Source organism: Melopsittacus undulatus, unplaced genomic scaffold, assembly GCF_012275295.1.
Source record: "Melopsittacus undulatus isolate bMelUnd1 unplaced genomic scaffold, bMelUnd1.mat.Z mat_scaffold_74_arrow_ctg1, whole genome shotgun sequence".
Classification (NCBI taxonomy): domain Eukaryota; kingdom Metazoa; phylum Chordata; class Aves; order Psittaciformes; family Psittaculidae; genus Melopsittacus; species Melopsittacus undulatus.
In genome coordinates this window covers 204,275-273,606 of record NW_022994562.1, presented here as the reverse complement: position 1 = coordinate 273,606, position 69,332 = coordinate 204,275, and the positions used below count along the sequence as shown (strand labels likewise).

General features: G+C 54.8%; 4 protein-coding genes across 6 annotated transcripts; all 4 read right to left on the bottom strand.

Moving 5' to 3' along the window:
• Positions 1 to 23,587: 23,587 nt before the first annotated feature.
• Positions 23,588 to 26,593, bottom strand: LOC117438868 (integrator complex subunit 7-like). 3 transcript variants are annotated; one of them, XR_004551054.1, is made up of 4 exons: positions 26,211 to 26,537; positions 24,631 to 24,747; positions 23,923 to 23,980; positions 23,588 to 23,810 (listed from the first exon to the last, which is right to left on the bottom strand). XR_004551054.1 is itself a non-coding variant. In XM_034074256.1 (2 exons), exons 1-2 carry the CDS (start codon positions 26,335 to 26,337, stop codon positions 25,833 to 25,835), a joined length of 303 nt encoding a protein of 100 aa, XP_033930147.1. In that variant the 5' UTR covers positions 26,338 to 26,593; the 3' UTR covers positions 25,683 to 25,832. The 3 variants fall into 3 exon arrangements, 1 of the variants encoding a protein (XP_033930147.1); XR_004551053.1 differs by having other exon boundaries at positions 23,923 to 23,983; positions 26,211 to 26,518; XM_034074256.1 differs by lacking the exons at positions 23,588 to 23,810; positions 23,923 to 23,980; positions 24,631 to 24,747 and adding an exon at positions 25,683 to 26,008 and having other exon boundaries at positions 26,211 to 26,593.
• A 3,782-nt stretch (positions 26,594 to 30,375) lies between these two features.
• On the bottom strand, positions 30,376 to 31,491 carry LOC117438865 (hydrocephalus-inducing protein-like). Its single transcript, XM_034074253.1, has 2 exons — positions 31,300 to 31,491; positions 30,376 to 30,834 (listed from the first exon to the last, which is right to left on the bottom strand). Exons 1-2 carry the CDS (start codon positions 31,489 to 31,491, stop codon positions 30,376 to 30,378), a joined length of 651 nt encoding a protein of 216 aa, XP_033930144.1.
• A 3,836-nt stretch (positions 31,492 to 35,327) lies between these two features.
• Positions 35,328 to 36,997, bottom strand: LOC117438864 (hydrocephalus-inducing protein homolog). Its single transcript, XM_034074252.1, has 5 exons — positions 36,971 to 36,997; positions 36,647 to 36,805; positions 35,797 to 36,077; positions 35,401 to 35,620; positions 35,328 to 35,339 (listed from the first exon to the last, which is right to left on the bottom strand). The coding sequence occupies exons 1-5, from the start codon at positions 36,974 to 36,976 to the stop codon at positions 35,328 to 35,330; spliced, it is 678 nt and encodes a 225-aa protein (XP_033930143.1). The 5' UTR covers positions 36,977 to 36,997.
• Positions 36,998 to 43,916: 6,919 nt separating this feature from the next.
• Positions 43,917 to 59,891, bottom strand: LOC117438863 (hydrocephalus-inducing protein homolog). The gene is made up of 11 exons (XM_034074250.1): positions 59,685 to 59,891; positions 57,905 to 58,024; positions 57,160 to 57,294; positions 56,410 to 56,609; positions 54,534 to 54,658; positions 52,867 to 53,068; positions 51,197 to 51,368; positions 46,227 to 46,326; positions 45,027 to 45,145; positions 44,508 to 44,660; positions 43,917 to 43,931 (listed from the first exon to the last, which is right to left on the bottom strand). Exons 1-11 carry the CDS (start codon positions 59,889 to 59,891, stop codon positions 43,917 to 43,919), a joined length of 1,548 nt encoding a protein of 515 aa, XP_033930141.1.
• Positions 59,892 to 69,332: the final 9,441 nt, after the last annotated feature.

Sequence of the window (69,332 nt, the reverse complement as noted above, 5' to 3'; positions counted from 1 at the left end):
CCTAATGTCGGGCAGGGGGCACCCCAGCCATAATGTCAGACTGAGGGCACCCTAACCCTAGTGGCGGGAAGAGGGCACCCTAGCCCTAATGCCGGAGATAGGGGGGGGGGGGGGGGCCATAACCCTAATGTCGGAAAGGGGGGACAATAAGCCTAATGGCGGAAAGTGGGTACCCTAACCCTAATGTCGGGCAGGGGGCACCCCAGCCATAATGTCAGACTGAGGGCACCCTAACCCTAGTGGCGGGAAGAGGGCACCCTAGCCCTAATGCCGGAGATGGGGGGGGGGGGGGCCCTAACCCTAATGTCGGAAAGGGGGGACAATAAGCCTAATGGCGGAAAGTGGGTACCCTAACCCTAATGTCGGGCAGGGGGCACCCCAGCCATAATGTCAGACTGAGGGCACCCTAACCCTAAGTGGCGGGAAGAGGGCACCCTAGCCCTAATGCCGGAGATAGGGGGGGGGGGGGGGGGCCCTAACCCTAATGTCGGAAAGGGGGGACAATAAGCCTAATGGCGGAAAGTGGGTACCCTAACCCTAATGTCGGGCAGGGGGCACCCCAGCCATAATGTCAGACTGAGGGCACCCTAACCCTAGTGGCGGGAAGAGGGCACCCTAGCCCTAATGCCGGAGATAGGGGGGGGGGGGGGGGCCCTAACCCTAATGTCGGAAAGGGGGGACAATAAGCCTAATGGCGGAAAGTGGGTACCCTAACCCTAATGTCGGGCAGGGGGCACCCCAGCCATAATGTCAGACTGAGGGCACCCTAACCCTAGTGGCGGGAAGGGGGCACCCTAGCCCTAATGCGGAGATAGGGGGGGGGGGGGGGCCCTAACCCTAATGTCGGAAAGGGGGGACAATAAGCCTAATGGCGGAAAGTGGGTACCCTAACCCTAATGTCGGGCAGGGGGCACCCCAGCCATAATGTCAGACTGAGGGCACCCTAACCCTAATGGCGGGAAGAGGGCACCCTAGCCCTAATGCCGGAGATAGGGGGGGGGGGGGGGGCCCTAACCCTAATGTCGGAAAGGGGGGACAATAAGCCTAATGGCGGAAAGTGGGTACCCTAACCCTAATGTCGGGCAGGGGGGCACCCCAGCCATAATGTCAGACTGAGGGCACCCTAACCCTAGTGGCGGGAAGAGGGCACCCTAGCCCTAATGCCGGAGATAGGGGGGGGGGGGGGGCCCAAACCCTAATGTCGGAAAGGGGGGACAATAAGCCTAATGGCGGAAAGTGGGTACCCTAACCCTAATGTCGGGCAGGGGGCACCCCAGCCATAATGTCAGACTGAGGGCACCCTAACCCTAGTGGCGGGAAGAGGGCACCCTAGCCCTAATGCCGGAGATGGGGGGGGGGGGGGGGGCCCTAACCCTAGTGTCGGAAAGGGGGGACAATAAGCCTAATGGCGGAAAGTGGGTACCCTAACCCTAATGTCGGGCAGGGGGCACCCCAGCCATAATGTCAGACTGAGGGCACCCTAACCCTAGTGGCGGAAGAGGGCACCCTAGCCCTAATGCCGGAGATAGGGGGGGGGGGGGGGGCCCTAACCCTAAGTGTCGGAAAGGGGGGACAATAAGCCTAATGGCGGAAAGTGGGTACCCTAACCCTAATGTCGGGCAGGGGGCACCCCAGCCATAATGTCAGACTGAGGGCACCCTAACCCTAGTGGCGGGAAGAGGGCACCCTAGCCCTAATGCCGGAGATAGGGGGGGGGGGGGGCCCTAACCCTAATGTCGGAAAGGGGGGACAATAAGCCTAATGGCGGAAAGTGGGTACCCTAACCCTAATGTCGGGCAGGGGGCACCCCAGCCATAATGTCAGACTGAGGGCACCCTAACCCTAATGGCGGGAAGAGGGCACCCCTAGCCCTAATGCCGGAGATAGGGGGGGGGGGGGGGCCCTAACCCTAATGTCGGAAAGGGGGGACAATAAGCCTAATGGCGGAAAGTGGGTACCCTATCCCTAATGTCGGGCAGGGGGCACCCCAGCCATAATGTCAGACTGAGGGCACCCTAACCCTAGTGGCGGGAAGAGGGCACCCTAGCCCTAATGCCGGAGATAGGGGGGGGGGGGGGGCCCTAACCCTAATGTCGGAAAGGGGGGACAATAAGCCTAATGGCGGAAAGTGGGTACCCTAACCCTAATGTCGGGCAGGGGGCACCCCAGCCATAATGTCAGACTGAGGGCACCCTAACCCTAGTGGCGGGAAGAGGGCACCCTAGCCCTAATGCCGGAGATGGGGGGGGGGGGGGGGCCCTAACCCTAATGTCGGAAAGGGGGGACAATAAGCCTAATGGCGGAAAGTGGGTACCCTAACCCTAATGTCGGGCAGGGGGCACCCCAGCCATAATGTCAGACTGAGGGCACCCTAACCCTAGTGGCGGGAAGAGGGCACCCTAGCCCTAATGCCGGAGATAGGGGGGGGGGGGGGGGCCCAAACCCTAATGTCGGAAAGGGGGGACAATAAGCCTAATGGCGGAAAGTGGGTACCCTAACCCTAATGTCGGGCAGGGGGCACCCCAGCCATAATGTCAGACTGAGGGCACCCTAACCCTAGTGGCGGGAAGAGGGCACCCTAGCCCTAATGCCGGAGATAGGGGGGGGGGGGGCCCTAACCCTAATGTCGGAAAGGGGGGACAATAAGCCTAATGGCGGAAAGTGGGTACCCTAACCCTAATGTCGGGCAGGGGGCACCCCAGCCATAATGTCAGACTGAGGGCACCCTAACCCTAGTGGCGGGAAGAGGGCACCCTAGCCCTAATGCCGGAGATGGGGGGGGGGGGGGGGCCCTAACCCTAATGTCGGAAAGGGGGGACAATAAGCCTAATGGCGGAAAGTGGGTACCCTAACCCTAATGTCGGGAAGGGGGCACCCCAGCCATAATGTCAGACTGAGGGCACCCTAACCCTAATGGCGGGAAGAGGGCACCCCTAGCCCTAATGCCGGAGATGGGGGGGGGGGGGGGCCCTAACCCTAATGTCGGAAAGGGGGGACAATAAGCCTAATGGCGGAAAGTGGGTACCCTAACCCTAATGTCGGGCAGGGGGCACCCCAGCCATAATGTCAGACTGAGGGCACCCTAACCCTAATGGCGGGAAGAGGGCACCCTAGCCCTAATGCCGGAGATAGGGGGGGGGGGGGGGGCCCTAACCCTAATGTCGGAAAGGGGGGACAATAAGCCTAATGGCGGAAAGTGGGTACCCTAACCCTAATGTCGGGCAGGGGGCACCCCAGCCATAATGTCAGACTGAGGGCACCCTAACCCTAATGGCGGGAAGAGGGCACCCCTAGCCCTAATGCCGGAGATAGGGGGGGGGGGGGGGCCCTAACCCTAATGTCGGAAAGGGGGGACAATAAGCCTAATGGCGGAAAGTGGGTACCCTAACCCTAATGTCGGGCAGGGGGCACCCCAGCCATAATGTCAGACTGAGGGCACCCTAACCCTAATGTCGGGAAGAGGGCACCCCTAGCCCTAATGCCGGAGATAGGGGGGGGGGGGGGGGCCCTAACCCTAATGTCGGAAAGGGGGGACAATAAGCCTAATGGCGGAAAGTGGGTACCCTAACCCTAATGTCGGGCAGGGGGCACCCCAGCCATAATGTCAGACTGAGGGCACCCTAACCCTAATGGCGGGAAGAGGGCACCCTAGCCCTAATGCCGGAGATAGGGGGGGGGGGGGGGGGGCCCTAACCCTAATGTCGGAAAGGGGGGACAATAAGCCTAATGGCGGAAAGTGGGTACCCTAACCCTAATGTCGGGCAGGGGGCACCCCAGCCATAATGTCAGACTGAGGGCACCCTAACCCTAATGGCGGGAAGAGGGCACCCCTAGCCCTAATGCCGGAAATAGGGGGGGGGGGGGGGCCCTAACCCTAATGTCGGAAAGGGGGGACAATAAGCCTAATGGCGGAAAGTGGGTACCCTAATCCCTAATGTCGGGCAGGGGGCACCCCAGCCATAATGTCAGACTGAGGGCACCCTAACCCTAATGGCGGGAAGAGGGCACCCTAGCCCTAATGCCGGAGATAGGGGGGGGGGGGGGGCCCTAACCCTAATGTCGGAAAGGGGGGACAATAAGCCTAATGGCGGAAAGTGGGTACCCTAACCCTAATGTCGGGCAGGGGGCACCCCAGCCATAATGTCAGACTGAGGGCACCCTAACCCTAATGGCGGGAAGAGGGCACCCTAGCCCTAATGCCGGAGATGGGGGGGGGGGGGGGGCCCTAACCCTAATGTCGGAAAGGGGGGACAATAAGCCTAATGGCGGAAAGTGGGTACCCTAACCCTAATGTCGGGCAGGGGGCACCCCAGCCATAATGTCAGACTGAGGGCACCCTAACCCTAGTGGCGGGAAGAGGGCACCCTAGCCCTAATGCCGGAGATGGGGGGGGGGGGGGGCCCTAACCCTAATGTCGGAAAGGGGGGACAATAAGCCTAATGGCGGAAAGTGGGTACCCTAACCCTAATGTCGGGCAGGGGGCACCCCAGCCATAATGTCAGACTGAGGGCACCCTAACCCTAGTGGCGGGAAGAGGGCACCCTAGCCCTAATGCCGGAGATGGGGGGGGGGGGGGGCCCTAACCCTAATGTCGGAAAGGGGGGACAATAAGCCTAATGGCGGAAAGTGGGTACCCTAACCCTAATGTCGGGCAGGGGGCACCCCAGCCATAATGTCAGACTGAGGGCACCCTAACCCTAGTGGCGGGAAGAGGGCACCCTAGCCCTAATGCCGGAGATGGGGGGGGGGGGGGGCCCCTAACCCTAATGTCGGAAAGGGGGGACAATAAGCCTAATGGCGGAAAGTGGGTACCCTAACCCTAATGTCGGGCAGGGGGCACCCCAGCCATAATGTCAGACTGAGGGCACCCTAACCCTAGTGGCAGGAAGAGGGCACCCTAGCCCTAATGCCGGAGATGGGGGGGGGGGGGGGCCCTAACCCTAATGTCGGAAAGGGGGGACAATAAGCCTAATGGCGGAAAGTGGGTACCCTAACCCTAATGTCGGGCAGGGGGCACCCCAGCCATAATGTCAGACTGAGGGCACCCTAACCCTAGGGGGCACCCTAGCCCTAATGTCAGACTGAGGGCACCCTAACCCTAATGTCGGGAAGAGGGCACCCCTAGCCCTAATGCCGGAGATGGGGGGGGGGGGGGGCCCTAACCCTAATGTCGGAAAGGGGGGACAATAAGCCTAATGGCGGAAAGTGGGTACCCTAACCCTAATGTCGGGCAGGGGCACCCAGCCATAATGTCAGACTGAGGGCACCCTAACCCTAAGTGTCGGGAAGAGGGCACCCTAGCCCTAATGTCCGGAGATAGGGGGGGGGGGGGGGCCCAAACCCTAATGTCGGAAAGGGGGGACAATAAGCCTAATGGCGGAAAGTGGGTACCCTAACCCTAATGTCGGGCAGGGGGCACCCCAGCCATAATGTCAGACTGAGGGCACCCTAACCCTAAGTGGCGGGAAGAGGGCACCCCTAGCCCTAATGTCCGGAGATAGGGGGGGGGGGGGGGGGGGCCCTAACCCTAATGTCGGAAAGGGGGGACAATAAGCCTAATGGCGGAAAGTGGGTACCCTAACCCTAATGTCGGGCAGGGGGCACCCCAGCCATAATGTCAGACTGAGGGCACCCTAACCCTAATGGCGGGAAGAGGGCACCCCTAGCCCTAATGTCGGAGATAGGGGGGGGGGGGGGCCCTAACCCTAATGTCGGAAAGGGGGGACAATAAGCCTAATGGCGGAAAGTGGGTACCCTAACCCTAATGTCGGGCAGGGGGCACCCCAGCCATAATGTCAGACTGAGGGCACCCTAACCCTAGTGGCGGGAAGAGGGCACCCCTAGCCCTAATGCCGGAGATAGGGGGGGGGGGGGGGCCCTAACCCTAATGTCGGAAAGGGGGGACAATAAGCCTAATGGCGGAAAGTGGGTACCCTAACCCTAATGTCGGGCAGGGGGCACCCCAGCCATAATGTCAGACTGAGGGCACCCTAACCCTAAGTGGCGGGACGAGGGCACCCTAGCCCTAATGCCGGAGATGGGGGGGGGGGGGGGGCCCTAACCCTAATGTCGGAAAGGGGGGACAATAAGCCTAATGGCGGAAAGTGGGTACCCTAACCCTAATGTCGGGCAGGGGGCACCCCAGCCATAATGTCAGACTGAGGGCACCCTAACCCTAGTGGCGGGAAGAGGGCACCCCTAGCCCTAATGTCGGAGATAGGGGGGGGGGGGGGGGCCCTAACCCTAATGTCGGAAAGGGGGGACAATAAGCCTAATGGCGGAAAGTGGGTACCCTAACCCTAATGTCGGGCAGGGGGCACCCCAGCCATAATGTCAGACTGAGGGCACCCTAACCCTAGTGTCGGGAAGAGGGCACCCTAGCCCTAATGCCGGAGATAGGGGGGGGGGGGGGGCCCTAACCCTAATGTCGGAAAGGGGGGACAATAAGCCTAATGGCGGAAAGTGGGTACCCTAACCCTAATGTCGGGCAGGGGGCACCCCAGCCATAATGTCAGACTGAGGGCACCCTAACCCTAGTGGCGGGAAGAGGGCACCCTAGCCCTAATGCCGGAGATAGGGGGGGGGGGGGGGGGCCCTAACCCTAATGTCGGAAAGGGGGGACAATAAGCCTAATGGCGGAAAGTGGGTACCCTAACCCTAATGTCGGGCAGGGGGCACCCCAGCCATAATGTCAGACTGAGGGCACCCTAACCCTAATGTCGGGAAGAGGGCACCCTAGCCCTAATGCCGGAGATAGGGGGGGGGGGGGGGCCCTAACCCTAATGTCGGAAAGGGGGGACAATAAGCCTAATGGCGGAAAGTGGGTACCCTAACCCTAATGTCGGGCAGGGGGCACCCCAGCCATAATGTCAGACTGAGGGCACCCTAACCCTAATGGCGGGAAGAGGGCACCCCTAGCCCTAATGCCGGAGATGGGGGGGGGGGGGGGGCCCTAACCCTAATGTCGGAAAGGGGGGACAATAAGCCTAATGGCGGAAAGTGGGTACCCTAACCCTAATGTCGGGCAGGGGGCACCCCAGCCATAATGTCAGACTGAGGGCACCCTAACCCTAATGGCGGGAAGAGGGCACCCTAGCCCTAATGCCGGAGATAGGGGGGGGGGGGGGCCCTAACCCTAATGTCGGAAAGGGGGGACAATAAGCCTAATGGCGGAAAGTGGGTACCCTAACCCTAATGTCGGGCAGGGGGCACCCCAGCCATAATGTCAGACTGAGGGCACCCTAACCCTAGTGGCGGGAAGAGGGCACCCAAGCCCTAATGCCGGAGATCGGGGGGGGGGGGCCCTAACCCTAATGTCGGAAAGGGGGGACAATAAGCCTAATGGCGGAAAGTGGGTACCCTAACCCTAATGTCGGGCAGGGGGCACCCCAGCCATAATGTCAGACTGAGGGCACCCTAACCCTAGTGGCGGGAAGAGGGCACCCTAGCCCTAATGCCGGAGATAGGGGGGGGGGGGGGGCCCTAACCCTAATGTCGGAAAGGGGGGACAATAAGCCTAATGGCGGAAAGTGGGTACCCTAACCCTAATGTCGGGCAGGGGGCACCCCAGCCATAATGTCAGACTGAGGGCACCCTAACCCTAATGGCGGGAAGAGGGCACCCTAGCCCTAATGCCGGAGATGGGGGGGGGGGGGGGGGGGCCCTAACCCTAATGTCGGAAAGGGGGGACAATAAGCCTAATGGCGGAAAGTGGGTACCCTAACCCTAATGTCGGGCAGGGGGCACCCCAGCCATAATGTCAGACTGAGGGCACCCTAAAACTAGTGGCGGGAAGAGGGCACCCTAGCCCTAATGCCGGAGATAGGGGGGGGGGGGGGGGGCCCTAACCCTAATGTCGGAAAGGGGGGACAATAAGCCTAATGGCGGAAAGTGGGTACCCTAACCCTAATGTCGGGCAGGGGGCACCCCAGCCATAATGTCAGACTGAGGGCACCCTAACCCTAGTGGCGGGAAGAGGGCACCCTAGCCCTAATGCCGGAGATGGGGGGGGGGGGGGGGGCCCTAACCCTAATGTCGGAAAGGGGGGACAATAAGCCTAATGGCGGAAAGTGGGTACCCTAACCCTAATGTCGGGCAGGGGGCACCCCAGCCATAATGTCAGACTGAGGGCACCCTAACCCTAGTGGCGGGAAGAGGGCACCCTAGCCCTAATGCCGGAGATGGGGGGGGGGGGGGGGCCCTAACCCTAATGTCGGAAAGGGGGGACAATAAGCCTAATGGCGGAAAGTGGGTACCCTAACCCTAATGTCGGGCAGGGGGCACCCCAGCCATAATGTCAGACTGAGGGCACCCTAACCCTAGTGGCGGGAAGAGGGCACCCTAGCCCTAATGCCGGAGATAGGGGGGGGGGGGGGGGGGCCCAAACCCTAATGTCGGAAAGGGGGGACAATAAGCCTAATGGCGGAAAGTGGGTACCCTAACCCTAATGTCGGGCAGGGGGCACCCCAGCCATAATGTCAGACTGAGGGCACCCTAACCCTAAGTGGCGGGAAGAGGGCACCCTAGCCCTAATGCCGGAGATGGGGGGGGGGGGGGGGCCCTAACCCTAATGTCGGAAAGGGGGGACAATAAGCCTAATGGCGGAAAGTGGGTACCCTAACCCTAATGTCGGGCAGGGGGCACCCCAGCCATAATGTCAGACTGAGGGCACCCTAACCCTAGTGGCGGGAAGAGGGCACCCTAGCCCTAATGCCGGAGATAGGGGGGGGGGGGGGGGCCCTAACCCTAATGTCGGAAACGGGGGACAATAAGCCTAATGGCGGAAAGTGGGTACCCTAACCCTAATGTCGGGCAGGGGGCACCCCAGCCATAATGTCAGACTGAGGGCACCCTAACCCTAGTGGCGGGAAGAGGGCACCCTAGCCCTAATGCCGGAGATGGGGGGGGGGGGGGGGCCCTAACCCTAATGTCGGAAAGGGGGGACAATAACCCTAATGGCGGAAAGTGGGTACCCTAACCCTAATGTCGGGCAGGGGGCACCCCAGCCATAATGTCAGACTGAGGGCACCCTAACCCTAATGGCGGGAAGAGGGCACCCTAGCCCTAATGCCGGAGATGGGGGGGGGGGGGGGGGGGGCCCTAACCCTAATGTCGGAAAGGGGGGACAATAAGCCTAATGGCGGAAAGTGGGTACCCTAACCCTAATGTCGGGCAGGGGGCACCCCAGCCATAATGTCAGACTGAGGGCACCCTAACCCTAGTGGCGGGAAGAGGGCACCCTAGCCCTAATGCCGGAGATGGGGGGGGGGGGGGGGGGGCCCAAACCCTAATGTCGGAAAGGGGGGACAATAAGCCAAATGGCGGAAAGTGGGTACCCTAACCCTAATGTCGGGCAGGGGGCACCCCAGCCATAATGTCAGACTGAGGGCACCCTAACCCGAGTGGCGGGAAGAGGGCACCCTAGCCCTAATGCCGGAGATGGGGGGGGGGGGGGGGGCCCGAACCCTAATGTCGGAAAGGGGGGACAATAAGCCTAATGGCGGAAAGTGGGTACCCTAACCCTAATGTCGGGCAGGGGGCACCCCAGCCATAATGTCAGACTGAGGGCACCCTAACCCTAATGGCGGGAAGAGGGCACCCTAGCCCTAATGCCGGAGATGGGGGGGGGGGGGGGGGCCCTAACCCTAATGTCGGAAAGGGGGGACAATAAGCCTAATGGCGGAAAGTGGGTACCCTAACCCTAATGTCGGGCAGGGGGCACCCCAGCCATAATGTCAGACTGAGGGCACCCTAACCCTAGTGGCGGGAAGAGGGCACCCTAGCCCTAATGCCGGAGATGGGGGGGGGGGGGGGGCCCTAACCCTAGTGTCGGAAAGGGGGGACAATAAGCCTAATGGCGGAAAGTGGGTACCCTAACCCTAATGTCGGGCAGGGGGCACCCCAGCCATAATGTCAGACTGAGGGCACCCTAACCCTAATGGCGGGAAGAGGGCACCCTAGCCCTAATGCCGGAGATAGGGGGGGGGGGGGGGGGCCCTAACCCTAGTGTCGGAAAGGGGGGACAATAAGCCTAATGGCGGAAAGTGGGTACCCTAACCCTAATGTCGGGCAGGGGGCACCCCAGCCATAATGTCAGACTGAGGGCACCCTAACCCTAATGGCGGGAAGAGGGCACCCTAGCCCTAATGCCGGAGATAGGGGGGGGGGGGGGGGGCCCTAACCCTAATGTCGGAAAGGGGGGACAATAAGCCTAATGGCGGAAAGTGGGTACCCAAACCCTAATGTCGGGCAGGGGGCACCCCAGCCATAATGTCAGACTGAGGGCACCCTAACCCTAGTGGCGGGAAGAGGGCACCCTAGCCCTAATGCCGGAGATAGGGGGGGGGGGGGGGGCCCTAACCCTAATGTCGGAAAGGGGGGACAATAAGCCTAATGGCGGAAAGTGGGCACCCTAACCCTAAGGTCGGGCAGGGGGCACCCCAGCCATAATGTCAGACTGAGGGCACCCTAACCCTAGTGGCGGGAAGAGGGCACCCTAGCCCTAATGCCGGAGATAGGGGGGGGGGGGGGGCCCTAACCCTAATGTCGGAAAGGGGGGACAATAAGCCTAATGGCGGAAAGTGGGTACCCTAACCCTAATGTCGGGCAGGGGGCACCCCAGCCATAATGTCAGACTGAGGGCACCCTAACCCTAGTGGCGGGAAGAGGGCACCCTAGCCCTAATGCCGGAGATAGGGGGGGGGGGGGGGGCCCTAACCCTAATGTCGGAAAGGGGGGACAATAAGCCTAATGGCGGAAAGTGGGTACCCTAACCCTAATGTCGGGCAGGGGGCACCCCAGCCATAATGTCAGACTGAGGGCACCCTAACGCTAGTGGCGGGAAGAGGGCACCCTAGCCCTAATGCCGGAGATTGGGGGGGGGGGGGGGCCCTAACCCTAATGTCGGAAAGGGGGGACAATAAGCCTAAGGGCGGAAAGTGGGTACCCTAACCCTAATGTCGGGCAGGGGGCACCCCAGCCATAATGTCAGACTGAGGGCACCCTAACCCTAGTGGCGGGAAGAGGGCACCCTAGCCCTAATGCCGGAGATAGGGGGGGGGGGGGGGGGCCCTAACCCTAATGTCGGAAAGGGGGGACAATAAGCCTAATGGCGGAAAGTGGGTACCCAAACCCTAATGTCGGGCAGGGGGCACCCCAGCCATAATGTCAGACTGAGGGCACCCTAACCCTAGTGGCGGGAAGAGGGCACCCTAGCCCTAATGCCGGAGATAGGGGGGGGGGGGGGGGCCCTAACCCTAATGTCGGAAAGGGGGGACAATAAGCCTAATGGCGGAAAGTGGGTACCCTAACCCTAATGTCGGGCAGGGGGCACCCCAGCCATAATGTCAGACTGAGGGCACCCTAACCCTAGTGGCGGGAAGAGGGCACCCTAGCCCTAATGCCGGAGATGGGGGGGGGGGGGGGGCCCTAACCCTAATGTCGGAAAGGGGGGACAATAAGCCTAATGGCGGAAAGTGGGTACCCTAACCCTAATGTCGGGCAGGGGGCACCCCAGCCATAATGTCAGACTGAGGGCACCCTAACCCTAGTGGCGGGAAGAGGGCACCCTAGCCCTAATGCCGGAGATAGGGGGAGGGGGGGGGGCCCTAACCCTAATGTCGGAAAGGGGGGACAATAAGCCTAATGGCGGAAAGTGGGTACCCTAACCCTAATGTCGGGCAGGGGGCACCCCAGCCATAATGTCAGACTGAGGGCACCCTAACCCTAGTGGCGGGAAGAGGGCACCCTAGCCCTAATGCCGGAGATGTGGGGGGGGGGGGGGGCCCTAACCCTAATGTCGGAAAGGGGGGACAATAAGCCTAATGGCGGAAAGTGGGTACCCTAACCCTAATGTCGGGCAGGGGGCACCCCAGCCATAATGTCAGACTGAGGGCACCCTAACCCTAGTGGCGGGAAGAGGGCACCCTAGCCCTAATGCCGGAGATGGGGGGGGGGGGGGGGGCCCAAACCCAAATGTGGGAAAGGGGGGACAAAAAGCCTAATGGCGGAAATTGGGTACCCTAACCCTAATGTCGGGCAGGGGGCACCCCAGCCATAATGTCAGACTGAGGGCACCCTAACCCTAGTGGCGGGAAGAGGGCACCCTAGCCCTCATGCCGGAGATGGGGGGGGGGGGGGGGCCCTAACCCTAATGTCGGAAAGGGGGGACAATAAGCCTAATGGCGGAAAGTGGGTACCCTAACCCTAATGTCGGGCAGGGGGCACCCCAGCCATAATGTCAGACTGAGGGCACCCTAACCCTAGTGGCGGGAAGAGGGCACCCTAGCCCTAATGCCGGAGATAGGGGGGGGGGGGGGGGGCCCTAACCCGAATGTCGGAAAGGGGGGACAATAAGCCTAATGGCGGAAAGTGGGTACCCTAACCCTAATGTCGGGCAGGGGGCACCCCAGCCATAATGTCAGACTGAGGGCACCCTAACCCTAATGGCGGGAAGAGGGCACCCTAGCCCTAATGCCGGAGATGGGGGGGGGGGGGGGGGGCCCTAACCCTAATGTCGGAAAGGGGGGACAATAAGCCTAATGGCGGAAAGTGGGTACCCTAACCCTAATGTCGGGCAGGGGGCACCCCAGCCATAATGTCAGACTGAGGTCACCCTAACCCTAGTGGCGGGAAGAGGGCACCCTAGCCCTAATGCCGGAGATGGGGGGGGGGGGGGGGCCCTAACCCTAATGTCGGAAAGGGGGGACAATAAGCCTAATGGCGGAAAGTGGGTACCCTAACCCTAATGTCGGGCAGGGGGCACCCCAGCCATAATGTCAGACTGAGGGCACCCTAACCCTAGTGGAGGGAAGAGGGCACCCTAGCCCTAATGCCGGAGATGGGGGGGGGGGGGGGGCCCGAACCCTAATGTCGGAAAGGGGGGACAATAAGCCTAATGGCGGAAAGTGGGTACCCTAACCCTAATGTCGGGCAGGGGGCACCCCAGCCATAATGTCAGACTGAGGGCACCCTAACCCTAGTGGCGGGAAGAGGGCACCCTAGCCCTAATGCCGGAGATGGGGGGGGGGGGGGGGCCCTAACCCTAATGTCGGAAAGGGGGGACAATAAGCCTAATGGCGGAAAGTGGGTACCCTAACCCTAATGTCGGGCAGGGGGCACCCCAGCCATAATGTCAGACTGAGGGCACCCTAACCCTAGTGGCGGGAAGAGGGCACCCTAGCCCTAATGCCGGAGATAGGGGGGGGGGGGGGGGCCCTAACCCGAATGTCGGAAAGGGGGGACAATAAGCCTAATGGCGGAAAGTGGGTACCCTAACCCTAATGTCGGGCAGGGGGCACCCCAGCCATAATGTCAGACTGAGGGCACCCTAACCCTAGTGGCGGGAAGAGGGCACCCTAGCCCGAATGCCGGAGATGGGGGGGGGGGGGGGGGCCCTAACCCTAATGTCGGAAAGGGGGGACAATAAGCCTAATGGCGGAAAGTGGGTACCCTAACCCTAATGTCGGGCAGGGGGCACCCCAGCCATAATGTCAGACTGAGGGCACCCTAACCCTAGTGGCGGGAAGAGGGCACCCTAGCCCTAATGCCGGAGATGGGGGGGGGGGGGGGGCCCTAACCCTAATGTCGGAAAGGGGGGACAATAAGCCTAATGGCGGAAAGTGGGTACCCTAACCCTAATGTCGGGCAGGGGGCACCCCAGCCATAATGTCAGACTGAGGGCACCCTAACCCTAATGGAGGGAAGAGGGCACCCTAGCCCTAATGTCGGAGATGGGGGGGGGGGGGGGGCCCTAACCCTAATGTCGGAAAGGGGGGACAATAAGCCTAATGGCGGAAAGTGGGTACCCTAACCCTAATGTCGGGCAGGGGGCACCCCAGCCATAATGTCAGACTGAGGGCACCCTAACCCTAGTGGCGGGAAGAGGGCACCCTAGCCCTAATGCCGGAGATAGGGGGGGGGGGCCCTAACCCTAATGTCGGAAAGGGGGGACAATAAGCCTAATGGCGGAAAGTGGGTACCCTAACCCTAATGTCGGGCAGGGGGCACCCCAGCCATAATGTCAGACTGAGGGCACCCTAACCCTAGTGGCGGGAAGAGGGCACCCTAGCCCTAATGCCGGAGATGGGGGGGGGGGGGGGGGGCCCAAACCCTAATGTCGGAAAGGGGGGACAATAACCCTAATGGCGGAAAGTGGGTACCCTAACCCTAATGTCGGGCAGGGGGCACCCCAGCCATAATGTCAGACTGAGGGCACCCTAACCCTAGTGGCGGGAAGAGGGCACCCTAGCCCTAATGCCGGAGATAGGGGGGGGGGGGGGGGGGCCCTAACCCTAATGTCGGAAAGGGGGGACAATAAGCCTAATGGCGGAAAGTGGGTACCCTAACCCTAATGTCGGGCAGGGGGCACCCCAGCCATAATGTCAGACTGAGGGCACCCTAACCCTAGTGGCGGGAAGAGGGCACCCTAGCCCTAATGCCGGAGATGGGGGGGGGGGGGGGGGGGGCCCTAACCCTAATGTCGGAAATGGGGGACAGTAAGCCTAATGGCGGAAAGTGGGTACCCTAACCCTAATGTCGGGCAGGGGGCACCCCAGCCATAATGTCAGACTGAGGGCACCCTAACCCTAGTGGCGGGAAGAGGGCACCCTAGCCCTAATGCCGGAGATGGGGGGGGGGGGCCCTAACCCTAATGTCGGAAAGGGGGGACAATAAGCCTAATGGCGGAAAGTGGGTACCCTAACCCTAATGTCGGGCAGGGGGCACCCCAGTCATAATGTCAGACTGAGGGCACCCTAACCCTAATGGCGGGAAGAGGGCACCCTAGCCCTAATGCCGGAGATGGGGGGGGGGGGGGGGGCCCTAACCCAAATTTCGGAAAGGGGGGACAATAAGCCTAATGGCGGAAAGTGGGTACCCTAACCCTAATGTCGGGCAGGGGGCACCCCAGCCATAATGTCAGACTGAGGGCACCCTAACCCTAGTGGCGGGAAGAGGGCACCCTAGCCCTAATGCCGGAGATAGGGGGGGGGGGGGGGGGGGCCCTAACCCTAATGTCGGAAAGGGGGGACAATAAGCCTAATGGCGGAAAGTGGGTACCCTATCCCTAATGTCGGGCATGGGGCACCCCAGCCATAATGTCAGACTGAGGGCACCCTAACCCTAATGTCGGGAAGAGGGCACCCTAGCCCTAATGCCGGAGATAGGGGGGGGGGGGGGGGCCCTAACCCTAATGTCGGAAAAGGGGGACAATAAGCCTAATGGCGGAAAGTGGGTACCCTAACCCTAATGTCGGGCAGGGGGCACCCCAGCCATAATGTCAGACTGAGGGCACCCTAACCCTAATGGCGGGAAGAGGGCACCCTAGCCCTAATGCCGGAGATAGGGGGGGGGGGGGGCCCTAACCCTAATGTCGGAAAGGGGGGACAATAAGCCTAATGGCGGAAAGTGGGTACCCTAACCCTAATGTCGGGCAGGGGGCACCCCAGCCATAATGTCAGACTGAGGGCACCCTAACCCTAGTGGCGGGAAGAGGGCACCCTAGCCCTAATGCCGGAGATAGGGGGGGGGGGGGGGGCCCTAACCCTAATGTCGGAAAGGGGGGACAATAAGCCTAATGGCGGAAAGTGGGTACCCTAACCCTAATGTCGGGCATGGGGCACCCCAGCCATAATGTCAGACTGAGGGCACCCTAACCCTAATGTCGGGAAGAGGGCACCCTAGCCCTAATGCCGGAGATGGGGGGGGGGGGGGGGGCCCTAACCCTAATGTCGGAAAAGGGGGACAATAAGCCTAATGGCGGAAAGTGGGTACCCTAACCCTAATGTCGGGCAGGGGGCACCCCAGCCATAATGTCAGACTGAGGGCACCCTAACCCTAATGGCGGGAAGAGGGCACCCTAGCCCTAATGCCGGAGATGGGGGGGGGGGGGGCCCTAACCCTAATGTCGGATAGGGGGGACAATAAGCCTAATGGCGGAAAGTGGGTACCCTAACCCTAATGTCGGGCAGGGGGCACCCCAGCCATAATGTCAGACTGAGGGCACCCTAACCCTAATGGCGGGAAGAGGGCACCCTAGCCCTAATGCCGGAGATGGGGGGGGGGGGGGGCCCTAACCCTAATGTCGGAAAGGGGGGACAATAAGCCTAATGGCGGAAAGTGGGTACCCTAACCCTAATGTCGGGAAGAGTGCACACTAACCCTAATGTCGGAAAGTGGGTACCCTAACCCTAATGTCGGGAAGAGTGCACCCTAACCGTAATGTCGGAAAGTGGGTACCCTAACCCTAATGTCGAGAAGAGTGCACCCTAACCCTAATGTCGGAAAGTGGGTACCCTAACCCTAATGTCGGGAAGAGTGCACCCTAACCCTAATGTCGGAAAGTGGGTACCATAACCCTAATGTCGGGAAGAGTGCACCCTAACCCTAATGTCGGAAAGTGGGTACCCTAACCCTAATGTCGGGAAGAGTGCACCCCAGCCATAATGTCAGATTGAGTGCACCCTAACCCTAATGTCGGGAAGAGGGCACCCTAACCCTAATGTCGGAAAGGGGGTACCCTAACCCTAATGTCGGGAAGAGTGCACCCTAACCCTAATGTCGGAAAGTGGGTACCCTAACCCTAATGTCGGGAAGAGTGCACCCCAGCCATAATGTCAGATTGAGTGCACCCTAACCCTAATGTCGGGAAGAGGGCACCCTAACCCTAATGTCGGAAAGGGGGTACCCTAACCCTAATGTCGGGAAGAGTGCACCCTAACCCTAATGTCGGAAAGTGGGTACCCTAACCCTAATGTCGGGAAGAGTGCACCCTAACCCTAATGTCGGGAAGAGTGCACCCCAGCCATAATGTCAGATTGAGTGCACCCTAACCCTAATGTCGGGAAGAGTGCACCCTAACCCTAATGTCGGAAAGTGGGTACCCTAACCCTAATGTCGGGAAGAGTGCACCCTAACCCTAATGATGTCAGGAAGAGTGTACCGTAACCCTAGTGACGACCCTAGCCCTAGCGGCGACCCGGAACGGATCTACCTAGCGCCTAATTTGCCTTGCCTTGCTGTCATCTATCATGTCTCATCTGCCATCTCTCAACTGCCATCTATCATCTGCCATCTATCATGTACCCAACTGTCATCATCTATCATCTACCATGGATCATGTACCCATCTATCATCTAGCATTGACTTACCTGGAAAATTGACTTACCTGGAAAATTGACTTACCTGCCAAAACATCATAGGGGTACAGAAACAACCCATACAAGTACAAGATACATAGTCCCTCCCATCCCCCCCACCCTCTGCTTTTTCAATTAACACAACAATTACAACAAGTTACAGTCAGGGAGGAAAACATCATAGGGGTACAGAAACAACCTATACAAGATCAATAGTCCATCCCATCCACACTCACCCTCTCCCTTTTTAAGGCAACAATTATAACAAGTTACAATCAGGGAGGAAAACATCATAGGGGTACAGAAACAACCCATACAAGTACAACATCAATGGCCAGTCCCATCCACCCTCACCCTCTCCTTTTTCAATTAACACAACAATTACAACAAGTTACAGTCAGGGAGGAAAACATCATAGGGGTACAGAAACAACCCATACAAGATCAATAGTCCATCCAATCCACCCCCACCCTGTCCTTTTTCAGTTAAGGCAACAATTATAACAAGTTACAGTCAGGGAGGAAAACATCATAGGGGTACAGAAACAACCCATACAAGATCAATAGTCCATGCCATCCACCCTCACCCTCTCCTTTTTCAATTAACACAACAATTACAACAAGTTACAGTCAGGGAGGAAAACATCATAGGGGTACAGAAACAACCCATACAAGATCAATAGTCCATCCCATCCACCCTCACCCTCTCCTTTTTCAATTAACACAACAATCATAACAAGTTACAGTCAGGGAGGAAAACATCATAGGGGTACAGAAACAACCCATACAAGATCAATAGTCCATCCCATCCACCCTCACCCTCTCCTTTTTCAATTAACACAACAATTACAACAAGTTACAGTCAGGGAGGAAAAAATCATAGGGGTACAGAAACAACCAATACAAGTACAAGATCAATAGTCCATCCCATCCACCCTCACCCTCTCCTTTTTCAATTAACACAACAATTATAACAAGTTACAGTCAGGGAGGAAAAAATCATAGGGGTACAGAAACAACCAATACAAGCACAAGATCAATAGTCCATCCCATCCACACTCACCCTCTCCCTTTTTAAGGCAACAATTATAACAAGTTATAATCAGGCAGGAAAACATCATAGGGGTACAGAAACAACCCATACAAGTACAAGATCAATAGTCCCTCCCATCCACCCTCACCCTCTGCTTTTTCAGTTAAGGCAACAATTACAACAAGTTACAGTCAGGGAGGAAAAAATCATAGGGGTGCAGGAACAACCAATACAAGTACAAGATCAATAGTCCATCCCATCCACCCTCACCCTCTCCTTTTTCAATTAACACAACAATTACAACAAGTTATATTCAGGGAGAAAAACATCATAGTGGTACAGAAACAATCCATACAAGATTAATAGTCCATCCCATCCACCCTCACCCTCTTTTTCAATTAACACAACAATCATAACAAGTTACAGTCAGGGAGGAAAACATAGGGGTACAGAAACAACCTATACAAGATCAATAGTCCATCCCATCCACACTCAGCCTCTCCCTCTTTAAGGCAACAATTATAACAAGTTATAATCAGGCAGGAAAACATCATAGGGGTACAGAAACAACCCATACAAGTACAACATCAATGGCCAGTCCCATCCACCCTCACCCTCTCCCTCTCCCTTTTCAGTTCAGACAATAAGTACAACAAGTTAAAGTCTGGGAGAAAAACATTATAGAGGTACAAAAACAACCCATACAAGATCAATAGTCCCTCCCATCCACCCCCGGCCACTCCGTTTTCAGTTAAGGCAACAATTATAACAAGTTATAGTCAGGGAGGGAAACATTATAGGGGTACAGAATCAACCCATACAAGATCAATAGTCCATCCCATCCACACTCACCCTCTCCCTTTTTAAGGCAACAATTATAACAAGTTATAATCAGGGAGGAAAACATCATAGGGGTACAGAAACAACCCATACAAGTACAACATCAATGGCCAGTCCCATCCACCCTCACCCTCTCCTTTTTCAGTTCAGACAACAAGTACAACAAGTTATAGTCTGGGAGAAAAACATCATAGTGGTACAGAAACAACCCATACTGTTGGGGGTCGAGCATGGGCGCTTGAACAGGCCTACAGCAAGCTGTGAGAAAGTGAACTTATGACCCCAGGTTAAAAGAAGAAGAAGTGTCAAGATCAGCAAAACAGGAATGCAATAACAGGATGCCAGTAATTGCAGAAGCATGATGTAACGCTAAGCTGAAGCGAAGGCGTGAAACCAATCAGGAGAGGTAAAGGGGAGCGTGTATCCCTCGTGGGCAAAGTGAAGCAGCCAATCAAGTAATGCGTGATCGTGTGTAAGACAGTATATTAAGAGCAGCCTTGTAATCAATAAACGGAGCATTTTGTGAACCTACATCATATCGGTGTTTTCTCCCCTCCACCTGGCTGCGGCATTTTGGTGACACCGACGTGATACCAGGAGAGAGAGAGACCGTGGACGAGAGAAGGTGGAGATCCCGGCTGCCTGAGAGAGGCAGGAAAAGAGGTCAAATTACATGGCCACGGCTGACCGGTGAGTCAGGCAGACTGCGGTCTGTTTCGGGATGGGTTTCGCTGTATCAGCGATAGAAAAGGCTACGACAGAAGGAGTGCTATGCGTAGCGAAGAAAACAGGGTACTCGATACCCCGACAGGAACTTGTGGACTTTTTATTTTGGTGCCAACGAAGGGGGTTGTTAGAAAATACTGGACAGTTATTCTCCAAAGATCAATGGCGTAAGATAGGGGAAGAATTGTGGGAGTCGGTGAAGCTTTAATCTCGAGACTTGGGAGAAAATTACTAAGGAAGAAGCCTCTGATTTATGGATGTTTTCACTCCTTCCTAAGGTGAAGGGAGCAACCCTTAAAGAGACAGACCTAAAGTTACTGTTGAAATGGTTGAAGACACGTTACCCAGAGATTTATGAGTCTACCGGATTTGAGATATCCTTGTGGAATGGGGCAGGAGTTAAGCTGTGGAATGCAGCCACGAAAGGCAATGATGCTGTGAAAAGTTTGTTAGTCATTTGGAGAACTGTTTTAGAGATGTTAAAGTAAAAAAAAAAATGAGATCATGGAGATCAGCGTGCCCCCCCCCCCCCCCCCCCCCCCCCCGAACCTCCACTGGTTGCCGCTGCAGCAGCGAAGACTGAGGACGGGGATGAAGACGATCCTTTCGACCTGAGCCCTATTGACCCCGAGATGGAGCCTGTGCACGTTTATCAGTTTGCTGTTGCTGCTCCTGAGATTCTGATGCCTGATAATGCCGATGCTGACCTGGATGGTGCTTTTGACCTGGAGCCTATTCATCCAGAAAAGAAGCCTGATTTATATCCCCCATATCCTCATGATAAATGGGTAGCTGTAAAGGGAGAAGTGAGATGGGTGGGGGATGTGGATGTATTGCACGGTTTCGCATGGTGTGTGTGCTTCCCACCCAAGATGGGATGGTCTCTTGTATGCTCTTATCAGGGGTATCGGGCAGAATGTGTAAGACCGTGGAGTTGGGACCCCGTATACTACTCCTTTGATACAGTCTCTCTGTGATACTCATGTACTAGAAGTTGGTAAATATAAGTATGTCCACGTTTCTATCTACCCTTGGAAACCTTTATAGATATTGCTGGCAACTTCCTCCAACATAGGCTGGCCACCTGTGTAGGAACGAGTGTGCATTTTGGTCAGTAAAAAAGCCCAAGCCTCATGCGATGTGAGGGAGGCAGAGCCTCTGTGGGGACGCCCGCTAAGGTTGAGCCTGCCACCTTGCACTGTGATGATGCTTCTCGGAGCTGGTTTCCTGATAGTCTTTACAGGGTCCTTGTGCCACGTCCTGTATGTGGGACTGTGTAGTGGGAACAATGATTGTCTGGATTTTGTGTTTCAAATATTGTAGTTGTGTGGAGTGTGCTTGCGGGATCCCATATGTGTGTGTGTGTGTGTCTGTGTGTGTGTGTGATGAGGGCAGACAGTGTTCTGTATATTTTTTGTTGTCAGGTTCATGTAAAAGTTTTAACAGGTAGCAGTTTAACCTTTCGGGCAAGAAAAGGTTAATGCAAAAGCGCAGTTGCCGATAGGCCGGTGGTTTTAGCTGTGCAAAGCAGGGTGAGCAACTTTGAAAAAAAAAACCAACAACAACAAAAAAAATCACTTGAGGGCAACTGAAAATTAACAGCTCGAATATGCATGCTTGTAAAGTAGCTATTATTAGAGGTTGTGATTTTGTGTATAAAACCACCTGTATTTACTAGCCAGTTGCTAATAAGAAACTATACGTTGTATTGTATGGATTTGTCACTTGTAAAAGAGATGTTAAAGAAAGCAAATTTGCAGTAGCTGCTAGAAAATACTAAGGCAAAAGCTAGAAAGATTCTAAGATGATGGTACTGTTATAAAGCAAGTAATGGAACAAATTAAGAGGGTGGGAGAACTCCACTGGTAAGAAGTTTCTTTGGTTAGTCCCTCGCTGCCATTAGCATCTTCAACATGCTGATGCACTCTGTGATAGTTACTCTGCTAATGTAAATCTGTGTGTGCTTTGCTGTAGTAGTGACTTGTTACTGGGTTAAGCAGGTGAAACTCTGCATTGACAACAAGGTGCAAGGACAGAGATTGACCAAATGCCTGCTACCACAGTCAAGGGCAAGACTGGGTTGGCCTCTGTGTTTGCCACCAAGAAGAACCTTTAGCTTCGCTGCTGGCTGCAACCCAGCAGGCGTAGAGCAGTGGAGACACATGTCATGCCAGACCTTGATGTGAGGGATGGCCTCCGCTGTTATCAGAGAGCCATCCAGGAGAAAAAGGGTAGGCCCAGCTGTGTACAGCTATCAACAGGACCATACTGGCTGCCAGCAAAACATACCAAGCCGCAGAACTCAACCACATAAAGAAACAGCAATGGTAGAAATCTTCGTAAAATCTTTGTAATATCTGTGCTATTATGTGTGACCATGGGTAATGGAAAAGTATACTGAGCATATCTGTTAAATCCCAACTATTCCAACCTGTTACATGGTGTGTAGGATTCACTGATATGCCACATGTTATAAAGGTTCAAGTGACTTCAAATCAGACTAATCTTACTGAAATAATGCTACCTAGAGTAGTGGGTTGTTATATTACACAAGTCAAGCAGTGATAGAGCAGACACAATAAATTGTCAAAAACTTTTCGTAAAACTAAAAAGGGGGAGATGTGGAGACAGTGTTCTCACAGGAAAATGAATATTTGGTACATGAGCTCTGAATAACTCTGAGGGATACAGCAAGGCCATGGGAGGCCCGAGGAAGCCTAAGCAAGCAAGATAAGAAGAAGCTGTAATTCACTGAGTTATGAGAACTGTGGACTGTTGGCAAGCATTCGAGGTCAAGTTCTCACACCTGTGTTTAACCAATTATATGTTAGTCACTAAGGGTCTTCACGACAAGTATCCAATCATGATATGCCAAATTGCTGTAGGTGTGTGTAAGCAATAGTATATAAGGAGTTAAAGCTTTGCAATAAATGGCTTTTTGTCTGATCAAAAAAAAAAAAAAAGGGGGGGGAGTGTAACTCCTTGACTGTTAACACTGTACAGTTTACTTCTGCAGCTGCTTCACATCCCCTTTGCATTAGAATGCTTCTGGGCATGTGTTGTATGAATCTTTCTGATCATTCTGAATCTATTCACAAGAATTTGTTTGAACTTAAAGAAAATATGAAAGAACTTACTGTAGAAACAAATCCTATAGACTCTTGGTTAAAATCGTTAGGAATAAGTAGTTGGTTAAGGAGTTTAATCATGATGTTTAGCGGACCAATAATGATTATGTTGTTAATTTTGTTTTTTGGACCTTGTCTGTTACAATGTATTATGCAACGCATGCAGCGGATGACGAACACCTTATCTGAAAAAAGAGGGGGAGATGTTGGTGGTCGAGCATGGGCGCTTGAAGAGGCCTACAGCAAGCTGTGAGAAAGTGAACTTATGACCCCAGGTTAAAAGAAGAAGAAGTGTCAAGATCAGCAAAACAGGAATGCAATAACAGGATGCCAGTAATTGCAGAAGCATGATGTAACGCTAAGCTGAAGCGAAGGCGTGAAACCAATCAGGAGAGGTAAAGGGGAGCGTGTATCCCTCGTGGGCAAAGTGAAGCAGCCAATCAAGTAATGCGTGATCACGTGTAAGACAGTATATTAAGAGCAGCTTTGTAATCAATAAACGGAGCATTTTGTGAACCTACATCGTATCGGTGTTTTCTCCCCTCCACCTGGCCGCGGCACCATACAAGATCAATAGTCCCTCCCATCCAGCCTCACCCTCTCCTTTTTCAGTTAAGGCAACTATTCTAACAAGTTACAGTCAGGGAGGAAAACATCATAGGGGTACAGAAACAACCCATACAAGTACAAAATCAATAGTCCCTCCCATCCACCCTCACCCTCTCAATTTTTTTATTAACACAACAAAAAGCATTTCTACAAGTCCGCACTCGTGCAATTCTTGCAGAGCCAAGGCCACGCAGTGAGCGATCCCAATACCCTGAGCCTTGTTACTGGACAATAAGAAGATTCTCGGCAGGCATAAGCAAGGTCAATTGTCTTGTTATGCTTCTGTAATTTCCCATGTTTTTGTGCAGAGAATGATCTCTGCCAAGGCTATAGTTTCCCACTGTGTTTTTACAAATACAGTATTACAAAATACACAAATGCAGTTTTACAAATACAAGAACAAACAAGTTATAAACATTAGCTTTGTAAAGAGTAGTAACCTCTAGACTCACCAATTAGAGCTCAGCATCCAAGGTTGCTCAGCTTTCTCCTTGAGTCAGCTACATCCACCTGCTAAACATGCACAGAGTTACCCACATGAATTCAAGCTAAATAGATTAGCCTAAAGAGAAAGAGGTTCAGTATCGCAGCAAAAACCTGGACATTCCTCAGCTTTGCAGAGCCTAACATTTACTCCCAACACAACCCTTTCTTCTACCCATTCCCCAAGAGCTATTCACACACCAAACCCGACGTTCATTTTCTCCTGCTCCACAGCTCCCTGCTGTGCTAAAAGACTTGCTAGTGTAGCTGAAAAAGGGACCTGTTCTTTCTGTGTGCTGACCGGCAGCACAACCAGACTATCGCAAGGAAATCGCAGAACAATTTACAGCTTAGCTGACTTTTAAAGATTCAAGAGCTTGGCCCAACAGGAGCTAAGCTTGTCTGACTGTTCCAAAGCAAACACCATTACATTTATAAGGAAGCAACCTATCCAAGGACACTGTGATACCAAAGAAAGGCAGTGCAAAAAAGCAGACAATGCTTCAGATGGAGCAAACCTCTGAAGAGTCAATGACTTCAAAAGAAGTGATTATGCTGCTGGACAAGGTAGTGCCTTTGCCCTGAGCTTTCAAAGCAGATCAGCAAGATACATGCTTGCCTCAGTGCTGAAGTTCCAGCTGAATGCACTGTTATTCTCTCTACTTCCACCTACTTACCAGAAGCAGCTTCCTCGGTATGCTCGTCCGCAGTGCCACATCTTCTTTTGCTGCGTCAAACACAAGGCCAGGAAGTGCATCCAGTAAGTAAACTCCCCAAGAGGTGAAGGACAGGAACTAATAAGAAAAAAAATAATTACTAAAATAGTTGCACTGAAGTAAAACAGAAAACTGATGTCAAAGCTGGAAACACAGTGCTCCAATCCCAAATCTGCTTCATGCCTTTAGCCCTTCCATTACCACTCTGCAGCCCCACGCAGTAGCTCACTCTAAACTGTACATGCATTCTCACTAGCTCCCGGTCAGTGGTACAGAGGGAAGGGACTGGGGCTTGACAAGGTCTGGTTTGTTCTCATTATGGTGACGGCGTATTGAAGCTCTCCGGCTTCCAGGCACAAAGGGGAAAATACTGTGACACGCCCTGACAACAGGGGGTCACGCTGCCAGGCCACCAGCAGCACAGGCAGCCATGCAGGCAGAGACCCAGATCCTGACTACAGGCAGATCGCATTGCCTGCACCACGACTAAGTGGCTTGGCGCCGTCTTTGGAAAGAAGGGGCGAGTCCAGACCATCCCTCTGCTCGTGGACTTAGGGAAGACACCCCTGTTACTGCACAGCGACCTGCTCTCCCTCCAGGGAGGCTTAAGCTAAGCTGCAGCAATTTTAACAGGGGCCTAAAGGACAAGCTCACTCACTCCCCCACATTGATAGACAAGGACAAGACAAACACAAAACAAAACGTCCCAAAAAGGGAGACGGTCTCTGTGCAGCCACTGTCCGGGGAGTCACCCTACTCACCAAGCAAGAGAGGAGAGCCTCAGACCATGCCCAGGGATGCATGGAAGCCGGAGAGCTTCAACAGGCCAAGGGCCAGATGCTGTGACACGCCCTGACAACAGGGGGTCAGGCTGGGTAGGCCACCAGCAGGCAGAGAGCTGCTGGGGCAGAGGAGAGGGACAGGGAAATGGCCCTCCCCTGCTTACAGGGTGGCCTGGGGGTCCAAGAGAGCTCTATTTCCCCCTCGGGTGCGGAGACGCTGGCTCTCACCCTCCTTACAGGGTTGCCACGCTCTCCGGGCAGCCAAAGGAGCAAGACGGCCAAAGGCCAAAACCAAGAGTAGCAAAGACCTGAGCCCTGCTTACAGGGAGGTCGCCCAGCACACAACGTTCCTCAGGGCCCCCCAGAGGTGCCATCATGCTCTTATGAGACCTCGCCCTGTGCCCACAGGGTTTCCCTTTGCCCAGGGTGCCTTTCTCGTGCCCCCTCTTCTGCCCGACGCAGAAGAGGGTTAGGATTAGGGAAAGGGTATTTCTTGAAGAGCCTGGGAAAACGAACGACGGCTTCGCACTGCTCTCCGAGCTTCCCATACCTGAGACCTAAACGAGACACCAACAACCACTGCAGACACCGACACTGCTTCCCTGCCATGCCCTATCAACCCCCCGCTGGCGGTACAAAAGCGAGCTCCCGTCAGCCGAGGACCGCGGGCCGAGACAACACCGCCCCTCAGGCGGTGGAAGCCGAGGACCATAACAGCAACATTACAAGGCAGGCACTGCCATGGCCGCTCGGCCTCACCTTTGTCGACTTCCATGAGAGCAGAATTCGCGTCCAGCTCCTGCTCCCCATAGCCTGCATCGGACAGGAACGATTTGGCGCTGGCAGCCATACCGACCGCTTCAGCTCGGATGGGATACCTGCGCATGCGCCGCTCAACCACACCGCCTCAGCGCACGTGCACTACGCACGCGCAGTAGGCATTACGCAGCCACCGTACGGAGCCGCCGTACGCAACCGCCGTACGGAGCCGCACACGCAGTAGGCTGTACGCAGGCGCCGTACTGAGCCGCCGTACGGAGCCACCATTACGCACGCGCAGTAGGCAGTATGGAGCCGCCGTACGCAAACGCCGTACGGAGCCGCTGTACGGAGCCGCGGTACGCAGCCGCCGTACGCAGGCGCCGTACTGAGCCGCCGTACGGAGCCGCCATTACGCACGCGCAGTAGGCAGTACAGAGCCGCCGTACGCAAACGCCGTACTGAGCCGCCGTACGGAGCCACGGTACGCAGCCGGCGTACGCAGGCGCCGTACTGAGCCGCCGTACGGAGCCGCCATTACGCACGCGCAGTAGGCAGTACGGAGCCGCCGTACGCAAATGCCGTACGGAGCCGCGGTACGCAAACGCCGTACGGAGCCACGGTACGCAGCCGGCGTACGCAGGCGCCGTACTGAGCCGCCGTACGGAGCCGCCATTACGCACGCGCAGTAGGCACTACGGAGCCGCCGTACGCAAACGCCGTACGGAGCCGCCGTAAGCAAACGCCGTATGTAGCCGCTGTACGCAAACGCCGTACGGAGCCGCGGTACGCAGCCGCCGTACGCAGGCACCGTACTGAGCCGCCGTACGGAGCCGCCATTACGCACGCGTAGTAGGCAGTACGGAGCCGCCGTACGCAAACGCCGTACGGAGCTGCCGTACGGAGCCGCCGTACGCAAACGCCGTACGGAGCCGCTGTACGCAAACACCGTACGGAGCCGCGGTACGCAGCCGGCGTACGCAGGCGCCGTACTGAGCTGCCGTACGGAGCCGCCATTACGCACCCGCAGTAGGCAGTACGGAGCCGCCGTACGCAAACGCCGTACGGAGCTGCGGTACGCAAACGCCGTACAGAGCCGCCGTACGTAAACGCCGTACCCTCATTTTGACCCCGCATGCGCAGTAGCAATTTTGATTCGCGCATGCGCAGTAGCAATTTTGTATCGCGCATGCGCAGTAGCAATTTTGGCCGGCGCATGCGCAGTAGCAATGTTGGCCCGCGCATGCGCAGTAGCAATTTAGGCTCCCGCATGCGCACTAGCGATTTGAGTCGCCCGGGGCCGGAGGGCCAGGAGGGGGCACTGGTGCTGCGCCTGTTCAGCGCACGCCTGGCTTCGCATGGAAGCTGTCAGTGCCATTGTCCCTAGCATGCTCTCACTGCACCCATGCACCACCTGCTGCAGAATCTGGGAAGAAGCAACACGTCATGTAAATACAATCTGCTATCAAAACTATTACAAACTTATATACTGATGACTGACAGGAGGCATTTCTAGCCACACAACATTTTGCAAGTGCAAGAAACAAGACATCACAAATGATGTCTACAAGTGTTATTTCCATAAGTGCAGAAGATTTTTCTTTGCCTCTGTTCCAGATCTTTCAGTTCTTATCTAATGGAAACGTGACAGCTGTTAGCTCCATCTCTTTCCACAAATGCCAGGGACAAGGATTACCCATAAAGCAGTTAACAGTAAACTAAAGCTGTAAACCAGGAAGATAAACAACTAAATACTAAAGACACCTTTACCTTCTGTTACTTACAGGTTTTGATTTTAATAAAATATGTTCTGTTTTAGCTTTCAAAAGGTACAACCTCACATACAAGGAAGCCATCAGTTAGCGGCTACAGTGTTTGAAAGCACTAGATGCAAGAGCTGTGTCTTTAAGAATACAAACAAATGCCATTTAGTCTATCGGGACACACTAAAGGATAATTAAGAACAACCTCAATCTCCACTTTCTCTTATTTTTCAGAGCTTTTGTGTGCTTTTGAATTAGGATTCCTGCTGCTCAAGGCCCTTTATTGTCACAACCTATGACATCTCTTCACGTGCACTTTTCTAGCTCCTCCTATAAAATGGGATACTAGCTCAGACCAAACGTTCACCTCCACATCAGTCAAAGAAATAAAATTCTTGGGAAAAAGGAGTTTAAAAAGCAAAGGCAGTATGTAGCACAGCTCCCTGAATGTCTTCTTTGCCTCCATGCACTTGCAGAACAGCCTAACACAAAGGTTTCTCTATTTCATACACCCAACATATTGTTATTCTATCAGTTCATCCTGATATTTTCTGAACCTACAGAAACACCCTGTGGCAACAATGTCAATGACATACTCTGTCCAGAACCAGTTCTTTGGGTTTGTTTTGCACCCACCACTTATTACCTGCATCCCACACTCCTTTGTTTCCTTACTGGGAGGGCCAGTGAATAATAGTTGCTGTTAACTTTTGTATGCTGCTTATTGCTTTAAAACTACAGAGAAAGAGGAACAGACTTTTTCATTCCTCCTTCTCCCTCAAGGCCAAATGGGGCAAAGATCCAGGATGAAGAAAACAAGTTGGTTCCTCCTACTGAAGTTATTCCATGGCTAAAATAATCCCTGCCACTCTTTTCCAGACTTCTTCCAGTTGTACTGCATTTCCATTTTCCTTTAAACGAGATGAGGGAGTCAAGTGACATGCTGCACTCCAGCTGAGAGCACACTATTGGTTTGGTGGCATACCAGTGCCTTCTGTTTTATCTTGAATTCCTGCTTTGAAGATTGCCAGCACCTCATTTGCTTCAGCTGCTCTTGAAGCATTGAGCTGACGCTTTCAGGACATTCCATTATCATTCCAAAATCACTTCCACCACGGTAAGAGTCAGCTCATCAGTGGAGTAGCAGGTATTACAAAATACACATTGAGATCTGCAGCTTTCAAAATGGACTGCCTATTTGACCAGTTTCTCTATCAGATTTATTTTCCCATGTAGCTCTTTCATAGAATCATAGAATAGTTAGGGTTGGAAAGGAGCTTAAGATCATCCAGTTCTAACCCCCCTGCCATGGGCAGGGACATCTCACACTAAACCATATCTTCCAAGGCTTCATCCATTCTGGCCTTGAACACTGCCAGGGATGGAGCATTCACCACTGCTTTGGGCAACCTGTGCCAGTGCCTCACCACCCACACAGGGAACAATTTCTTCCTTCTAGCTAACCTGAACTTCCTCTGTTTCACTTTAAGCCCATCACCCCTTGTCCTATTGCTACCGGCCCTGATCAAGAGTCCCTCCCCAGCATCCTTGTAGGCCCCTTCAGATGTTGGAAGGCTGCTATGAGGTCTCCACGCAGCCTTCCCTTCTCCAGGCTGAACAGCCCCAACTTTCTCAGCCTGTCTTTGTACAGCAGCTGCTCCATCCCCCTTAGCATCCTCGTGACCCTCCTCTGGATTTGCTCCAACAGCTCTACGTCCTTCTGGTGAGGACACCAGAACTCTACCCAGTGCTCCAAGTGTGGGTCTCATGAGAGCAGAGTGGAGGAGCAGGATCACCTACCTTGACCTCCTGGTCATACTGGTGGTGATACAGCGCAGGACACAGGGGGTTTCTGGGCTCAAGCCCATGCTGAAGCCAGCTCATGTTCCGACCCCCAGGCCCTTCTCCTCGGGCTGCTCTGAATCACTTCTCCCTGCAGCCTGTAGCTGTGCTTGGGATTGCCCTGACCCAGGGGCAGGAGCTGCACTCGGCTTTGATGAACTTCAGGAGGTTGGTCACCTCTCCAGCATGTCCAGGTACCTCTGGATGCCATCCCTTCCCTCCAGCACGCTGACTGCACCACACAGCTCGGTGTCGTCAGCAAACTTGCTGAGGGTGCTCGATCCCACTGTCTGTGTCACCAACAAAGACGTTGAACAGGGTCTGCCCCAACACCGACCCCTGAGAGACACCATTCCTCACTGGTCTCCAGTTGGACATAGAGCCACTGACCGCAGCTCTCTGCGTGCAGTCATCCAGCCAATTCCTTGTCCACCGGGTGTCCATCCAGCAAATTCACGTCTCTCCCATTCAGAGACAAGGACGTCGTGTGGGAGGATGTTAAATGACATTTATTTGCTCCAGAGAGCACGAACGTGGCAGGAAGGGCTGGGGGCAGCTGCTCACTTGCGGGGGGAGGGCAGGCCCCGGAGGTGGTAGATCCAGGAGCCCCCAGGGCAGGAGACCACCAGCCTGCTGGTGACAGGAGCCGGGCCGCCCGCGAAGGAGACGGTGATGGTGGTGCTGCTCTTGGCGCGCAGCACCTCGGGGGCCCTGACGGTGAAGCCCGGGTGCTTCACTGCGTATTGGAACGCCGTGGCCTTCCGGAAGACGTTCCTGAAGGAGATGGAGGTGGTGCCGCCGGCTGGGATGAGGAAGGGGCCCTGGGCTTCAGGGGGCAGCGCAAGGCCCATGAGTGGGATGCAGTACTGCCCACCCAATGCAGAGCTGAGCTGCAGCGTGGCCTTGGCTTCGCCCAGGTGGCAGGGCTCAAAGGTCACTTCCACGCTCAGGTCCGAGCCCCCAGCACTGGCGGGTGCCGCACTGATGGATTTTGCCGTCTGGAAGTCGGCACAGTCGGTCTGTGCAGGGGAGACAAGAGACCATGGGGGGTGGGTCACAACAGCAGAGCCAGCACCTCGGGAAGAACACGATGGTCCCCTGGCCCTGGCCTGGCCCACCCACACCACACTCCTGGTGAGTGCCTGCGGGGAATGGGCACGAGAACTGTGCAAACGTGCCCAGCAGGGACAACCCTGCACCCAAGCCCCAAGACGCCCGACTGCCAGACCTGGGCTGCAAGGGGGAAGCAAGCCCAGGCACCGTGGTGCCTGTAGAAGCAGCTCCAACCAGGGCAGCAGGCACGGGCCCGCAAGGGAGGACAGTGCAGCTGGTGACAAGCCCACACCAGTGGGAAGACCCCTGGGCTCACATGGCCACCCTGGCTCTGCCACGCCAAGCCAGAGGCACTTGGAGCCCTTGGTGGAGAGGGCTGGTGCTGGCCAGAGGAGCTGCCTCCCAGCCAGAGCCCCGGCAGCCGCGCTCACCTGTACGAGGTACTCGGTCTTCTGCTGGGCAAAATGCCGTATTTTGGTGGTGATGGTCTGACGGGAGCCCAGCCTGGTGCGGAAATACACGGGCTTCTCTGGCCTGCTCCAGGTGGCTTTCAGCTGCAGGGTGTAAAACAGAGAGCCCAAGTCGCTGCTCTGGAGCACCAGCTGCCCGCTGCTCTCACCCATTTGCAGGGGCTGATACTCCAAGACAAGATCTGCCTGGGAGGAAGGAAGGAAAAAGCCACTTTGTCAGGCAGAGGCAGGGAACACGTGTGCCTGACAAGGGGCAGCTGGTCCCTGCTGTGCTCAGGCAGTGCCGGAAGGCTGGGCTGCTTTCCCCCCTCTGACTCCCCTCTCTCGGGCACAGCCTTGCTCCTTCTGGGGGACGGTTCACTTAGGGACAGATCCCAACAGCTCACAGCCCTCCAGCACGATGCCAGAAGCTTCCCACCCATAAAAAGCCCCTGTGATCCCCCAGGGCACACACCACTTCCTGTCAATCCAGGCTGCAGACAACCTGGCCATGGGCTGAGGCTTGTCCTGCAGCCACTCACAGCTGGAAGCACCACACTAAATGAGGGGCACGTGGCACAAGGACCTGCCACGTGAGGCCCACTTGCAGCGTGTTCCAGGGGGCAGCAGGGCAGGCTCCACCAGCGCAGGACGATGCCCACTGGGGATATTCTCACACACTGCTCCCTCTCTAGATCATCGGCAGGGAGCTGCCACCACGGAAGGAAGCCCCACATGGCTCCTTTCAGGCATCACCCTTCAAGAGCATCCCCTGCAGCCAGGAGCAGGGAGAGCAGAGGGAGCCGGAGGAGCTTTGCCCCTACCTTTGACTGTGCAGGGACAGTAAAGTGCTGGGGAACGCTGACGTCGGGCACTTTGCAGTTGATGTCAAACGTCACCGGGACAGGCAGAGGGTTGTCCACCTTGACGCTGGAGGACACTCTCTGCCGAACAGCGGTGCTCATTTGAACAGTGCCCATGGGTCCTGAAGCCACCACCTTGAAAGTCACCATGTGGAACAAGTACTCTCCGGTTGTCTCATTGAGGAAGGTCACCTAAATCAGACAGAAAGGGAAGGGCTGCTCATTCCACACATGAAAACAGACCCAAAAGAGCCCACTGAGATCAGCGCCCTGCTTCCAGGAATGGCTGTGAGCACCCACCGAGGAAGAGCACAAGACCACAGAAAGCACGTGCGGTATTTCATAGGACCTGTGCACGTGGAGGTATGAAGAGGCATGTAGCTTCTCGGTGAGCCAACAGCTCCTTGAAGGGCCCTGCAGACCAGTGTCCTCACTTACCTTTGCCCTGAAGACTCCTTCTTTGCAGGAGAGGAAGGTGAGCTGGTAGTCCTTCTTCGCAGAGCTTGGCACGTCCATGTAGGAACACCCCTGCAGCACAGAACTGCTTTCCAGGTTCTCTGGTTTGAGCATGTCAATAACCACCAGGAACCTGTGGGTGAGAAGGACACAGTGAAGGTCAACACGAAGGACTCCCATAGGATACCCATTGTGTGGGGGTACAATACAGCCCCTCTCACCCTCAGTGCCTCAGGCACAGGGCACCAGCTCTCATCCCCCTTGGAGGAAAGCCCTCCAGGGTGCCTCTGCACAGGCAGAACGTGGGTATGGCCAGACACGGCCAAGGAGAGGGACAAGCTTTCAGGGAAGGAGCTTCCAGGCACTTCCAGACTTCCTGGGCTGGACTCACCTCTGTGGTCTGTGCAGCCAGTTGGACACAGGGATGAGCTCCGTGTGGCACTTCCTGCATGGAACCTGCCGGGAAATGGCCCCTGAACACCTCGGGGCTTCAGCAGTTCCTTCCAGGTGGTAGCGTAAGCCTGTCCCGTCCGGCAGGGGGAAGAAGATGGAGCCCTACAGACAACGAATAGGACAAGTCGGCTCTGGAGCACCCCTGGCCAGCCCCATGCCTCAGGCTCTCACTGCAGCAACTTCCAGCACGCCCAGCTGGCAGAGCTCTGCCTGCAGCCCTGTCCCGTGCAGGAGGAGGCACCAGCATCGCACCTGCTCAGAGCTGGTTGTGAGTGGGTGCATGGCCCACAGGACATGGCACAGCTACAGGACACAGAGGCAGCATCTCTGGGCAAAGCAAGGAGACACGGGCCCTGCGGCAGAGCTGCTCTGGACATCCCAACACTCCCTTACTGGCCACACTCACCTGGGCATGTCCCTGCCAGCCTGTGCTCATGCAGGGACAGCCCTGGGCAGGGCGTGCCCGTCCCTGATGAGCTCCATTGCCTCAGTCCTGCTGGCCTTAGCCCCAACAGCACTGCCCAGACAGCAGCCTCTAAGCTGGCACAACAGGGGCCCACCAGTGGATCCCAGACACCTGCCTCTGCCATCTCCTCTGCCTCCACAGCAGCTGAAAGCTGCAAGACTCCTCACGCAGGCTCTACGTTAAAGACATGCTGAGCACGTGCAACCCTAAGGGCACAGATCTGCTGAGCACCCTGGAGATGGAGACCAGAAATCTCTGACCTCATTTCTGGCCTACTGTAAGGTCAGCTGGAGCGGGACAAGGACCCGGCAGCTCCAGCACCCCAGAGCCCTTCTGAACTGACCCCTTGGATTTATGAGCTTGTGGCACAGAAAACATTGCAGAGGGGCCAGTCACCCCCATGTGCCCAGCCTGAGACCTGCAGGAAGGGCTCCTCCCACAGCTCCTGCATGACTGTCAAGAGATCTCTCTCGTTTCCCACTTGCCTGTTCACGGCCAGGAGGGCACTGAGAAACTGCAGGGCAGCTTTGCCCTTCTTGCTCCCTGCAAGCTGCAGGAGGACAGGCACAAGTGGTTGTGCCCAGGGCTCGGCGAGCCTGTGCAGCCGTGCGCTGAGCGTGGGGGTCTCTGAGCCCCCTGGGCTGCCACAAGCAGCCACCAGGAGCTGCGCAGAACAAACTTCATTTCTTGGCCTTCAGAAAGCCTGGCTCTTTAGGTCAGCTGCTCCAACACGTTTGGTGTCAGGCCCGAGTTCCCATCTGCCCTTTGCCTTTGCCTGGCCCCCAGCCACCACAAAACCCAGCTTCCAACAGAGGGCACAGGACACCTTCAGCTTGGACAGGACCTCTGAAGGTCATCTCGGCCAACCTCCTGCCCAAAGCAGGGTGAGCTACAAGGGTCATGCCACGAGGGTCAGCACACGCTGGCACAGCTCACGTACCTGGTGCTTCTTGTTCTCAGAGCTCATGGTTAGGGGTCTGTAGGTGACCTGGTAGACCTTTTCTTTTTGCCTGGCCTCCAGATGGATAAATTCAGGCCCTTTCCAGCATTTCCCCTCAATGATGGGCTGCAGGGTCCAGGCCTCGCTGCTCGGGTTGGACAGGAGGATGGTCTGGCTCTGCCTCTCACGCACATTGCAGCTGAAAGTCAGCGTCTGTAACAGAGGAGCACAGAGGCTGCTGGGTCGTACCCACAACCCTTCCCACTCTTCTCACGCTGGCTCTGCACCAGGACCTGGAGCACAGGGAGCAGCTTTTCCTTGTCACATGCAAAAATTACGCTTTGGCCATAGCTTTTGGAGTAAATCAAGCTGGTTGCTCTTGAAGAAGGGAGCAGAACAAGCCTTTCACACGCTGGGTGAAACGGGGAGTCCTGAAAGGAAACTCCTGTGCAAGGACAAGATCTGCAGCCACACAGCCCCTTCCTTCGTGGGCAGGAGGAAGAGGAGCTCCACGCTCTCTTTGGGAGCAAGAGCCAACAGCTCCCAGGCTGCCCCATCCCAGGGACTGGATGCAGATGCCTTGCCCCTTCCTACTGCTGAATGCCCTCCCCTGTCCCAGCAGGGGGGAGAAGTGTGGCTGCAGGTGCAGTGCTGGGATACATGGCATGGGTGCTGCAGTGCAGAGCCAGGACAGCTGAGCTGCTCACTGGAGGAGCAGCACCTTGAACAGGGGAGAAAGGCAATGACAGGGCTCAGGAATTCTGGCAATCCTGCCCAGCAGTTTCTCTCTGGGATACCCCAGCACCAGCGAGTCTGTGCTCACAAGTGTCCTTCAGTTCCTGCCCTGGGAGAGATGTGGTGCAGATGCTGGGGTCCAGGGGCCCATCCTGTCCCTGCTGCATTACCTCTTTGGGGCCAGGGGCCTCCACGCAGGATCCTGCCAGTGTAAGCTGCAGCACCTCACTGCCCTGGATGAAGCACCGCAGCCCCTTGTACTGGACAGCCTGGCTCAGCTTCGAGGGGCGGAAGGTCACAACCAAGGGGACATCCATCCCTGGGCTGATGTAACCCTTTGTGGGGCTGATGGAAAAGTCTGGCTTGAAGCTCTCCACGTCCCACATAAACCTTGCCGAGGAAAGCACAAGGACAGGAAAGAAGGATTAGCCACGGGGAGCTGTGAAGGCAGTGTAAGCCTCAGTGTGAGGCTCCAAGTCTCTTGTGGGCTTTCCCACCACATCTCAGGCCTGACGCTGAGCCACCTGGCAATAAGGCTTCAGGCTGGGCAGGACCTACTGCTTTACCTGACTCTCGTGTCGCCCGCGTTCCGCATGACGACGCGCCGGCACGTGTAGCTCTGCTGCACCACGGCTCCAAAGCTGAGCTGGTCCTGGTCCAGGCTCACGAGGCTGCCCTGGCAGGAGCCCCGCACCACACAGAGGGAGCGCACCAGCCCGCGGCACTCCAGCAGCACTTCCCCGCTGAACGGCTGCATGCGGCGCTTCGGGGAGAAGGTCACCTCCACTTTGCAGGTGTCTCCTCTGCCCTTCAGCTTTAGATCCTTGCTGGGCTTCAAGCACAGAACCTACCCGAAGAAACGAGTGGAGACTATTTCATCTGGCAAGCGAGCTGTGGAGCCTCCCTCACCACACTCAGGGAAGAGGCTTCCAATTCCTCTTCTGTCCCCACCAGCACTGCCCCAGTCCCACTCATTCCCTCCTAGGCATTCCTAGGGAATACCAAAGGTGTTTTCTACCATGTGTCCACCTGGTCACGGCGAGATCAACTCTGTCTTCTAAAGCTTTCACATACGTTCCAACAGAGCTGCAACTCTCCCTCTTTCAAGATTCACCTCCCTCACCTTTCCAGATCTAAAACACATGGCTGCATCCTGATGGATGTGTCTAAAACAGGCTAGAGGAATTGTGCTGCCTTCTCACTTCTGGCTCTCGGGGAGTCCTGGCACCCAGCTCAGCTGAAGCATTCGCACTGCAGGCATCTGCTGCCAGAGCAGTGCCAGCAGGGAGGACAGGGCAGGCACAGGCAGCCAGGGCAGCCCACACCTGAGTCATTACCTACTAGCTCCCACCCACAGCAGCTCAGTGCTCCCTGCAGGCACACCAAAGTGCTCTGCAGAGAAGGAACGGGCCTTACCCCAGCTTCCTGCAACTCTGGCACGGTGGACGTGACCCTCAGCTTAAAGGTGAGAGGGGCTGCACTCTTGTTGGCTACGGTGACCATCTTCTTCACCGTCTGTCCAATGCAGACGTTTCCCAGCTTCACCACCTTTCCTGGTGGATCCACAACGTCAACCTGAGGCGGTAGGGATTGATATCAAGCCAAAGGAAAGAAGGAGAAAAGGCTTTCTGCCACTCTCGTGGCAGAAACCCAAACCATGGGAGGCTGGGGAAGAGACGAGGAAATGAGAAAACCCTGCTGGTTACCACCTGGAGTTTTAGCCTTTAGATTTCATCTCACCTTCATTTTTATGCCCCTTCCTTGGGCCTCATCAGTCAGCTTTTCTCCCGGGGCACACGGAGGCAGCAACAAGCTGTTGGGGCTGTTGTCATTTTTCGGTGTCTGTAGGGGCTGTGCACAGAGGGAAGAGAAACCATAGGCAGGATGAGTTTCTTGACCTTCACCATGTGAGCAGGCTCCCCAGCCGAGTCATCCCCTCCCACATTCCTTCCCCCCAGTGGCAGGGATTATCCAAGTCCCTCTGCAGCCTGCCAGCAGAGCTGGCTAACCCTGGAAGGCCACCAGGATTTGCCCTGCGCACTGCCCCCGTCTCCCTGCACAAGCCTGGCCATGCTGGAGTGCTGGGAATCTACAGAGTGTGCACAGACCTTCCCCCTCACCTGCTCCTCAGCAAGGTGCTGCTGCTCAAACTGCACTGAGTAAACCTCACAGGGCTTCTTCACCACCACTGTCCCCTCTTCCCCATGGCTCTGGGGCAGCAGCGGTCCCAGCTCCAGCTCTGCGGGGATGGACTCCAGCCGTGGCTCCAGACCACGTCCCAAGACCGGCACCTGCAGGCGTTGGCTGCTCTGGCAAATCTGGATCTGCAGCTCGCCCCGGTAGCACTTCTGCAAAGAAGCAGCACAGAAAGCTCCTCTGTGAAGCCCCAGCTGACAGCACCTCCAAGTCAACAATCGCCCAGGGTCAGGGGTCTTGTCAGCACCTCCAAGCTGAACCCAAAACAGGTATTTACTTAGAGCAGGGGCTACAGCATCTGCATGGCTCTCAGGAACTGCAGCGAGTCCTTCTCTGGAGCATAACTGGACAGTTGGCTCCCAGGTGGATCTAAAATGGGCTCTCAGAGGTTTTCACCTGGGCACGGGGGAGCGCAACGCTCATGAGAAAGGTCTGCTTCCTCAGACACAGTCCTGGCACTGCAGCACCAGGCAAACATCAGCTGTGTGCAAGAGGCACCTGAGCTCTCACTGGACACAAATAAGGATCATCTTCTCTGCTCAGTGCTTGCCTCTGGTCAAAGCCAGACACGAGACGTTGAAATCTCCACGAGCAATTGAGATCCCTGGGACTGTCCCCAGGCGTGGAAGCACTTGTGTCCATCCTGTCACACGCTACCAGTTTCCAAGTCATGGTGGCCACATGCAAACTGCCTTTGGGAATGCTCCATCATTTAAGCTGACCCCGAACTGCGTGGGAACGTGCAGGGGAAACTGAGGCGCAGGAAGCTCCACGTGGAGGCAGAGCTCATCCCCCGCTCCCTGGGCTGGCCTCCCCTTACCACACTGCCCTGCCAGACCTCCTGGCGTGACACCCACCAATCTCACCTCTTCCGTGGGTGAAAAACGGACTTGGACGTGGCACTGCTGTCCTGGAGCGAGGCTTCCAGCCAAGGGCAGCACCTCAAAGCCACAGGGCACAGACTTCATCTCCTCCAGCAGCTTCTGGTGCTCGCTCCCTGGCAGATGTTTGTCCACCTGCGCACACAAACCAGTGGCGTGAGGTCTCCTTGGTCTGTGAGGACAGACCCTCGGTTCCTGCAGCACTCCGAGATGCTGGCATGGTGCAGGGAGCACCTTCATCCCACCCAGACGTGGCCACCACTGCCTAGAACTGGAGGGCAAACATGCTGGCAGGGCAGGCAGATGGGGAGGCAGTGTCCTCAGAGAAGGAGGAATGGGTGAAGACGGCAGAGAAGTGAAGCATCAGCTAGTGAACAGGCCCAGGTGAACCAGCCTTGCTCTGTACCCTCAAAAGCTTCCTCAAGCGAGCTGCAGCCCAAGTGCTCAGGCAGCCAGAGGGGCACAAAAGGCACGAAAGGCAAAGAGAACCCAACTGAGAAGTTGTGTGTTACACGTTGTCTGTGCTTTACCTCCTCAACAGGATCAGTCATGCTGATGGACCATTTACAGGGGACCTGGAACGTGTTGTGGAGCTGGATGGTTTCTTCCTGGCACTGCCCACACTGGACAGCAGAGAACTCCAGCCTGTCCCTGGACACGCAGAGGGACGGCTCAGCTACCATGGCACGGAGGCGGACCTGGAATGTGGGGCCTCCTCTGACCTACAGAAGGACAGAGCATCCAGTTGAGAGCCCACCCGATACTCGCTGCTGTGCCCAACCTGCTGCCTGCCCCAGAAGCTGGAGTACCTTGATGGGCAGGAGCACATCCACTTTTCCCAGGGGCACGTTGGCACTTTGTGGGTCGAAGCACACTTCAAATGTCTTGCTCTCACAGGAGGGCAGGCGCTTCACACGCTCCAGGCACACGCTGAAGCCTGAACACAGCAAAATAAAGCAGCTGAGATACGCAAGCAACAGGAAATGGCTCAGAAGCACGGTAAGGCCACAGGGGTGTCCTGGCTGGCAGCTCTCTGAAAGACCCCTTTGCATCTCCAGAGAAGCTGCTCTTCTCCCTTTGGCACTGCCCAAAGCAAAAGGACTTTCACATCCAGAATCCAGGGGTTACATAGTAAAAAGAAATCACATTGCTTGAGGAACTCCAGCAATTCCTTCATCAGGCGTCTCAGGGAAGGATGCATAGACCTCTCCAAAGGAGAATTGCCACCTAAGATACCAAATGCTGGGGTGTTCCCTGGACAGCGGCTTAGAAGAGACGACTGGCCACCCCGCAGAGACAGCAGTCACCATGTGGTGGAGCTGCAGCCTTACCTCAAGGCCTCTTTGGGAAGCCTGTTTCCATAGAGCAGAGGATCCCACAGGCCGGTCAATAAAGGCTGAGCAGAAGTGCTCTGGCACTATGAACTCTAAACAAAGCACTTCTGAACCACAGAGAGTCCATCTGTTTGCAACATAAACCCTCAGAGTGCACAAAGAAACTGGGATGATGCTCACGGGAGCCAAGAGCAGAAGATGCTGAGAGGCGATCAAGGTGATCAGCCCTTCTGGCCCCTGCTATCAGATTTTAGGGCAGCCACAGGCAGAGCAGGTCTCTGGGCACTGCTCGCCAGAAGTCAGGCTCTTGAACAGGGCACCCAGCACAGGGGTACTAAGGAGGAAAAAGCTGTCCAAGGAAGTACTCAAATCTCCCCGTGACCAATGGCTTCAGCTGATGTGTCAGAGGTAGCTCCTTCAAGCCCCTGTGAAGCCTCTCCACCATGGGTTACCTGTGTTATACAGGACATATCCATCGACACGGAAAGATGCAGGGAAGTGCCCGGTGTTGGTGATCTTCACCATGTGTGTGTGGATGTCACCGGGAACAACATAGCCAAGGTCCAGGATGTATTCGGGCAGCTCAGCTCTGAAAGGAGGAGTAAGGACACTCTGTAAACCCCAGCATGGCGTGGGCTGGAGAAGCAAATGGAGTGGATAATTCTGTATTCACTGCTCTGAAAGCTCAAGCCAAGCCCAGGAAACCCAAGGCCTGAGCACCCAGTAATAACACTTGGCTAAGTCATGGGGAGTGCAGGGCCTAGGATTTATCAGCCACCAATGGGATCTTCGAGTGACTTTAAAGTGGGTACTGGACACAGTTCCTATGCTGCAAAAAGCCATTGTGGAGAAGTCCACTGCATCTCCACTGATCTCAATCAAACTGCTAAGCTGGTGTCCAGCCCAAGCCTGAAACTGCTTCAGGACCTTGTCATAGCATTTCCTTGCAGAGGTCTTTTGGCAGGCAATCCCACTTGGAAAAGTGCATAAGGGATCTGGACCATTCCCTGCTCTTCCTGCATAGTGGGGTCTGTTTCTTGGCACAAAGACGCCAGCTTTGAGATGCCCCTTTCAGAGCTGGTCAGCAGGGCTGGTGCCTGTGCTGTCTGCAAGGGCTTGCTCGTCTGCACCCCTCAGCTCTGAGAACAGAACCCAGCAGCTGTGGGGAGGGGAGCACCTCCAGAGCTCAGGGGAGCACTGTGCAAGCGAGGACACCGAGCTGCCCACAGGGAACACATCATAGCTCTCAGCATCAGGCCCCTTCTGAAGTCCGCAGCTGTTCCCAGCTCTGAGACACAAGGAGCTCTCAGGAGCAGGCCTGCACTGCTGGCTGTTACCCTCGGGGCCCCTGCACACAGGCTACAGGACTCCCTACTAACTTGAGAAGCCTCCGATGTACACGCTGGTGAAAGGCAGTGTCCTCCGGGGGACGGGAGCTGAGAGCTTTCTGCTGCGCCACGGCATGTTCCTCCATCAGCATCTCCTCCATCTGCATCTGCAGCTGAGCATCCCACTGAGGAAAGTAAAGACAGGGGCTGCTTAGCAAAGGTCCTTCCCAAGGCACAAGCTTGTCTCAGGTGGAGGATCCCACCCTGCTCTTGTTGAGAGAGGTGATGGAGTCATTCTGTCTCACTGCTCAGTGTCTGGGACACTTCCTGCTCTCTCAGGCAGGATCATAGCTCCAAAGAAATGAACTCCAGTGTCTCTACCTGCCCAGTTATCAAAGCTGATCTGGACACATGGACAGACAAGCCAGAAACCTTCCAAAGCTCCAAGTATGTCCCTGCCCCCAGTTAGTGCCAAAGCAGCTTGGACAAAAGCTCTCCTGGAAAGGGAACCATGAGAGAGCTGGAGCCTCTCGGAGATCCAGAACACAGCACAGCCTCAGGGTGCATTCAGGCTGCTGCTTTACACTCTGTAAAGCTGGCAGGGCTTGGCCGGTGAGCAACAAAACCCCCAGCACCGACCTGAATGTCCTTCAGAGCACCATAAACCCAACTGCTTGAGCACAGCCCTTAGCATCTCCCTGGGGTAGTCAGGAGCTGGCGCATCTCCAGGAGGGACAACTCCCAGAGGTGGGCAGCCCATGGGGCACACTGAGCTGACACACTCCGTGGCCAGGGCTGTGCAGGGAGGCACCCAGTGCCAGCAGAGCCCTGGGCACAGGGCCGTGGGGTGCAGGGGCTCCAGTGACACGCAGGAGGGTGGCACGTGTGGGACAGGGCAGCAGCTCTACTCACCATGGTGCCCAAGTCGTCCATGCGGGGCTCGGCTGCCACAGCCTCCCCCAGAGCAATGGCCTCGTCTCTCTGGCTGCCTTTGTCCAGCTTTTCTTGGGCCTTTTGGAGGATCTTCTCATATTTGGCGTTGCCTGAAAGCACAGAACACCACCAATAGCAGTGGGGCAGCACAAATCCCATGGAAGACGGGAAACCCCATTCCCTCAACACGCAGACACAAACTGCTCCAGCAATGGAGGGAAAGGCGATCCTGCTGCTTCTCACCCCCAGCCGTCTTTCTCGCCACACAGGAGCATCTCAGCCCCACAACGTGATGCAAACCCAACCCTGTCAAAATCCCTGCCAGCCTCTCTTGCAGCTTCCCTGTGCTTTTCTGCCCAGCCCTCATCTTCCCAGACCTCTGCCATACGCTGGCAAGCTGTGCAGGATGGTTCCTGCAGCAAAGCCACACGGGCTCGTCTGCCAGAGACCAAGGAAGCAACCAGAGGGCTGAGTTTGCCTGACAGCCCTGAAACCTCCATGCCTGGCACAGGTGCCCGTGAGCTGCCCTATGGGCATATGGCATGGGGGAAAGCCAGGTGACCTTCCTGGCGAGCAGACAGGCAGTGCTCACCTTTGATGTTCCTGGGCAGGTCCAAGTGGATCCTGGGAAAGGTCCCTTCTCCTTTCAGGTAGATTTTTGCTGGCTCCAGGTGACCCACTTGGATCTGGAAAGCCCTGCAGAAGACTCCAGGCACTCCTGGCAGGTAATAGACTTTCAGCACTTGCTGCTTGCCAGGTTCAACGTAACCCTGCGGGGCACAGAAGACGGAGGGAGGTAGTGTACCAAAGAGGACTCAGTGGAGGGATGGCTCACACGACAGACACGCTGAGGACACAAGACAGCTTCTCATACATAAGGAAACATCAGACATCACCACCTCCAGCTTTCTTGTACCCAAATGCCCGAGTCTCCTACACCAAGATGCAGTATGTCCTTCAGAGGCCTCGCAAGGCTGCCCTCTGCTCAGCATGAGCACAGCTCTTCTGCTGACAGGGTTTACCCTCTGCTAGCCAGAGCCAGGCACAACAAGCTCTTTCACCAGCTGCTCTGGAAGAGCACCGAAGGGCCTGCGCTTCCAGCAGGGCCAGCAGCTCCTGGCAGCAGCTTGCAGGAGAGGACATCAGCGTGTCATCCCTCAGGCGGACAAGCACTGAGGAAGGTGGAAGCCACTCGGCCCTTTGCTTCCTCTTCCCATTGCAAAAGGGCACCAAGGCAGGAACACTGCTCCAGCTCTAAGACACCCAGGCAGGATGACAACTGGGATGGAGTGATGCTCCAGTGATGGCACAACCAGAGAGCTCAGCACTCAGCTCCAAAGAGCTCCCGCAACCACTCGTGCCTCCCACTGCTGGTTGCTGTAGGACAGCAGAGGCAGTGGCGGCCAAGGCCAGTCAGGGGCTCCATTAGGATTGTGCTCGATGCACCTCCTCTGCCTCTGCAGCAATCGCTCACAGCCCCATCTCTCCTGCCTGGTTTTGGACGGGGGTTGTGTGCTCATTCCCCCTATTTTCCCCCAAAACTCTCTCCTGGGCAGCCTGACACAGGCCGGGTGAAGCCCTTGTGCTACTCACCATGCTGGGCACGACCAGGGGCACGCCAGGCAGAGGGCTGGCTGCAGTGCCTGTGCCGGGGCTCAGCACCACAAAGGCAAATCCCAGCTTCCCACTGTTCTGCAGTGTCACTGCTGCTTCCGAGACTTTGTTAAACACCTGAGGAGAGGACAGAAGAGCAGGAAGTTACAGGCACACGTTTGCTGCTCACAATTTCATTCCTCTTCCATTGGGTCGAAAGCAAAGGAACACAGCCCAGAAGCAGGGAGTGCACAGGAGAGATGGGCACTGGGCTCTCTGGGTTAACCCGGACAACCCGCGACTGCAGGGTACCTCTGAGCCCTACACAGGGACAGGTATTTGTGGCAGAGGTGCAATTACAACCATGGAAAGATCAGGAAGAAACCAAGTAGGGGACACAAGCCCTCTGCACTTGAAGGTGTCACCCAACAGCGAGCTGAAACACAGGAGGAGACACTGAGGCATTTCAGGAGAAAAGGCACCTGCACACAAGTATTTGTGGGCAAAATACAAGCCAAAAGGGAGACAAACAGGGCAACACACACACGGCCAACAGCTGGAAACAGCTGTGGGGGTTGTAACTGGAAAGAAGTACAGTGAGGGTTATTCTGGGACATTCTATCCAGCTACAGTGACTGGAAGCCCAAGTCAGCTGCCTCCTTGGCCGATGAATCAGGAGCATTAAAAGAGAGCACCTCCTTGCACCTCTGGCTTTAGGAGCCCATCAGCAGACGGACATCTGAGGGACACATCCCTCTGGAGATCACCACTGGGATCCTGCCTGCCCCAGGAGGCAGCGTTAGTTCCCTCCAAGAGGAGGGGTTCCCAGCTTTGGGCTGGGCTGGAGATGGCCATTAAACACCAGCTTGGAGCTATCACCCAAACGCTGGACTTCCGAGCCACAGAGCCAGCAGAGCAGCTGGGAAGGGGGCAGAGCCCTCGACCCGGGGGGGCAGCAGCCCACCGGTCATGGCTGGAGACAAGGAGCTCTGACAAGAGTAGCGTGCAGTACCTGCAGCCCACAGTCGATCTCGGTGGTGTCCAGGAGGTAGCTGATGCCTGAGGCCTCCCCACGCAGAGCCACCTCGTAGCAGGAGTCCAGAGATCTCTCCGGATACACCATGCTGAAGGGAGCCTCAGGAACTCCTCTGTTGCGCAGGAGCACCTGCAGCAGCAGCAAGAAAGCAACATGGAAATACATGAAGAATCCTCTTTACTTACTGAAGGCTCACTTCTTTTCTACTTTAGCAATTAACATCTGTAAAAGGCAGAAGATGCTGAGCGCTGCTGCCAAATACAACAGGACAAGTTCTGCCTCAGGGCTTTTTCATGCAAAGCAGGGATAACTTCACACAAACAGAGCCACTCTGGCCTTATTCCCCTGACACAGAACACTCCACTTGACCTGCAGTGGCAAGGACCTGCTCAGCACCACCAACTTGATTCAGACCCATCCCACACCTCCACCAGGCTCACTGCTGCCCACAAGCCATCCGGATCCACCCCATGCCCTGCCACCCGTCCTGCTCACCCCGTAGCTGTGGCTTGAGCCAACAAACACCTTCCTGATGCTCAGCTGGTCGCAGCTGAGTTCCACCTGGGGCCCGACGCCTTCCCCGCTGATGCACAGGGGCAGCCTGGTCTCACAGCCTGTGGAGGGAAATCTCTGTGAGCGCAATTCCTTCTGCTACCCGGCACTTTCCAGGTTGTCTCAGTGCTGCTGCCAGTCCCTGGCCTGCATGGAACCACCTCCAGATGCTCCAGGAGAAGATACGGGACCCATCTCGTCCCTCAGGAGATCAGCCTTGGGGCTGGTTTCTCATTTCTAACCAACCCCCTGGGATGGTGTCTCAAAGAACCACAGAATGGTTTGCGTTGGAAAGGACCTCAAGATCATCCACTTCCAGCCCCTTGCCATGGACAGGGACACCTTCCACTAGACCAGGCTGCTCCAAGTCCCATCCAGCCTGAACTTGAACATTGCCAGGGACAGAGCAACTTCCTTGGGCAGCCTGTTCCAGTGCCTCACCACTCTCACAGCAAACAATTCCTTCTGGATATCTAAACTAAATCTCCCCTGTTTAAGCTCAAACCCATCACCCCTTGTCTCATCCCTCCAGCCCTGGAAAACCAGCCCTCTCACTGAGCAGATCATATAAGTCAGACATATACTGCTAACGTACACATCCCTTGGTGCAAAGGCAACCGACACCTCAAGGCTTACAGCCAAACTCCAGGGTGGCTTCTTTCCCTTAGATTTGCTAGAGATGACAGAGCACAAGATCTTCAGTCTGAAAGCTGCTCTCAGCCACTGAAGCCTGAATCCCGGCTCAAATTCTGGACGAGATCTCACTGCCATCCCATTCTACTCTGCACACAAGGCGAGCAGCACCAGGAGGAGGAGAGAGCCACGCAACCAAGACTCATCTTGGAGGTAAATGGTCTACAGGCTCCTGGTGCTCCTTCATTAAAGCTGTGTGTGTTGCAAATGCTGGCAAACCCATGGCAGGAAAGCTTATTCCTTCACTGCTTTGTCTCTTCTGGGGTCAGGAAGCCAGAGCCAGGCATCCTGAGCCCTGGCCTCGGACAGGAGACCACTGGGAACCGCAGGGACAGCAGCATGTGCCAGCACTGTCCTCTTGAGCCCTCCAGAGCTACACGAGATCCCAGTGGGCTGGAAGAGTGTTTGTACCTCCTCTGTGGGAACAGGAGCAGGAGGAAGGAGCTGTACCTGAGATGTCACAGTAGGCTGCCTCTTGGTAGACTCTGGCTTCTTTGGGCTTAAAGATCACCTTGATTTCAAGTGAAGAATTTGGCAAGATATCTCCCTCCTGAAACAGAAGTGACAGCAAACCATTTATCTTCAAACAGCACATTCTTGTTGCCACTACAGCCCTGTAAGCCTTTATTTAGAGCATCAGCAAAGAGCAAGGAGCAAGCAACACTTGTCAACAGAATTTAGAGGAGAGCTTGGAAGCAGCTGCAGAAACACCTTCCAAAGTCCCTCGCCTTTACTGGCACCCGGAAGGGGCTTTTGTTACCCTCAGAAGAGACTGAGCTATGGCTCAGGGATTTAAGTCTGGGCCACGCAACCAGTTTCTGCAACTGTCTGCTGCTTCCTCAGGGTCTTCTCTCTCTGCTGCTCTCCCACAGGATCCTGGCACTGGTGCTCAGGCCCAGGAAGCCTCGTCACACATTTCAGCAGGCACCCCTGGTTTCTATAGGCTCTCACTTCCTCCAACTGCCTGAAGCAAAGGCACCTCGTACAGCCCTTCAGCCCCTAGCATTACAAATACACTTGACGTAAGTAGCTACACCTCTGGCAACCGTAATAACGCTCTACAGGAATTCAATATTGAGTAGACGGAAGCAGATAAAAAGAACAGAGTCATTTTTCTATCAGCACAGCCAGGCTCTGATTCCACTCTGCTCTTGGCTATTCTCAGGAATTTGTCCAGAAGAGCCTTGAACTGACTGGAGCCTCCAGCACTCCTGCAGCATCAGTATTTACTAGCTACGGTTCTGCCACTGACACAGCACTGACAGCTTAGAGGACAGCCCCACAAAAATTAAAGAGCTACAACATGGGAAGTTATTGGCCTGCAGCTGCAAGTAGTTCCCTGATGCACAACCTGCTCTGAGTCAGGAGAACACAGGCAAGGACAGGCAGAGAAGAACCCTTTCAAACACCAACCGCCAGTAACTGCAAAAGTCTGAAAGAGTAAAGTCACTTGGATTCTTCTCAAAACCTGCACAAAGTCCCCATGTGGGACAGGAGACACTGCCCATGACACAAAGCCCTTGCTGCCCCAGCCTCCTCCCATTCCTGCATCCCCATTCCTCTAGCCAGGGCAGCTGGAGCTGGCTCAGGGCCTCAAGGCATCTGTCTGACTCTGCAGTTGATCCCGGCCCCACATAGCCCAAACTCAACATCACAACGCTGAGCTGCCACTGCACCAAAAAGTACAGCTTCAGCAAGAACCTGGAGAACACTGTAGAGGTGCATCTCAAACACTGAGGAGTGCAAAGGAGAGCCCAGCAGGGTTACTGCGAGTGCCCAAGGCCCTGGGGGCATGATTTGCTCCATACCGAGACCACACTGACTGCTGCCATCATTCTGTACACACTCTTTAACTAGTGCAGGAGGGAGCTTAGAGCTTTGGGCACGTGCCATTGCTTCCGTTACAAGCTAATCAGAGGAGGGTGCAGCACACACCCCCTTGCCAGGGATGATGCCTTGCTGGCCACCAAGCACCAGGAAGCCATCCAGTGAGGCACCACGATCATCACAAGGGACACATCTCCATACATCCAAGGTGCTGCTGGGTCCCAAGGCACAGCCAGATTACACTTCTCTAAGGCACCTGAGGAACAAGCTTATGGGCTAGCACTAAAGCCTCTCCTTTTCTAGGGATCAGCACAGCTCTCAGGAACAATCCTGATACAGCACCCCCACTGGAGCCTTGCATTCATAGCCTGCATCCCAAGAGAACTGACCCAGCACTTAGCAGACTCAGGTCTCCTGAGCTCCTGACAGGAAATCACCATCCAGCAGGATTCAGTGTATTGGCATGGAAACTTTTGGCAGTCTCTCCACAGAGACATTCCCTGGATCGGCAGGGAAGCTGTAAGCCAGAGCGTTTACTTCCGATGACGGAAGGCCAGGAGACATCATCAGTTACACTTTATCCTACTATTCCATGGCCAAACCACATTCTTGAAAGACAGACCTATACTGGGAAACCCTTCGGCACTTCTCCCTTCATTACTGCTCTAGGGCAGACCACAAAAGCAGAACACTATTTCTCTCGGGAAATTACAATAGGCTGTTGAAGAGGTTCTTCACATGCCTGCTACTCCCCAGCAAAAAGAACTGCTGGATAAAAGGATGTGCTTCATCCCCCAGCCTTGCACACTGGTGACACATGCGGATGAGCCTCGGGACACCTCAGGAGCCAGCGTTCTGCCCACGAGAGCAGGTTCTCTAGAGGATGGCAGCTGAGGCAGAGTATAGAGAACTACCACGGATGCTACCCAGGACAGCAATAAAGCTCTGCAGTGCTCTCAACAGGACACTGCAACACTCCTGGCTTCACAGCAGGCTCAGGCTGTGACGGCAGGTGCCCTAAAACACAGACGGTGGCTGCCTGGTGACACAGCACAAACCCCTCAGCTCTCGGACCCTGGCTTTGCTGCACCAGAAAGCAATGGCACCCAGGAGGGGATGGCACACCACGACTCACAGCTACACAAGTGATCCCTGGGCGAGAGCCAACGCTAATTACACACAGATCCTATTGCTCCTTCCTCAGCCCCTAAATGGTGACAATCTGTGAGACCCCCCCCAGGCTGCCGAAGAAGAAGCTGGCCTTCAACAGCTGCCCACCACCAGCTGGGGCTGCCCAAGCCACTTGCTTTGCTTTGCAGAGGTGGAAGGTGAGCCACAGAAACCAAGCCAGTGCTCACAGCAAACAATACCCAAAGACAGAGCTGGCAGAGGCAGCACCGTCATGACATCCAGAGAGCATCCTCTTAGTTCAGGGCACTCAGGAGAAAGGCAGTGCTAAAGCCAACATCTGCCTCTATCCACAAATGACTCAACTCTCAGCTCCCACTGGAAATGGGGCCTCTGCCAAAACCTGAAGGGCTCTGCAGGATCCTCTCGTTTGGATGGGGACCAGCTTGGCTCCCAGCTCAGGTGGACATTTGCAGGAACAAACAACACCGCTACCTGCTGGCCCAGCCTCTGGATCAACAACAGCAGCACTTCCATATCCTGCACAACAGCTCCTTCCCCATGGGCCTGGAAGCTGCTCCAAATGTTCCCCCTCACATGGCAAGTCCCAAAGCACTGCCTCCTCTGTCCTGGTCTGATCTGCAGCCAGTACTTAACCCTAGACATGCTGAAGTGACCTGATGCAGCTTCTGCAGACAGCAACACCTGAAATACAGGCAGCTGATGCTCCACTTAGCAAAGCTTCTGCACAAGCCCTGCAAAGCCATCCTGCCCACAAAGCACTTCCAACACCACTGTCCCTCCACCAGCTTCCTAACCTCTGCAAGCAATCACTTCCTCCAGTCACTTGTCACCAGGGGTTGATGATTTCTAGAGGGTGCTCCCACAAACCACAGGCAATTGGTGCCAACAAGAGAGCAGCTGCTTCTGGCCAGGACGTCCAAGGCAGCAAGGTCCCACCTCTGGGGGGGCCTCCCCAGCACATTCAAGAGCAGTGCAAGAAGGGGGTTGGTCCAAGCTCAAAGTTACAGGGCCATCAACAGACAACACGGTCTGGAAGTCAGTGGCAGGGGATCTGCACATTCTACATGTGTAAAAGAGGGGAAAATACTGTCAGTTGGAGGAAAGACACACACATATCAGGGGGAACGCAGACACCAGCAAGACTCTCCATGGGAAAAGGACTGTTCCATAAAGAATGGAATTCATGGAAATCAAGAGACTGATAACGCTGCACAAGACAGCAGGGGAGAGACTCCTGTAGGAGCCTGCTTTGATTCAGCCCTACAGCAAACCGTGTAACAGGAACACGGCCATTTAGGAAAGGTTTCCACTCACAGCTTGGGGCCAAGCTACACTTCACGTCTCTGCATCATCACATCTTGATGTGGACAGGACTCAGCCACAATTCCAGACCTCCCCTTAATGCACCTCAGGAGCTCAAGAGCAGCTTAAGCTCATTGTGGAGACACAGCAACTGGAATGAAGCAGGAGCCCTGGGGCACACTCCAGAACCAGCTCACACACCACAGGATGCTCTGAAGGCTCAGCTCAGCAGCTCCCACTCTCCCCAATATCCCTGCTGCTCTGACACAGTCTCTTGCTCACATCGTGCTGCTGCCAGCTACAGTGCTGTGAGACCGCACTTGTGCTGGCACTGGTGGCTCTCAGCCTTACATGTGCTGCAGGAGCAAGCAAGAAGAGAACAGCAGCCCCTTCCTCAAAAACAAAATCAAAACATAAACTAGTTTCACCCACTGGAAAAGAAAGAAGAGGTTGGGATTATTCCAGGCTTCACTCCAAGATGAGAAGGGATGTTGCACTGCTCAGACAGCAGCCATTCTTCAGCTCAGACCATGTGAATACCCACAACAACGGCTCTGGCTGATTGAAGGACATGGGGGGTTTGCTTGCATCACCAGGAAAGTGAGCAGTTTTCTCTACCTATCTGCAGTAGAACTCAAAAAGCTTGTTTAAACCTGCCAGCCTCGTGTCCAGGCTCACAGATGACACTGGAAGGGACACTCAGATGTGGTATACATCCAGGTTTTAGGAATGGATTGCTGTCCCCCCGATTAAACTTGGGCTCAATTTGGACTCCTTTCCACAGGAGATCATTTCATTCTGCAGGTCAGGATGTGAACTAACAGTGCACCAGTGGCCTTTCTTCACCCCCATGCGCTACATGGAAATGTGTCCTTACAGAGAATAACTGATACCTCTGAACACTGTGAGGACACTCATGAAGTGCCCTTCACTCACAGCCCTTGCAGCAGAGCCCAGCCTGGGGTCGGCTCTTGCTGCTGCTCAGAAATGCTTTCTGCAACAAGTGCCCCCAGCCTCACCAGAAACCTGAAGTCTCCTCTCTTGGCACATGGAGCAGCTGACGTGGGATCTGCCAAGGGACCTCATTCAGAGAGGAGAAGGACGAGGAGCAGGAAGGAAGGTTCTCAGCCATCACTTACCATGGGCACAATGGTGAAAATATCACTGCAGAAAGGCGTGGAGTCTCCCTGCACCTCTGTCCCCTGGCTCTGGGAGGTGCAGACAGGAAGGGAAGGGTGTTCTCTGAGAGGGGGGACCACCCCGTGCTCCTTAGGAACATCAACCAGCTTGTCCTCTTCCTGCCTCTGCAGCCTGTGCCATGGGAGAGACGAACCAAGCAGATCATTGAAGAAGCAGCAGATTTGCAGAGCCTGTCGTGTCCGTGCACGAGCAGCAAAGCACTTGGTGAGGAAGAGCAGCAGCTCAGCACGGGGCTGACCCTGAGACACAGGCTCCCCCATGGATCCCATTATTCCCAGCACAGCAGCGAGTTTAACTCCTCACTGACAAGCTCATCAGAGGTTTCTTAAAGCTGGCAGCCCTCAAGAAAAAGCCTCCTGCACTGGGAGGGGAGAAGCAACCAGGTTTCAGCTGCACGTTACCAGCAGCACACTTTTCCCCTTCCCTTTTGCACCCAACAGGGATGAGGAGACAGTATCTGCACTGCCTTGCGCCAGAGGATCCCGGTGCACTTCCAAAGCAAACCAATGGGTTTAGCATCCCACCACTTCAGTGACACAAATGTGTTTCTGTGCATGAAAACAGAGGTGCCAAGAGAGGAAGGGACTTTGCCCAGCATCACCCAGGAAAGAAGTCAGGACCAGCATCTCTGAATGCAAACCCTATGCTGAGACTCAAACCACCTCATCTTTTCCCTCATTTTGGCCTCCTCTGCAGAGCTGCAATGCAGTTAACCTCTGCCTTTATTGCTGGTTGCAGCAGAAATCATTCTAGTGGTTAGAGATCACAAGTGGGAGATGAGAGGGGAGCAGTGCTGCACAGTGGCTGCTCCTTACTGGGAGCCTGAAAAGTTGCACAAGGATTCCCCAAGTCACAGAAGCTTTTAAGTCTCATTTCCAGTTCATCCCCCCAGGCTGTCAGTGTTTCTCTGCTGCCTGAAATGGCAATTTCAAAGCTTCACCAGAGGCACCCTTGGAAGAACCTGCCCCATCTCTCACCACCAGGACACAGGTTGCTGAAGCCCAAAAGCACTTCCAAGTCCTGGCTGCCCTCCCTTCCCTGCACAGCCCTCCCCCTCCACATCTGCCCAGCCGAGGAGCAAGGCCAGAAACACCTCCTTGGGCCAGAAACCAGGACACTGGAAGGCAATTCCCCAGCCTACAGCAGGACGGCCTCCACCTTCTGGGCCAACCGAGCACTGTATCCTGCGTGTGGCTGGAAAAGGAGCCTGACACCTTAGCAAAGAACAAACTGCTTGAGTATCGTAAGAGTTGTGCCACCTGCAGCTCTTCAGTGCTACTGCTCAGTGCAGTCCCAGGTACCGAGTGCTGACACCTGCCTCAGCCTCATGGACCCTCCGCAGTGCACGCAGCTCTGAACTCAATAGTTTGTGGCTCCCAAACGTGAATTTGCCCTCTGAGGCAAGCCAGTGATTGCAATCAACCTTCTCTCCCCAAAACATCATCCTCAGCTGTAGCACGGGTGGGACTGGAATGGCAAGGGTTAAGCTCCACGCTGTGCATGGCTCTGTCTGCCCTAATCCCTTCAAAAGCCCCAAGAGCCCTCTGAGGCTGTGTGTTAGTTTTCCCCTGGGGCATCTATCTTGCTGGGAGGAATCTCTCAAACAAACCTCAGCTTCTGCCGCTCCTCCTCTTCCTCATCAACAAAACGCTTCCACTGGAAGTGGGCCGTGATGCCACTCTGGTTGTGGATGACCAGGGAACTTTGCTTTGACAGCGTGAGGGAAGTCTTCTCAACTGTCAAGGAGCTCTTGTCCAGCCTGATGTCAGCATTTACAGCTGTTCCACAGAGGCTTTTGTGAACATCTTCACCTGGAACAAAGCAAAGGCAAAGTCTTGGCTCATCTCACTTGCTGATGGAAGTACAAGGAACAGGGCAACCTGCAGGCAACAGGAGAAAGAGCTGCAGTTCTGAGCTGCATCAGCAGTTCCCCACATCAGGACATTTATCGTATCCTGACAGCTGCACATGAGATGGCATGAGGATGTCCTGGCACCACCTTAGGCACCTTATTTTGGGGGGTGTTCGTTGAGATTTATCCCCAAGGTGACAGCATTTACAGTGAGACTTTGCAGATGTGCCCAGGTGCCCTTTGGGCTGCCATCCCACTCAGGTCACAGGGAATTCTACATCCAAGTCACTCAGTGACGCTGAGGAGCCCACCTCAGTCATGGCTTGCCCAGGCTCTCCTGCAGGCAGGAGATGCCCCCACTCTCGTGTCATCCTCATCTCCTGCTCCTCAAATATTGGCCATAGCTCTCATCTCAGAAACCAAGCGGGAGCATTTGAAATTAAATGGACAAGGGCAGAAAGAACAATGGCAAGTACAGAGCAGCTTCTGTGCTGAGCTCTGCACTCAACAGGGTGCTATGGGGCCCTCGGATCCATCTGCTAACTCCTTCTTTTGCTCCTGCTGCTCTCACAGCCAAGTGCCTCACCACTGCCAGCACATTCTCCCTTGTCAAACGTGCTGCTGTTACCACTTCACCACTGGAGAAGTGAGTCCCTTCACTAGAGTAAGTGTCCGCTGGAAAGCTGGAGACTTCCAGCATCAGAGCAACACGCACAGCAGCACAGCCATCCCCAAGGGTTTCTGCAAGGTCCTGTTCACCACCCACCTTCAGACATCATTACACCCTCACATTACTGACTCCAGCCCTAGCAGCAGCTTCTTCCTAAGCCTCACATTAAATAACTGCTGCTCACAAGGGGGTTTCTACAGAATCACTCCCAGGCTACAGCGAAGTTCAGAGCACCCTAATGGCTACTGCTGTCACACTTACTGCTCCTCACAGTCACAAGATGCATGGCCCAGCTCTCGGCAGAGCACCCACTGTACCCGTGCATCACATCACAAGAAGAGGGTCTCTACCTCAAAGGCCTTGCCAGGAACTGTAACACAACACATCGGGATGAAAAGCAATGACCAGTCAGGAGAGCTCTATGGGACAAGTTGCAGGCTCTTCAGACAGCTCTCTCGCACGTTAAAAGCCATCTCCTTTTCAATCAGGCTCCTTGCTATGCCTTCTTCCCCAACAGAGCACCCAGAATATTCCCCATCGCCCCCTGTGCACTGTGCTTAGGAAGATCTGCTGCCTTGTTACAGGCTGAAATATTCCAGCACAGCAATATCTGGCAGCCAGCATGGAAGCTTTGCTCTACCCAGCGTGAAGGAGTCTTGCAGAAGGGATTCAACAGGACAATGAAGCCATCAGACGATGATGGCAGACACTGCTCTCTTTGGAAGGACACACCGAGGGTGCACCAAGCACTTACCTGTGTCATAGTGAACAATCATGGGACTTGTATAAACACCCGTCTTTGGTGGGTGAAATTCCACCGTGACTTGCATCGCTTCTCCAACGCCAAGAGTCCCAATGGAGGGATCCACAGAGAAAGGGCTGCAACACAAAGAGAGAGATCTGGGCCCTCCGTTAACTTTGCAGTCTAGTTCACTTCAGCTCTCTTGTGCAAGCAAGGAGCAAGCAAACCACAGGCGGTACAAGAAAACCAGAGCATCCAGGATCAGAAACAGAGCGGGTGACTCTCCCTGCTGAAGAATCCCATGCAGAAGAACCCTGCAGAGGATCCCGTGGTATAACATGACCTCAGCCCCCCATCCTCTGCACACAGTTCTCAGCTCTTCACCTCTGCCATCCAGTTACTCACAATTCTACGGTTTTTGTGTAGCTCACTTAAACTTTTGTAATGCTTCCCATTTCTTTATTGCAAATCGGGACTGAAATAGTTCATTGCTGAAGTTCAGGAACTCTTAAAACCCTTGTCAAGGAGCTCTCAACACATGCTCTGTCACCCAATAGAGTAGTTGGCAAGTGCATTGCAAATAGATGCTAGACTTCACTGGGTACTTATTGTGGTGGTGACAACTAGGCCTGGAAATCCCAGAAGGAAACTGTACAGTGATTTACAAGTTCCTGCCCATCGAGCTCCACAGGGAAAAGCAGCAGCCTGCTTAAAGAGCACCCTAGAAGCCTGCTTAAACAGCCTTGCCAGCCTTTGGCAGAAGCTCCTCTCAGACCCTCGTGTTTCACAGGAGACAAGTTGAAAGTCTTCTGAATCCCATTTCCTGGAGAAGAAACTGAAGCAGCTCAGGTGCACCAACTGAGACGCAGCAGGTCTTTGGTGCGTTCTTAACCTCAGCTCCTGCGCTGAGACCTCTGGGACCAAGCAACTCTCAACTCCCAGCCAACTGAACCGCCTGCCTTGCGGATGCAGTGTCACAAACACATTCCCCTCTCCGGTGCAGCAAACTGGAAAACCAGTGACTGGCTTCTGAGACCAACAGGAACAGGACAGGCTGTCTGCAACACAGTTCACCTCAGGCATTTGATAACGGGACCACCAGACTACCGTGAACTTGTGGCCTCCAGAGACCGGGTGTACTTGGGTCCTAGTGGTATGGAACCATTTCAGAAGGTTATTTGTGACCACAAGGGTGCAAACCAGCTACTCAGCTACTTGAGCCCTCTCCAGGAAATGTGGGAGAGAGACAGCTCCAGGAGAAAAGGCCCCCAACCCTTTGCAAATGCACCAGGCACTTGGAGCATCTTTCACCTGTGCCCTCCTTGGCTTTCCGGTAGTCCACTTCTGAAGCCACCACCTGCTCCTCTCCACTTCAGAGCTCATTCTGCTTAGGCATATTTGGTCCCAGGCACCAGACCAAGCCCACAGGAAAACAAAGGCCCTGGACCACACACTCTTATTGCCAGGGCCTCCAGAGCAATTGCTTTCATCTATGATCTCTGCTTGCTAATATAGACACAGCTGCTGAGCAACTCTTCAGTGCCTCTCACCAGCTCATTGCTTGCCCATTTCTTGATGCTGCCTTTGGGCTCCGTGACCTGAGCCCCTCGAGCTGTCCTCTGCCACACAGCACCTTCTGCAGCACTCCAGCTGCCTTCCTACCTTGGCTCTTCCAATCCAACAGCATCAGATCTGCAAGATGCTGCCTTGGAGACATCACTGCACTGTAAAACTTGCTTGCAGAGCTTTCTCAAAACACCGTAAGCAATGGCAAACCCCACGTGTCCTGCCCATGTCCAGCACCTCAGATGCTCTGCCTCCTTTTTCTCACTGTTTACAACTCCATGAGCACATAACAGCGTTTTGCACAAGAGATGAGCTCCTTTACCTCAGAGTGGTGATGCTGTAGCAAGCCTCCCGCTTCCCCACGTTGCGCACCAGCAGAGTCTTCTGGGTGCTGAACCTGACTGGACACTCAGAGAAGTTCAGCTGCTCAGGGAAGTCCAGGCTGGCTCGGGCACCTATGGCTCGGATAGGCACAAAGAACTTCTCCCTCTCTGTGATGATGATAAGCTCCTCAAAATAATCCTGCAGGGAAAGAAACAAGCTCAGCACAGTGCCTTTAGCACCATGCCTGTGCCAGAAGAACTGCTGCTGGTTTCTGTGACTCTCACAGTAGCATTCGATAATGTACTCGCACTTTTTACCTTCATGGCCTTTCATTACAGATTATTTCACAAGCAGGGGCAGCCAGGGACCATGGGGCAGATCCTCTTTAATTTTCTAGAGGCATGCTGCTTGAGGATAGGACAGACTATTCAACTACATTTAAGCAGCAAACACAAGATGAGTAAAAGGCCATGCACAGGCAGCAGACTCTCAGCCCTCAAGCCAACGGACATTCCATTAAATATTCCACCACTGAAGAACAAAAGAGCCTGAAAGAGGCAAGAGCCTCCAACCTATGGGAGCACAACCTTCAGCACCAGCAAAGAGTCTCCCCCAGGTCTAGATCCAGTGCAACCCCACTGAACCCAGGACACTTCTTCAAAACCCACACCAGATGCCTGCTTTGGAATCCAGCCCTGCAGGTTCACCTTCCCCTCAAGGCATCATCTCTCGGGACTTCCACTCTCACCTTGTTCTCATCAGGTCGGAAAAGGATGCGGTAGGTTGAAGACGTGCCCGGGGCTACCTTATAGTCCTCATCACTCGGGCTGATCAACTCAAAGTAAGGAGAGTTCCCCAGGATGACGTTCAGCAGACGAGGAACCTGCACGAAAGACACACAACTATGATTTTGTCACTTGGGGAAACTTGAGAAGGGACCAGGACAGGCCACGTGACAGCCTCCTTACCACCTTCCCAAAACACTTTTAAGCTCTGAAGGTACACGCACGGAACACACAAGGCTGGACTTGAATCCCCTTTAACTGCTCCTGCTAAGCTAGCCTCTTTCCACTGCTCTTCCCTGTGCTTTGACAGGCACTTGCACACAGGTGGCTGAACAGGCTGAGAGAGGAAAACATGGCCTGCCAGAAACCAAGACTGACCAAAGAGCCACCGGGACACGGTGCACACTCGAGGTAAAGCATGACAGCAGGCAAGAACTGCACAGCCCTCGACAATCCCATCAGTCCAGGGCTTTCAAGGGGAAGCATGCTGGCTCAAAGAGCTCCTTTGGGTAGATACCACCAGTGCATGGCCAAAACCAGAATCCCCAGCATGGGAACATTTCCCCCATCTTGCAGAATAACGCTGGTGAGACATTTTATTCTGCATGCGCTGCACTGCAGCAGGGAACTTGCTCTGCTGCACACCATGTGAATTCCACTGCTCTCCTCCTCCAGCCCAGTGCTCAACCTCCACAGCCCAGCACTTACCCTGTCTTTGTTCCTCAGAGCTAGCGACGCTATGTAGAACTGGTGGGGAATGTAGTTCTCAAACACCACCTCGGATGGGAAAGGCTGGAACGACCTCTGGTCCCGCTCAACGGCTGAGAACTGCAGATGCAAGACAGAGCAGAGAGAGCTTCAGCTGCTGGGAGAAAGATTAACGAAGGAAGATCCCACACTCATCTCCAGTAAATACAGTCTCTTGGTGACTACATCTGCCCAGCTCACGCTAGGAGATGGCAGCTCACCCACCTCTGCTCTCAGCTCAGCAAAGGGTTCTGGACCATGTTGAGCAGCCTCAAGCTAAGAAGCTCTTTTGGAGGCTCTTTCTTCAGGTTGCCTTCTCCAACAGGCAAAGCAGCGCTCACCTCCAGCAGAGCCCTCTGCTAAGCTGCTCATTCAACTCCAGACACTTGCTGGAACAGCCACCAGCACTCGGGGAGCAAGCAAAACCCAGCAGTTTCCATGAGCCTCCACAGGAAACAAGTTGCGGGTGAACTTCCCTCTGGGACAGCGACACTGAGTCCCACACATCCCACATATCTTTTTTTGATGGAGAGCCAAGAAACCAGGCGGAAGACACCAGTACCAGGGAGGAAAGGCCAACAAGAAAGTAACAGGGCAGTTGGGAAACAGATAAATGAGGTGAATGCTGGATGGGGATGAAGTTCAGCTCTTTCCCCAGCATTACTGGGCAACTTGAGCTAGGCTGCAATTCGTATCCCCTCTCCCCAGGAGCTTTAAGTTGCTGCTTCACTGTATTCTATTACTGCTGGTTTAGTTAACAGCACTGCAGAAGCAGCTCTGAAAAGTACACACAAAGAACAAATGCTGACTCAGCAGAGGCTTTACTTGGAGATAATTCCTCCCTGCTTGGTCTCCCCTCTCCCAGCTGCACTGCTGCCACTCGAGACACACAGGCAGGTCTCCTGCTGCCCCACAAAAGCCACGGTCAGGCTGAGGCCAGAAGCTGTAGCACTGCCAGTTATTTGGGCGCCCGTCTTACGTGTTCCCACCTCGTGTGCTGTCTGGGGCAACCCTGAACTGATGTGCTACAGCTCACTTGCTGGCAACTTTCTGCTCAACAGCCTACCTCAGTCGTCCACCCACCTGGACTGGCTGTTACACTGAGCAGTCCTGCAAGAAAAGCAGCTTTAAACATCCATCTAAGAGAGCACTGATCCAGGGAAAGCGCATCCACTCTCCTCTGCCCAGGGCGATTCCCCGGCTATCCAGCAGCCTGAAAACTCAAACACCCTGGAAGGCTCCCACGCCTTCTTCCAACCCATTCATGCATTGACGCAATTGGGTTTCTTACAGCTTAAGTAATTGCCACAGGCCCTCAACCTTCAAAGGCCACTACTGCCACCATTGAGGGAGTCCTGTGACCCCAAGCACGTGGCAGTTGACTACACCAAAGCCAGAGGTGGCTCTTTGAACAGCAGGGTGAGAAACAGCAGCTCCTGCCCTTGTGTCCTGCCCCAGCCCTACCCCCAGTAGCTTTAGCGATGGTAGCTCAACTCCAGCAAAACCCACCAACTGCAGCACAGGTTCCATTGGCTTCCTGCAGATCAGGACTTCAATGGCTCACTGCAAACACACGTTTTGCCTTTCCCCCAGCAGAAAGAACTCCACCACCACCAGTCGGAAATGACAACAGGACCTAATCACCAAGCTGCTTGGGTGAGCTGGAGGCAAGTCAGCCACAAGCACGTGCCCTCTTCAAATAGCACGTCAAACAGCAAGGAAAAGGCCAGGGAAAGGCTACCTTTTGATGGCAGACTTCACCCATGTCCTGAAGCTGGGCAGTCCGGGGCCGCCTCATCTCCCGAGGCCTTGCCAGCCTTTGCTTGCTGCTGAGAGACTCTTCTGCCTCTCTGACCAGCTTGGGATTACGAGATGCTACCACTCTGCTCTGGAATCCATCCGCCCTTCTGGAGGACCTCATGGGCCGGGGGGTCTTGCCACTGGCCATGTCGCAGAGCTCACCTGGAAGAAGCAACATTTGGACAATCCACAACCCCAGAACCTTAAAACCCTGCACCCATGGAAGCCTGGAACCCACAACCTTAGGGAAGGGCCCTTAAAACTCACCCACTCCCAACCCCCTGCCAGGGCCACAGACATCTTCCACTAGAGCAGCTTGCTCCAAGGCCCATCCGACCTGGCCTTGAACACTGCCAGGGATGGGGCAGCCACAGCTTCTCTGGGCAATCTGTGCCAGGGCCTCGCCATTCCTGGCACACCCAAAGGACACAGACATGTCTCCAGCCTCTGGCATCCTTCCTAAGCGCAGAACACAGGGAGGGCCTCCCCACCCTCACTCATCATTAGACCACATTTAGGCGCCATTCATAGACGTAAAACCCCACAACAGACAGCCCCTGAGCCAAAACAGCCTTTTGCTCTGGGTGCAGTCCCACCAGCCACGGAGACACACCAGGGGCTGCTGGCACTTCTCACCCTTTCTGCAAGGAGCCTGCTGATGTTTCTAACTAACTCAGCACAGAGCTCAAGACTCTGGTTAAGAACCAGAGTTTCTCAAGGCTACTTTGCCTGCTTGAAGTTACAAAGATTAGCTGGCAAAAACGGCGCCTTCCAGGCAGGAAACCACCCCACTGCCCAAGAGCACTTCTCCATGCAGAAGGATGCCCTCATTGTCACTTGGTAACACCCAACCTCGAGGCTCCCTACAGGCATTCCAGGCTGCCACAGCAGGAAAGAAGTAGGAAACCATCAAAGGCACAGGAGCAATTAGCTCAAATCTAAGGAAAATCCAGGAGGATATTCCCTCCTGCTTCCCTGTGTTCCACAGCACCTCTGTTGTGTGCACTTGCTCTACACAGCAAGACAGCATCTAGGCAAAGATGGCCATTCCCTGCCCCTCGACTCTCCCCCACACCCTGCACGCAAGGCAATCACTTCATGCCTTTACGCCCAAGACAGCTACAGCACGGCACAAATGGTGTTTGTGGTGCTGGGCCCTTGGCAGCTTCAGGAAACAAGGCTACCGGTTCCTTTTGTTCTTGCAACAAACACCAGAGCTCTGCACTGCCTCTGCTCAGGAGGACCTGCTGCAGCAAGAACTGGCCTTTAAAGCTGGAAAGAACTGCTTGTCAGGGGAGAAACCTCATGGGGATGATCCAACATTCATCTGATTTCAGGGTTTATTACCGGCTCTTAACTGCCTCATTCGTCCCAATTCTCCAAACTGTGATTTCACTTCACTTGAAACGAATCCTGTTGTCACCCCCACAGCGCTTATTTCCAGAGGGCTTCCAACCTGCACAGCCCGGCCAGCCCAGCAGCTTCCCCTGAGCCCTGGAGCAAGGCTCTTCCACAGCCCCAGAGCCCGCAGGGACCAGCCTCCCAGACCAGCAGGAAAGGAGCACAATGGAGCAATCGGGCACATCTCCCTGCAGGGGCAGCACAAACCAGCACCCAGGACACAGCACCCCTCCAGCCCACCACCCCGGGGCTCCCTGCTCCCCACCTCACACAGACAAGGCTCCCTTTGCTGCAGGACCTACAGCCTAGCTCCAAGTCTCTACCATCGCTGCAAGCCGCACGGCAGTTCCACAGCCCCTTCAAGCCCTTCTACCTGCCCAGCCCTGCTCTTAGCCCAGGGGTGTTTAAATCCTGCGGCTATCACACAACTGCCCCATCCCTGCTGCCAACGGAGCTGCCTCCTCCCTGCCCAGGGCCAGACGCTACCTCAGCACGGGTGATTCACGCTTCTCCTGGAGGATTCCTCCCTGCAGGGCCTTGGCTCCCGAATGCCCTCGCGCTGCTCGGCACCTGTGGGCAGCTGGAGGGACAGGAGCCGCCTCGGTGGGGATGCTGCCCACCAGCACAGCAGGGAACTGCTGCTGGGCTGCCAACAGCCAGGGGAACCTGGGCACCAATGGACAGGGCTGGCACCTGGGCTGCCCAGCCCCTCTCCTCAACGCTCTGGCTTTGCCAGCTAGGGCAGGGTTTCACCAGCGCCTCCACGAAGCAGAGCTCAGAGCCTGACAGTAGCTCAAGCCTGCTCCTGCCTCAGTGCATTGAGCAGCAGCAGCTCCCTCTATGTCACAATAGGAGAGGTCCACACCCCCCGGAAAGAACGTGCTCACCCTCCCGCACCACTTCCACACCAAGGCCACCACCACTTGTGGCTCTGGGATTTCTCCAGCTCCAGGCTGGAGTGGAGACCCTGCTGCTTCCTGCCTTCAGCTCTCTCGCTATCACTGTCGGCCGCCTTGTCTCTCCTCTGCTGGCTTTCACGGCCACTGCAGAGCCTTGCTAAAGTTACAGCCTTGCAGACCCCTGCAGCCCCCCTACGCCTTCAATGTCTGCCCCGCACTGAAGGGCTGCAGCACCATTAAAGTGCACCTTACAGCACCAGTTGTTCACGCTCCGTGAGCGGCAGATAAATTGGTTTATACACTGCACATGAGCCAATCATTTCCCTGCTGCAGGAGTAAAGAAAAAAGCTTCCACACTGACTACAAAGCAACCATTTAATTCCTACTTCGCTGGCCCAGAAGGAGCTCACTCACACCAGGCCCATGGCCAGGCTGCCTTTGGGGTGACCCCTCTTGCTGTCCCTGCTGAGCACCCATCCATCACTTTGTACCCATTCAGCCTGCGCACACGGGCACACGCACCAGCCAAGGCCACCCAGCTTCCTGGGGCATCTCAGCTGCCAGGAGCCTCACACGTTTTCAGCACAGCCTTTGCCAGAAACAAAACCTTCCCATGAGACTCTCGGCCACAGGCAAAGCAAATCCTCACGTCTGCTTGGTGGGGAATGTGGAGCCCTCACTTTGAAACCAACACTCAGCATCTGGGGGTTTACAAACCAGCCAGGGAGGAGATGAGCCCCGAGTACTAACTGTCTCTCCAGGCAGCCAGCCTGTGGAAACACTCCAAAACATGTCCCGCATCATGTCCAGCCACGAATCCAGGTGAAAACTGGAGAGCTCAAGCAAAGGCTTCTCTCCTCCTTTCCTAAATCCAGACAGCATTTCAAATACCCCAGTTTGGAGACCCTGACGTCAGTGCAGTCAAATCTGAACTGAGGAACTGTTTTCCTTCCATCACTTTTTAAAACAAAACAGAAGTAACTTGGGCCCAACAAGTGTAATGCCTCCTTGCTCTTCTGCTCCCTTCACACTGTGAAACCATTTAACCCAGCAGCTGCCTTGCTGCAAATTTCAGAACATTCAAGAAGTTACTCACAGTTCAGGGGCAATCTCTGACACGAGCAGGGCAGCAACCGAGGCTGTGACTGCCAGGAGACAGGGCACAGAAAGATGGGCGCATTCAGGATGGAGGTTCGGGCCCAATTCAGCAAGGTACTGGCACCATATCTCAGGTTAAACAGGAAAGGGGACAGATGTCAGGGGCACTGATAACTGTGCAGCAGCTACAGAATGGTTCAACAGTCATTCCTGGGGCTGACACTGCCTTAATCCTAACTGCCTTGGCCTCATGTCTCCACTGGCAGCTAAAAACCATCAAAGTCTCCACGATACTGAGGACAGAAACATCCTACAGTACCCCCACACTGCAGGACCAGGGCTTAGTCAAAGTCACGCAGCCAGAGCAGGGCTCAGCCTCTCTTCCCTCACACCCAGCTCTTCTCTCCCTCCTGCCGGGGCCTTCTCCAGGCCACCCAGCACCAAGACACACCACAGCCTAGGGAGTACAGGCTCCTCCTCTCCTTCCCCAAGATACAGAGCTTCCTTCAGAGCCTGAGCACATGGCAGCTCTTTACTTCCTGCCATCACACACATTTCAAACCATGCTTACACCCGAGCACCCACAGCCCAGCAAGATCCTCCCATGGTCAGCTCCAAGGACCACACCAGCTGCCACAAGCGCTCCTTCCCTCCACCTTCTCCTGAGCAAGACAAACAACAGCCCTCACGTGCTTTACCTGCTCCATGACAGCTTGGTTGGCAGCTGCAGCTTCAGACATCCCCTGGCAGCTCCATTTGCAGCAGGACTGGGCTCCTGGGCTCCTGCCTTTGCAGCAAGCTGGTCATCCACAGCAGGGCTACTACTTCTCCTCCGGGGCACCTTCAAACACTGGCACGTGGGTCTGTGATTTGAAGCAAGGGAGAGAAAGATCAGACCAGGAGACACAGGGAGGGGACAAGCCCAGCCCGTGACCTGCCTTTCAACCTGAGCCCACAGGAGCACCGGCCACAACCCCAGCACCTACGAAGCCCCACAGGCTCTTCAGAAGCTGTGAAAGGAGCAGCTTGGGTTATTTATCACTTGGGAAGCACTGGAGGGACAGGCCCATCTCTTGCCGCTGACAGGCAGCTGGGGCAGCTCCCTGCAGCACGCACGCTGTGCTCAGAGGTGCTGGGCAGGCTGCAGGCACAAGCCCTGCTGTGCAACGAGCTTCCAAACTGAAGCAGGTACCAAGAAATAAAAGCAAAGATGAATGTGGCTTTACCTGCCCCAAGCAGGTGCCTTCACAGGCCCATTACAACCATGCCACAGCCACAACTGTCTGAACTCAAGCAAAACCCCAAAGCAATCGTTGCTCTGCTCAAGAATGGACCACTGGATTGTCTTTTGCTTAGTCAACTATTTGACTGCATTTGTACCTGAAAGTCTTTGGCCAAAAACACTGGGAGTTTTGTCAAACAACAGCTGTGCAGAGGCTCTCCTGGGCTGGAACCCAAGCCAGGGCTTTGATTTTTAAACAGGGCAGCCAGTGCATCCCTTACGAGAGCCTCTGCTCTCTGCCATGCAGGTACTGTCAGACTCTACAGCTCTGATGGGATCGAGACCTCCGTGCCGACTGCCAGCACATCCCCTCTGGGCACTGGAAGCAAAGGGGCAGATCTTCATTTTCCACAGAATCACAGAATCCCAAGGGTTGGAAGGGACCTCAAAAGATCATCTAGTCCAACCCCCTGCAAGAGCAGGGTAACCTAGAGTACATCACACAGGAACTTGTCCAGGCGGGCCTTGAATATCTCCAGTGGAGGAGACTCCACAACCCCCCTGGGCAACCTCTTCCAGTGCTCTGTCACTCTCACAGTAAACGAGTTCTTCCTGACGTTCACATGGAACCTCCTATGCTCCAGTTTACATCCATTGCCCCTTGTCCTATCCCTGGATATCACTGAAAAAAAACCATCATTCTGACACCCACCCTTTACATATCTGTAAACACTGATCCTCACGAGCAGCTGTATTCTCTTCCCTTGTTATTTCCCTTATCATTATTATTATTGGTGGTAGCAGCAGTGATTTGTGTTATACCTTAGTTACTTGACTTACCTCAGCCCCTGGGAGTTACACTCTTTCCATTCTCCTTCCCATCCCTCCGGGATCAGGGGGAACTTGATTGGCAAGTACATGTTCCATACAGGCCTCGGGCCAGTGAGCACGTAGAAAAGATGAACCATCTGATCAAACAACAAATTAGGAATATGTCAGGAAATGAAATTCTATTGGTACCAAGGTGACCACTGGCTCTATTAAGAATTCAAACTAAACCTCGGTCAAAAGAAGAGGTTAGCCCATTTGAGATTTTATATGGAAGACCATAACAGTCCCAGTTTAAGGCAGAAAGTCTTCAGGAAGTCGGAGAGAGCCATCTCTGTGAGTTCTTGATCAATCTGGGAAAACAATTGGAGGAGATAAATAAGAGAGTAGCAGGGACAAGAGCAAGAGGTTTGGATTATCCCATTCACCCTTTCAGATCTGGAGACTGGGTTTATGTTAAGAATTTTTCAGGAGATCCTCTACAGGAGAAGTGGAGCGGAACGTACCAGATATCACTGACCACCTTTACAGCAGGGAAGATAAAGGAACAACCTGCTCGGATACAGTATTCAAGAATAAAGAAAGCACCAGAACCAGAGATGTGGCAGATGGAACCTTCAGGACCATTACGTATGAACTTGCGTCGGTCGTAATTTGGACTCGTATGATAACTGGTGCACAAGCTTGGGACCAGAATTTATACCTGAAATTAATGCAAAATGGTACTGAAGTTTTTAATCGTAGTGGCTGTTGGGTGTGTGCACAGTTGCCTAAATCAGGAGAAAGCCTGGAACTCCCATGAACTGGAGTTCCAATTCCTAACACTGTTTCATGGACAAATCTGTGGGTGAACACTAGCAATTTGTATTCAAACGAAAGGTTAACATTTGGAATAGTTAATCCTAATCCAGGTAATAAATATCACACCTGTGCACAAAGATGTATTACACCAGGAACCAGGGCAGGAGATCACGCTTGTTCAAATGCCACAGATGTGGGTCACCATTCAAATTGCAACCACACTATTAATATAGATGGTAATCTGGTTCAGTGGTGGCCCATTCCTAAAGGGAAAGGATGGTATTGGTTATGTGGAGAAAATGCTTATGAGACTCTACCCCCCCAGCTGGAAGGGGGCAGGCACCTTAGGTGCTGTAATACCCAATTTTACTATTACCGACAGGTATCCTTCCAGGACCTGGATTAGAACTTCTGCCAGAAGTGATGAAGATTGTTGGAAGAAGTAAATACCCTCAGAGACCACCACATTTTTGTACGCATGCGGGGAACGTTCTGGAAAACAACATAATCCACACGTAGCCTCATGACTATGTATGTATGCCCAGCGACTATGTAAGGATGGCCTGTGGAGCAACAGGGGGACACAACGGCAGGAGGAGCTCTCCCCCATGTCTCCTGGCGCCACAATGAAGAATACCTGCTTGTGAGCTTGAAAACTTTGTTGGCAAGTTTGTGCCTGGAGTTTTCTCCCAGTCACTGCACTGGGTTCAGCTCTAACAGTTCTTTTCCTCCTTCTTAACAGACAACCTCAAATGAGTTCAGATTGTTTTATAAAGACTGCACAAAAGCTTCGATTATTTCTTCATTGACTTAGGTTTTGTGGTTTGGTTTTGTTGGGGTTTCTTTGTTTTCGTTTCTTTTTTCCCAATTCTTGTCCAGTATTATCCTAAAGTTGTATGAAACCTTCATGGAGATTCTACTGCCCTGATAGCAGAGTATCCCAGACACACTGGGGAACCCCAAATGTGGTTTTACACAGGGTTCTCACACCATACAAACAGTCACGTACCACACACTTGGACCAAACACTAGCACCCTCACTACCAATTACTAGTCCTAGTCCAACTCTGCCAGGCGCTCTTGCTACTTCTGCTGCAGTCCTGCTCCTGCCTATTGATTCACATGTCCCTGGACCAGTCCTGCAAGAGACACTGATTAATGCTGTGCGGGACAGTGGGAGGGTTTCAAAGACATGCTGGAGGGGCTGGGATTCTGCCATTATTTCTGCTGGGCTGCAATACCCCTTCTCCTTCACAGACAGCTCTAAGACACCCTAAAGAAAAGCCCTAGATCCAGGGCTGGGCTGATGCTTCCAGGAAAAATCCACTGCCTCATCACATTACAGGGCACACAGAAATATACAGACACACATATACAAATAAAAGATATGTGGCACTGCAGCCACTCCAAGCCCTACAACAGGCACCACAACTGCTACCTCAGCAAGAGGTGGCACAGCTATTTCAATGTCAGCAACAGGCACTGAGGCTACTCCAACCCCTGTGACAGGCACTGCCCAAAGGTGACTGAGGAGCTGTTGGTAGAGCTGTCTTGGAGACAGAGGAAATGCAGCAGTTCTGCCTTGCCTGGTCTCTCACAGGATCCTTCTGTGCTGGGGCTGCTGAAGGGAGAAGAACAACAAGTGCCAATCACTACCACAGCAGTGCACCGGTGGCAAGATGGCACCGACCCAGACTCCCTGATTGCCATCCATGAGCTGATGCATTGTTTGGAGAGTCCAGGAGTGCTCAGCAGGACCCACTCACCCTTCAGGAGCCCCACAGGGCCCGTGCACAACCCACAGGACAGTCTGATTGTAAACTGCATCAGTGACCCAAGGAAGAACAATTGCAGATGGGGCCCTGAGCAACAACAGCCTCTGAACAAATGAACCAGGAGATAGTTCATGCCCTTGGGCAGTGCGCACTGGGCAAGATGTGAAATGTGCTCTGCACCACACTGGGGAGAATGGGCTTACCTGGAGCCTCTGGCAGAAAGCTCCAGCGCAGACTCCAGGTCGACCCCTCGGCTTTCGGAGTCGGGGATACACAGGATCCAAGGCTGGTTATATCCCCTGAAAAAGAGATCCTGGCAGCCTCTGAAGGGCTTCGAGCTGCTTCAGAAGTGATGGGCACTGAAGCACAGCTCCTCCTGGCACCCCACTTGCCTGTGCTGCCTTCATGTGCAAAGGGAAGGCCTACACATCAGGAAGTATCCCCTCCTGGCTCTTCGGCTCTGGGTGCAGGGGCCAAGCGTTCGTGCCCCTCTCTGCTGCCGGGCAGCCGAGGGCAGGCACTGCATTAGCTGCTCAATGGCCAGGCCTGCCACATTTCTGTCAGCTGCATCAGGGCCTGAACCTCACTGGGAAAACACAATCCAATAGTACCTTCAGCTACTTCAAGCCTTATCACATCCAGCTGCTGCTTTCCAGGAAGGAGAAGGAAGGAAGGAAAAGGAAGGAAGGAAAAGGAAGGAAGGAAAAGGAGGGAAGGAAGGGAAAGGAGGGAAGGAAGGGAAAGGAGGGAAGGAAGGGAAAGGAGGGAAGGAGGGAAGGAGGGAGAGAAAGGGAGAGAAAGAGAGAGAAAGAGAGAGAAAGAGAGAGAAAGAGAGAAAGAAAGGAAGAAAGGAAGAAAGACATGAGAAGAATAAAAGGGTAGGGATCTGCACAGAGATGGAGAAAGAAGCAGCAGGGAAAGAAGAAGAGAGGCAAACAGTGGGAGAGGGAGCAGGGCAGAGAGAAGTAAGGACTACGGGATTGACAGAGATCATCAAAAGACGTGGTGGGTAGAGGAAAGGTCAGTGGCTAAAAAACAAATAGGGTCAGGGAGAGCTTGCTAGCAACACCAAGCTGTGTGGTTCGGTCGATACGCTGGAGGGAAGGAATGCCATCCAGAGGGACCCTGACACGCCTGAGAGGTGGCCAATGCCAACCTCATGAAGTTCAACCAAGCCAAATGCAAGCTCCTACACCTGCGTCAGAACAATCCCAGCAATCCCAGCTACAGGTTGGGCGGACAGGAGACTCAGAGCAGCCCTGTCCAGAAGGACTTGAGGGTGTCAGTCAATGAGAAAATGAACATGACTGTGTGCTCACAGCCCAGAAAGCAACCGTGTCCTGGGCTGCATCAAAAGGAGTGTGACCAGCAGGGTGAAGGAGGTGATCCTGCCCCTCTGCTCTGCTCTTCTGAGACCCCACTTGCAGCACTGGGTGCAGTTCTGGTGTTCCCAACATGAAAAGGACACGGAGCTGTTGGAACAAGTCCAGAGCAGGACACGAGAATGATCAGGGGCTGGAGCAGCTCCTGTATGGAGACAGGCTGAGAACACTGGGGTCTTCAGC

Excerpts from the sequence above, each read along its gene's own strand:
- LOC117438868 (XM_034074256.1), bottom strand. The coding sequence starts at position 26,337 with ATGCGCAGGTATCCCATCCGAGCTGAAGCGGTCGGTATGGCTGCCAGC. Across the intron at positions 26,009-26,210 it reads TCTCATGGAAGTCGACAAAG|GTCTCAGGTATGGGAAGCTC; the intron begins GTGAGGCCGAGC and ends TGTCTCGTTTAG.
- LOC117438865 (XM_034074253.1), bottom strand. The coding sequence starts at position 31,491 with ATGGGTGAGAGCAGCGGGCAGCTGGTGCTCCAGAGCAGCGACTTGGGC. Across the intron at positions 30,835-31,299 it reads AGACCGAGTACCTCGTACAG|ACCGACTGTGCCGACTTCCA; the intron begins GTGAGCGCGGCT and ends TCCCCTGCACAG.
- LOC117438864 (XM_034074252.1), bottom strand. Across the intron at positions 36,078-36,646 it reads CAGAGTTGCAGGAAGCTGGG|GTTCTGTGCTTGAAGCCCAG; the intron begins GTAAGGCCCGTT and ends TTCTTCGGGTAG. Across the intron at positions 35,621-35,796 it reads GCGGGCGACACGAGAGTCAG|GTTTATGTGGGACGTGGAGA; the intron begins GTAAAGCAGTAG and ends TTCCTCGGCAAG.
- LOC117438863 (XM_034074250.1), bottom strand. The coding sequence starts at position 59,891 with ATGGCCAGTGGCAAGACCCCCCGGCCCATGAGGTCCTCCAGAAGGGCG. Across the intron at positions 46,327-51,196 it reads TTTTCACCATTGTGCCCATG|GAGGGAGATATCTTGCCAAA; the intron begins GTAAGTGATGGC and ends CTTCTGTTTCAG. Across the intron at positions 45,146-46,226 it reads AGCCTACTGTGACATCTCAG|GCTGTGAGACCAGGCTGCCC; the intron begins GTACAGCTCCTT and ends TTCCCTCCACAG.